Source organism: Chenopodium quinoa, unplaced genomic scaffold, assembly GCF_001683475.1.
Source record: "Chenopodium quinoa cultivar QQ74 unplaced genomic scaffold, ASM168347v1, whole genome shotgun sequence".
In the NCBI taxonomy this organism is placed as follows: Eukaryota; Viridiplantae; Streptophyta; class Magnoliopsida; order Caryophyllales; family Amaranthaceae; genus Chenopodium; species Chenopodium quinoa.
In genome coordinates, this window is record NW_018742681.1 from 1,062,991 (window position 1) to 1,135,079 (window position 72,089).

Sequence of the window (72,089 nt, forward strand, 5' to 3'; positions counted from 1 at the left end):
ATCATGTTAATCATGTTAATTGCAATATCGATTGTTAATTGTTATGTTTTATCCGAGAGTATTAATTATTGGTGAACCTGGACCCTAGGCTTTTTATTATTGAATTCTTCCTTACTTTAATTCATACAAACCTTATTTGTTTCTTGATAATTTAGATTATAATAATTAATTAGGAATAGAAGAACGTTGTTTCCATGTGGATTCGACCCTACTTCCCTATCTATTTTAGTTAGTGGTTTTGGGAATTACTTTTGATTGGGTTTTGGTGTGAAGATTATGAGAGGTATGAGGGGGTATTTATAGGCTAGCTCATGTAAGAATTATGGTAGGAGAATGTAGGAAGAATTATGGTAAATTGGTTTAAGGAAATTACTTGGAGAAGAGAGTTTGAAAATCAAGGAAGGTTTAATATTATGGTGACTAAGAAATAATTAATTATGAAAAGTGTGTTGTCATGAAAAATAATATCGCAAATGACTTTGTTTGGGGAATAATCAAGAAGATTTAAGGTAGGGAAATAAGATGATCAAATATTTAATTAGGATATAAAAAATAAGAATTAAGGAAAATAATAGAATTGAGGAAGATAATTAAAAAAAATACCAAAATAATTTTTCTCAAAATACAATATGGTGGCTGAAAATTTGAGCTTTCCTAAGCTTATAATTTCGGACCTACCTTTAAATATTTAGGCAATTATTTTGCTAGTTTTTAAGGAATAAAAATAATATATTTTGTATAAAATAATTAATTAAGAAAATACCAATTATTCACTAAGAAAATCAAATCTTTAACACTTAGAAAATCTGAAAATCATAGCTTATTATTTAGGAAATTCGGACCTCTTAATTAAATAATTAAAATATAATTTGTTTAATTTAAATATCCGAATATATATATATAGATAATCCGGTTTTCATTAAATAATAAATGGAAAATAAATCTTATCCAAAATCCAAAATAACAATTGAGTTTTGAAAAAGTTGTTTGCGTAAAAATTCAAATATTATATTGGATCCAAAATTCAAATAGTAAAATAAATTACTAAATTACCCTTTTAGGAAAATACTAAATAATTAATTAATTAGAAAGTACGTTTAAAAAACACGGGGTGTTTTGGGTAAAAATACCCCCCCAGGTCACGTGGCCCAATAAGATGGTGACACGTGTCACCTTACGAGAAGATCAATATGAACCTCTCCTTGGCTGACATGTGGCATACCCCAATCATTTGGAAAAAGACGACCTTCAAGGCCCAATTCCCGAGATAGCCCACCATTCCTAGGTTTACGTAACCTAGGATAGCGGCACGAATCCCAAGACCCTATAAATAGGGAGGTGTTCCCACCTTGGGGACATTGATACACATTCATTCAACACGAACAAACCAGAGCAGTCAATAATTGCAGATAATTAACTCTCACCTCAGAGAATATTCCCGATCTCGGAATCCGGGAAGATACTACTTTACTTTCTGCACTTTTTACATTTTTTGAACACGTTCTTACTTGATCGTCGGAGGCAGAACTCCACCCAACCGGAGTCTCCGTTGTTTTGCAGGTACATGCGCCTGGAATCCAGTCTTGGTGTTGTAACTCTCCCGAGGGACATAGAAAACTTCGAAACATTTGGCGTCGTTTGTGGAGAGAGTAACTCTAAGATGGCTTCACAAGAACCTGTACCGCCTCCTAATGAGAAACGGCCTACGACCGGCTTTGAGGTCTATTCGGACCATGACACTGATGACAACTTTGAAGTCGAAACATATGTGGCCGTTGATGGGTCACACAAAACCAGACGCACCCGTCCCATAGAAAGAAGGGAACGGGGCGATGAATAAAATGGTCCTAGTAAATCATCCAGACAGCCGTCTGGACAAAACCAGGCGGCAAAAGGCACAACCCCAATTACTCGAGACGAACTCATTAAATTCATGACAAGTTTCAAGAGGGAAATCAAGGACCTGATCGACAAGAAGACGGTTGGCTCCAATAGGGGTCAGTCGGCCAAGAAACCTTCTCTCTCTGAGAAGAATAAACCGGTTAGGGACCGAGAACCCACTCCGCATCCTAAATCAAAGGAGGGGAAGCGGCCCTTGATCGATCTTACTAAAATCCAATTCCTTGAGACAGGGAAGAGGAAGGTCATCCGGCATGTCTAGCCGGATGGCTCAAAGAAGACTTATTCTGATGCCTGGATGTTAATCTAGCAGAAGAAAAATCAACAAATTTCCGAGTCGGCTTCAACGTCGACTTACCCAGACAACTTTCAGAATACCTCAATGAGGTATTCACAATCAAACCGAGAGAGTCAGTAAGGCGGTTTGTCAATTCACACAGGCCTTCTAATAATCCATTCGGCTCCGTATGTGCCACAGCAGCTATACATGCCGTATGGAAAACCATACATGCAGCCGACCCTCTTTGGGGGTCAGGCGGCACAAAATGTCCAACCTTTAGACTGGTAGCTTCGTTTGCTAAAACTTGGGAAACAACCTTCTGCGCTCTCCAGGGAGATAGCCGAGGCGGCACAGCAGGCCAAGGTTAAAAATGTTATGGTGGGTACTTATGATGGTACCACCAACCCTGAAGATCACCTGATGGCCTACACCAACCTCATGTACTTACAAAGGTTGGATGATGCCACCTGGTGCCGATGCTTCCCGGCTACATTGAAGGGCATCGCCCAATGATGGTTTGGCAACCTGCCAGCCGGCTGCATCAATAGCTTCAAGACGCTTGCGTAGTTGTTTGCTTCTAACTTCTCTATGAACATCCCTGCTAAGAAAACAAGTCTTGACTTGGGTGCAATACAGCAGGGAGATAGAGAAGGGCTAAGGTCCTATGTCAGGGGCGGTTCAATCTGATGAGAATTCAGATTCAAGGGCTGTCTGACGAAGTGGCTTATACAGACTTTTTTAAAGGTCTGAAGGATGGGTCGACCTTTCAGTTCGACCTTGTCAGAAAGAGGGTAGCCACACTGATCAGTGGCCATTTGGCCCACTTTTCTACTTCGTTTCTTCCCCGATTGAGCCCTTTGTTTGCCCTTTTTCCTCTATTTTAGCTTAGTTTTGTTATTATTGAGCATATTTGTTACTTGGAGTGGTTTTGAGTCATTTTTGGCTCATTTCCTAAGGTTTTATTCCCTCTCCTTTAACCCATTTCAATTTGCTCCTATTAGAACCTTTCCTATGATTTGTGTTTTCCATCTTACAGGTCCTCCCGTGGCTAAGAAAGCAAGGATTGGATGCAAGGATTAGGCATGCTTTGGAGTCAAAGGGATTGGAGCATTAGAGCCCAAAATATGAAGGAAAGAAGAGTTCAGAGCGGGCGCTCTGTATTCCTTGCTGCAGAAAAACCAAGTACCCAACCCTCAGAGCGGGCGCTCTAATGTTGAAGCGGGCGCTCTAGCTCCCAGAATAAACAGAGCATTTTCTGCGAGACCTCAGAGCGGGCGCTCTCATGTTGAAGCGGGCGCTCTAGCTCCCAGAATAATCAGAGCATTTTCTGCGAGACTTCAGAGCGGGCGCTCTGGCCTTAGAGCGGGCGCTCCGTGTTCCCCTGACCGATTTGAACTCTGCTACACGCGTAGGCCGACGGCTCTAATTATTTTACTCTGCACGTGATGCCTAAAATTTTGGGCCTTGATTTGGGTTAGGTTTTAGAGGAGGGTATAAATACCTCTCTTCCTTGTAATTGGAGAGAGGTATGTAGAGAGAAATATTAGAAAATCAGATTTCAGCTTATTGTTTTTCTTTCTTTCTTTTGCACTTTAGATTAGTTAGGGTTTAGTTCCTCATTAGATCTAAAACACTACTCTTTGTTACTCTCTTTCATTTTCAATCCAAGATTAAATCTTTTGGTATTATTTCTATCCCTACTCTTTATTTATTGCTTTATTTATCTATTTTAATTAGTTTTAGCTTATCTTTAGTTGTTATTTCAAGTCAATAGAATAGTCTAATGTCTTAGTTGCCTCCTTGTTTAAACTTGCAATTTCTGGTTTTGATCCTTTATTTTCTTGCTATTAGTATAATATTATCCTTATTTGCTTAGATTTCATGCTATTTAGAATAGATTACAAGTAGACTTAACATATTCTCTTCAAAGTTAACCTCTTTAGTAAAGTTTAATCATCCTATTTTCTGGTTTTAGCCATGTTTCTCTCATTAAACTTAGTTTTTGCTTTTGTTAATGTTCTTGTGTGCTTTGGTATGACCCTTCCTTCTCTAGGCTAGGTTTCTAGCTAGGGGAGGGGGAAATGATGAACTAATGATGAAATGAATGATATGTGGTGCAAGATTGGGTAGATTGAGAAGTTTTGCAATTGATTCCAACCTAGGTTTTAGTTGTTAGGAATTAGAGATTGATCACCTCTAAGACCCTATTTTGTGTTGCATGCTAGTTGCGCGAGAGTGAGCTTGTATGTGATGATGACTAGGTTAGGGATGACCTCGACCACCGAGGCGGGGTTGGGTAGGCGGTGTTTAGGTGAGCCCGAGAGGGAATCCTGGATGTTGGACCATAGGCCCCAATTGTTTGGTTGACCGATTGAACCATTCTTGTTGCCTCTAATTGTTGAAATCATTGTTAGTTAGGAATTCTCCCCTATCCCTAGTGTTTGCTATTCCTTGATTTTTCGAAGTTTTATACCTCTGCTTGTTGCTTGTTAATTTAGTTCTTAGTTTATTTGTTTCCCTAGTAGCTATAGATAAATCCATCAAAAATTTATTCCTCCCTTTTCAATTGACTTATAAGTGATCTAAGCAAGAGACGTTTGACCTTCCCTGAGGATTCGACCCCTCTTCCACTATGCTACCTTTGGTTAGTTTAGGACGTGGGTTTTCTTTTTATTCTTGACTCGACCTTTAGGAACTAACGACACCTAGGGGGCCGATCAAGTTTTGGCGCCGTTGCCGGGGAAGTGGCAACATTGTTTATTGCTTAGTTATCTTGTTTTTCAATTGTTTTCTACTTCTATCCTTCTATTTTTCATTTATTTCTCCGTTGTTGTCATTCGCTAATTGTCTGCTTAGCTGTGTTGAATGCTTAGAAGATCACAGGGACCACCTACTCACGACCTCGATCTCGACATTGACCGCACTCTAAGGCGAGTGAGGAGACTATTTGTTGAACAAACGGGTGAGGAGGAGGAGTTCTTTGATTCTTCTAGTGATATTTCTTCAGACATGGGGGATGCCAATGGCGCTCTTTTTGGTGACTTTGGTAATCCGGGTAGTCATGAATTGCAATGTGGGATTCTACTTCCTACAACGGAAACAAATTTCACGATCCACCCGCACTACACTCAAATGGTGCGTGGAGATCAATTTTCTGGAGCAGCTCATGAAGATCCGATAGAGCATTTGGACAAATTTCTCGAGACATGTGCTTTAGTCCAAACCAACCAAGTCACTCAAGAATACATCCGGATGCACCTTTTTCGGTATTCGCTCACAGGCAAGGCTTATAGGTGGCTCAAAAACCTAAAGCCCGGCTCGTTGGCCACATGGAGAGACACGGCCAAAGCTTTCTTGAACAAGTTCATTCCCGAAGACAAATCAACCGAATTGAGGCAGAAAATTTCATCATTTAGGCAAGAAAGGTATGAATCTTTGGGGGAAGCTTGGGACCGGTTTAAAGAGTATGTGAGAGCTTGCCCACACCATGAGTTTGACAAGCAACTTCTCATCAAGTTCTTCTATGATGGTCTTGACGACATACCCAAGCAAAATTTGAATTCCGGATGTGGTGGACATATTAGCAAGGTGCCTCAAGCTCAATTGGAGGACACCATAGAGGAAGTTGTGAGGTACTATTCTACGAGTGGTGGAAGAAGAAGAGGTGAAGAGAGAGCTTCGGGCAAATTCGAGCTTGATCAAGGTTCACTCAAGGCTCTTATGGAACAAGTCATTGACAAGAAGCTGGGAAATAGCCAAGGGTCTTCATCTTCCTCCACCAATCAAGTACACTCTTTCTCTTGTGGGAATTGTGGGGGTACCAACCACGACATATCATATTGTGGTGGTCGAGATCCCGAGCATGTAGCGGCAATGGGGTACATGAACAATCAACGTGATAATTGGAGAGTCCCCAATGCCAATTATGGTAATAGATTTCAAGATGCAAGTGGCCCAAGCCACAACACGGGTCAAATGGCTCCCTTTCCAAATCCAAATGCTAGCAATCACCCTAGAGCACCATTCAAGCAAGGACCACCCAACCAATTTCAGAATTTCCAACCCAACCCTTCCATGCAAAATGATCCTAATCAACAAATGCTCATGGAAACTCTCAATAGAATCCAATCAAGCCTATCCGCCATGGATCAAAGAATAACCAATAGTGAGCGAAAAGCGGATCAAAGGCATCAAGAGGTCACCGCACATCAAAAGATGATGGATAATCAAGTGGCTCAACTCGCCGAGAGGGTGACCAATCTAGCCAATGAGAAGCTCCCGGGCCAACCTACTACCAACCCGGCTACCACCCATCATATCAAAGCTATCTCTCTTAGGTCCGGAAAGTCTTATGAGGGGCCTAGGAGTGATCAATCGGAGCACAACAAGGAGGGTGAAGAGCAAGAGGTTGAGGAGGTCCATGGAGATAACCAAGGTCAAAGAATTGAGAATAGTGTTGAAGGAGGCATTGAGAAGAAGAAGGGTGAAGGTAGTGAAAAAAGCAAGGAAGTTGGGAGAGACAAGCAACCATCATCATCTTATCAACCATCAAGGTTTGAACCACCACCGCCTTATCCCGAGAGGATTGTTGAGAGGAGATTGAATGACAAGTACAACAAGTTTATGGCTATGCTCAAGTCACTTCACATCAACATTCCATTCCTTGAAGCCATGACTCAAATGCCACCCTATGCAAAATTCCTCAAGGAACTCCTCTCCAACAAAAAGAAGCTAAGTGATGAGTGTATCACTCTTCCTCATCAAGTTAGTGCCCTAGTGCAAAGAACCTTGCCTACCAAGCAATGTGATCCGGGAAGCTTCACTCTTCCGGTCAAGATTGGTGATATGGAGACCACGGGTGCACTAGCCGATCTTGGGGCAAGTGTGAGCCTCATGCCACTATCCATTGCAAAGAAGCTCAAGTTCGAGATGATACCTTCAAGAAAGGTGATTCAATTAGCCGACCGGTCCACAAAATTCCCATGCGGTGAGTTAGAAGACGTTCCTATCAAGATTGGGAATTTGTTTGTGCCTTGCGATTTTGTGGTGATGGATATGGAGGAGGACCCTCATACTCCTCTTATCCTTGGAAGAGAGGCACTCAAGACCATGGGAGCGGTCGTCAATTGCAAAGATAATACCATTACATGTGAGGTGGCCAATGAGAAGTACAAGTTTGAATTCTCAAAGACTTTGAAGCAACCTATGGTAGAGAAGATTTGGCGGGTGGACTTGGTGGACTCCGAACTTGATGAATTGGTGAAGTCTCATGAGGTATTTAAAGACAAGGGTGATGAAGACCTCCCATGTGAGGAGGTGGGTGAAGGAGAATCTTTGTGTGCCTTGGAGGTTGAAAGCCTTGAAGGTGAAACTCATCCCGAGACTCAAGGAGCCGTGGATGAGCTCCCATCGATCCAAAGTGAGTCTAAGGAGGAGAGTTCCACGCCTCCTCCCAAGGTAGAACTAAAACCCCTCCCTCCTTCTCTCAAATATGCTTATTTGGATGATGATTGCTTACATCCTATTATTGTCAATGCTAACCTCGATGACACCTCATTGCAAAAATTAATTGAGATTTTAAAAAAATATAGGAGTGTTATCGGGTATAGCATTGATGATATTAAGGGGATTAGCCCTAGCTTGTGTATGCATCGCATTCATCTTGAGGATGATCATGCCTCTTCCATTGAACCTCAAAGGCGGTTGAATCCGACTTTGAAGGAAGTGGTTAAGAAGGAAATCCTCAAACTACGTGAAGCGGGGATCATTTATGCTATCTCCGATAGCAAATGGGTGAGCCCGGTTCATGTGGTTCCCAAAAAGGGAGGCATGACCATCATACAAGATGACAAGGGGAATGATATCTCCACCCGCACTGTCACGGGGTGGAGAATGTGCATTGACTATAGGAGGCTTAATAAAGCCACTAGAAAAGATCATTTCCCCTTGCCATTTATCGATCAAATGTTGGAAAGGTTGGTGAAGCATTCACACTATTGTTTTCTTGATGGTTATTCGGGTTTCTTTCAAATCCCAATTCACCCGGATGACCAACATAAAACAACCTTCACTTGTCCATTTGGGACATTTGCCTACCGAAGGATGCCCTTCGGATTGTGCAATGCCCCATCGACTTTCCAACGATGTATGACAGCAATCTTTTCTGATATGATCGAAAATGCAATAGAAGTTTTCATGGATGATTTCAGTGTTTGTGGTTCGTCTTTTGACCTATGCTTGCACAATCTCGAAAAGGTTTTAAAGAGGTGTCAAGAGACGAACCTTGTGTTGAATTGGGAAAAGTGCCATTTTATGGTCGAGGAGGGCATTGTCCTCGGGCATAAAGTGTCCATTAATGGTATTGAGGTAGACCCGGCAAAGGTCTCGGCGATAGAAAAGCTACCCCCACCAACATCGGTGACCGGGGTACGTGCCTTCTTGGGGCACGCCGGCTTCTATCGCCGATTTATCAAAGATTTCTCACAAATAGCGAGACCTTTGACGAGTTTACTTCAAAAAGAGGTGGAGTTCAAATTCGATGATGCTTGCACTAAGGCATTTGAAACCTTGAAAAATGCTTTAGTGAATGCGCCTATAGTGCAAGCACCGGATTGGGAACTCCCATTTGAGCTAATGTGTGATGCGAGTGATAATGCAGTTGGAGCAGTCCTTGGGCAAAGGAAAGAAAAGAAATTGAATGTGATCTCTTATGCAAGCCGGACCTTGGATACGGCACAAAAGAACTACACCACCACGGAGAAAGAAATGTTGGCGGTAGTCTTCGCTTTTGACAAGTTTAGACCCTATTTGGTGTGCAACAAGGCCATTGTCTACACCGATCACTCCGCGGTGAAGTATTTAATGAGCAAAAAGGATGCCAAGCCGCGTCTAATCCGATGGGTCCTTCTCTTACAAGAATTTGACATTGAAATACGGGATAAGAAAGGAAGTGAGAACCTAGTGGCTGACCATCTCTCAAGGTTGCCGTTAGACCACCCTTCTTACCTTGACAAAGAGGATCCCATCGATGATGAACTTCGAGATGACTCTCTTATGGCGATCGTTACCAACACCATCCCTTGGTTCGCTGATATTGCAAATTATTTAGCAAGCGGGGTGGTACCTCATGACTATGATGCTCAACAAAGGAAGAGGTTCTTCAAGGAAGTTAAGAGGTATTTTTGGGATGATCCAAGCTTGTACAAGAAATGTAATGACGGTTTGTTCCGGAAATGTGTGGCAAATCATGAGATGGAAGGTATTATGGAACATTGTCATTCACTACCTTGTGGAGGTCATGGAGGTGTCAACAAGACCGTGGCAAGGATCCTAGGTTGCAAGCTTTGGTGGCCAACTATGCATAAAGATGTTCACAAGTTCATCCTTCGATGTGACCGATGCCAAAGGATGGGAGGAATCACAAAGAGAAATGAAATGCCGCAACAATCAATCTTAGAAGTTGAGCCATTTGATGTATGGGGAGTAGACTTCATGGGTCCGTTTGTCTCCTCGTGTGGGAATTTGTATATCCTTGTGGCTGTGGATTATGTGACTAAATGGGTGGAAGCGATACCATCACCCACAAATGACCACAAGGTAGTGTTGAAGTTGCTCAAGAAGATCATCTTTCCTAGATTTGGGGTGCCACGGTGCCTAATTAGTGATGGCGGATCTCATTTCGCCAAGAAACAACTCGAAGCACTTTTGAAGAAATATGGGGTACATCATAAGGTTGGACTCCCTTACCATCCACAAACCCAAGGGCAAGTGGAGGTGTCCAACAGAGAAATTAAGAGTTTGCTCGAGAGGATGGTCAACAAGTCTAGAAAAGATTGGTCCCTAAGACTGGATGATGTACTATGGGCTTTACGGACCGCTTACAAGACACCGATTGGCACCACGCCATATCGACTTGTCTATGGTAAGGGATGCCACCTTCCGGTGGAATTGGAGTACAAGGCATGGTGGGCTGTAAAGGAACTCAACATGGACCTTCACTTGGCCGGAGAAAAGAGGTTACTCAAGCTCAACGAGTTGGAAGAGTTGAGGTATGATGCTTATGAGAGCTCTAGACTCTACAAAGAACAAACCAAGAGGTGGCACGACAAAAGGATTCGAGATCGTGACTTCGAGGTGGGTAACAAGGTTCTTCTCTTCAACTCACGTCTCCGACTCTTTCCCGGGAAGCTCAAGTCCAAATGGGTGGGGCCGTTTACAATCACCAAAGTAACCCCCTATGGCTCGTTCGAATTGGAAAATCATGAAGATGGGAGCCGGTTCATGGTGAATGGGCAACGGATCAAAAGATACTATGATGAAGGAGATATTGGAAAGATCGGTTGCCTAATGCTTGGGACGGTCCACACCGTTCCTCCCCCTTAGCTTTATTGCTCGTGACGTAACGTCAAGCTAGGGACGTTAAACTAGCATGCTTTGTAGTATATTGTGAATATTTGTCTTTGAACTATCTCTTTAGTTACTTTTTGTTTTAAGTACTTTGCAAAAATCCGGAGGATTTTTCCCCAAAGAGGGGATGGTTTATGTTGGTTATCGTTAGCCAAAATGCTATAAACCGAAGGGCACGACCTCTTGGCTCAACCAATCAATGGTTGAGTCGGGTACTTAGGTCGCATCCTATAGAAGTACTAACGATTTTTGTTTGAGTGATATTTGAGTGTTTGCAGGTTTGGGAAATAATGCTTTTAAAGCCAAAAATCCGACAGTCTAGAGCGGGCGCTCTAAACAGAGGGCGGGCGCTCTGCATCATTGGGAATTATTCAGAACACTTGAGGCCAAAATCCGAAAATTTAGAGCGGGCGCTCTGGGTGTAGAGCGGGCGCTCTGATTTTAAGGGGGCTAAGGAAGGAAAATTTCGAGAATTTAGAGCGGGCGCTCTGGGTGTAGAGCGGGCGCTTTGAAGGTCCCTCAGAAATTCTACATTTTTGGTGCTAAAATCCGAGAAGCTAGAGCGGGCGCTCTGGTCAGAGAGCGGGAGCTCTGAGTTTTGGGTGAAAAATTGACTAAGTGTGGGAAAATTGCGCAGCTTTAGAGCGGGCGCCCTGGTCTTAGAGCGGGCGCTTTGATTCTCAACCCAGAAACCTGATTTTTCAGCGAAATGTTAGAGCGGCCGCTCTACCCTTAGAGCGCCCGCTCCGACCCTCATTTCAGACTTTGCGTTTTATCCCCTTTTAATTTTGAGCACCCAAACTCTCACCTCAAACTCCCTCAACTTCTTCCTCCATAACCAAACCTTCATCTCCTCCAAATCTCCACCTTCCAACTACGAATTCCTCTAAAATTCACAAATTATTCATCCCCTATCTCCAAAAATCATACATCTCCATCAAGAATTCATCACCTAGTCCGGATTTCATCAAGAATTGAAGCGGGTTCTACCGGGTTCGCGTCGGGCCAAGTCGGGTTCTTCTTCAATTTCAACTCTAGGCTAATTTGTCTCCAATTGTTGGTATAATCCTACTCTTACTAAGTTAATTTTCCCTATTTCTTTGGATATTTGCTTATTAAGGTTGGCTTAATTGGAGAATTGATGGTGAATGAATGGGTTTTGTGTTTTATGTGGTGAAAATTTGCTGTGAATTGTAGTGTGTTGTTTGTTGTGGTGCTTTGGCAAGGGAAAATTATTGTGGATTTTTGCTAGGTTTTGGTTTGTAGAAAGTTTTGATTTTAGAATTGGTGGTTGTGCAAAGTTTTGGAGAGTTTTGTTTTTGTGGTCATGGTGTAGAATTGTTGGAAATTGTTGGGTTGTTGTGGTGTGTTGCTTTGGAAAATTGCTATATTGTTGTTGTGAGAAATGGCTGGTGGTTCAAAGAGGCAAAGAACCGAACCAAGGAGTGGTAATGTAGGAGAAAGTAGTGGTGCCGGTAGTGGTGGTGGGCATGCTCAACCCACTCAATTCAACATTACCCTGCCACATGCGGCCCAAAGGACCAAATTGGCCGCATTGGATAGGAGGGCAATTAATCCAACTCTCTTCTATTCCCAACACGACTGTTATATGATTGGAATAGACGAGAAGGTTAGGGAGCTTGCAGTGAATCTGGGGTTTGATGCGTTCTTGGATTGTAGATTGCCAAATGATTACATCACCGCAGATACTTCCTACTACTACCCCACCCAACCGCCTCTAACTTACCGCCCCCTAACATTGGAGTTTCTTGCTAGCTTCGAGTTAAATCAAGAAGAGGGTATGGAAGGCATTGATGCATTCAAAGTAAAATTCCGGTTGTTCAACAAAGGCCGCCACATTACCCTCCGTGCTTTCAATGAATTATTTGGTTGGGACCCAAATGCTCAAATCTTGGATACCTCCGAGCTTGATGGTCAAGGCTACGTAGATGGGTACAATCCTCAAGAATTTTGGGCCCGAATCACAAGCGGAGCTAGAGAATTCCAATCCAACTCCTCAAAGGCCTCTGAGATCCACCATGCTGCCTTACGGTACTTTCACCGGATGCTTGCATATATTTTCTTCTCCAGAAAAGATCTAGGGAAAATGAGCGATCAAGAGTTATATCTTCTTTGGAGAGCTACCGAGGGTGCGCTTCTTTACCCACCCACCACCCCGGAGCACAAGATCAATCTAGGGTATCTATTTGCCAAGAGATGTAAGGCAATAAGGGACTCCCCCCTCTTGACTGGTCCTATCTTTATGGGAGGGATGGTCACTTATATCGCCTTCAAGTACAGATACAAGACCCAGCTGCAACAGATGGAGAGTTTGAACATGGCAGCCGAATTGAACATAGAGAAGATGAAAAGAATGCAATTCATTTCGGATTCCACGGGAGTTACGGGGAAAGCCTTCATTTGGCGTATCCGGGACGTCCCTTGGTGCTACATGCCGTGTCCGTTCATGATGAATCCGCCCCCGGGAACTGAGTTACCATGGCGAGTCCCTATGGAGCAGATTCACGAGACTGACCTCTCCCAGCCCGAGATTGATCATAGAAATGAAATCAGGCAAGCGAGGCGGCAACAACGACATTTCCAGCAACAACAAGAGCAACAGCAGCAACAGTTTCAGCAGCAGCAACAAGAGCAATTTAATCAGCTTATTTCTCAAGCACAGCAACATCTTCAGCAGCCCCCCCAGTTTCCGGGGGGAGGTGAGTCCTCTTCCTCTTCTGCATTTAATATTGAGCAAGCTTTCGCTAGCCTCACTCTGGAGGTTAGGAACCTTGCTCAAACCCGGCCTAGGGAAAGAGAGGAGGCCCCTGCTCAGTCTCCTGGTCCCACTTTTGATATTTATCAAAACCATATTTATGATTACCATGTGGACCATGGACATTTTAGCCCATGTGTCAACTACCCCTACTACCCTCCGCAACACGGGCCTGTCCCGAATTGGGAGCCCCCTCAGGTAGATGACAATGGGAACCCCATTCCTCGTACCGGCGGCCAATACCCCTATTGGCAAGGCCCAGGTACCCTGCATGACCCTCCCTGCTCCTTTCCCCCCTACAACTACCAGCGCCCAGGTGGGTGTGATTACCTCGGTGATCCCGCCTATCCTTATCAGGGTGACGGCTTTCCCCCCGGTTATTACGGTGGGTGGGAGCCATATGGGCCGCCAATCGATGTTGATTATGATTGGGCGCCCCCTGTAGTTGTAGAAGGAGAGGGAGAGGAAGAGTATGATTCTGAGGATTAGATGATCATTTCTTTTGACCCCCCCCCCCCACCCTTGACTATTACATGTTTTATCGCACCGAGACGGTGCCTGGTTTTAGTTGGGGGGGGTGCCTTAGCATTTTCATATCTAGGGGCAAATGAAAAGATCATTTTGGGGATGAGCAGCCTTTCCTATGCTTGCTTGTGCTTAATAATCTGTTGGCTTGTATCTGTTGGTTTGTATTATACATGATCACTTTTCCTTTTTTTTCTTTATTTTGTTTTCTAATCTTTTTGCTTTGGAGTTCTGGTATTTCTCACTTTTTGGCAGGTTGTATACTACTTTTGGAAGGAGCCAAGGTTGGTTGACTTGGAACCCATCATTCTTTTTATGTTTTGGATTGGCATGGCTCCGGTGAGATCTTTCCAAACTCTCTTCTATTTATTTTATCTTGCTTAGTTCCTAGGAGAGGAGTTAGGATTAAGTTGATTGATTCATGGATGTTTGCATACTTGGAATTGTGTACTGAGAATTGTGTGAATTGATGCTTTCATTCTTGAATTTCTCTTCTATCCTTCTATCCCTTCCTTTCTATTTTTGTTGAAGAGTAGCAACGGGGCGAGGTTAACACCTCGTGAGAGGCGCCCGGCTTTATGCCTAGGAGGACGTGCATTCAATTCACGTACCTTCTACCGCCCCCACTTATGGAATTTATTCCAAACGAAGTCCTACTTCTCTTGTTGCTCTTCAATGTTTTCTTTTTCTTTTTCTTTCTCTTAGTGTTATCCAAGGCAAGTGTTAAAACTTTGTTTTGTGTTTGGCTGAATTAGTAGCTACAATGTATGAACATATATGAGTTGGTTCCTTGGTTTGATAGGTTTACAAGGTCTTTAATGTTTTGGTTGAAAATCACATAGCTTCATTGCTCAAATGACTCCTATTGGACATATCTTGGGCTATTTAGGCCTTGATCCCTTTTGTCCTCGGTTTGTGGTTGTGGGCGTAGCTCATCTTGTGAATGAAAGCTAGGTGGCTAGAAATTTGGAGACTTAGTGTTTTGCTACTTGATCTAAAACTCGCTCCATTTGACTCTTGAGACCGCGACCGAATCGACTCATAGGATGATAAAGGCATTCATTTCGGGATAAGGGCATAATTTTTCATTCTTTTTAGATCCTTTTTTATTTTATTTCCTAGGACACCTTTACTTTCAAATTTCGGGTTTTTGGGTTTACATTCACCTTTTGCGTACCCCCCTTGAGCCTTCCACTTTTTGTCTACCCGCATTACAAGCCTTATGAACCTAATTTTATTTTCACCTTTATAGAAATGAGTGAAACTCGAGCTTGGCTTTGTATCTAAGTTAAAAGTTTGGCATAGTGGATGTCTATAATGTAAATTGCAAGGGACGTGTTTGTTTCCCCAATAAATCTTTTGGTATTAAAAAAAAAAAAAAAAAAAAAAAAAAAAAAAAAAAAAAAAAAAAAAAAAAGAGAGAGAGAGAAAAAAAAAAAAAAAAAGAAGTTGGAATAAGAATGCATGAGTAAGGCATTGATTTTGTATATAGTTTAGAGTTAGTTGGGGGGTGTAATACCCACCAACTAAGGTTAGTTGGCCATGGTTTTGCTCGGTTCATTAATGTTTCACTCTTAGGAGCTTACACCACTAGCCAAATTTATTCCAACCCTTACCCCAAGCCATTTCATTGCACCTTAAAAGCCCTTTGGACCTTGAGTGATTGAGTCAATGTCGGTGGAGAGAGTCATGGGTAGAGCTTTTAGATTGGATTTGCATTTACTAAGTTAGGGCAATCCTACCTTGCCCACCTCCTTGTTGTTCTCCTAATTCTCTTGTGGAATTCGAGACGACTAGCCGCCTAGTGTACATGATCGAGATGAGGAAGGTTGCCTTGGTGAGGGACAATTGGAGGATAGGATCTTTATAGTCCAAGCTTTTGAGCATGAGCTATGTGGCCTTCAACCAGGAGCATTAGCTAGCTTGTCCACCTATCTTGTCAAGAAGCTTGCGCATCCTTGTGATTGCATTGTAGTGAAAGTTCAACCATTCATGTTTGTGTTTCTTTCCCTTTTTATTTTTCTATTTTTCTATTTTTCTATTTGTCTCTAAAAACCTTGCCTTGATTTAGTGCGAAGTTGTGGGTTAATCTCTCTCGAAAACCCTCACGAGAGCATACTCGTCCTCCTAAGTGACTTGGGGTTTAAATGGCTTGTCGTTTACGCTAAAAACGACCGTGATTCCTACGAAAGTGAGTTAGTGTATAGACTTATGCTTTTGGTTATTTTTGTTTGCTTATTTTACTTCGCTCGAGGACGAGCAAAGGACTTAGTTGGGGGGAATTTGATCAGTGGCCATTTGGCCCACTTTTCTACTTCGTTTCTTCCCCGATTGAGCCCTTTGTTTGCCCTTTTTCCTCTATTTTAGCTTAGTTTTGTTATTATTGAGCATATTTGTTACTTGGAGTGGTTTTGAGTCATTTTTGGCTCATTTCCTAAGGTTTTATTCCCTCTCCTTTAACCCATTTCAATTTGCTCCTATTAGAACCTTTCCTATGATTTGTGTTTTCCATCTTACAGGTCCTCCCGTGGCTAAGAAAGCAAGGATTGGATGCAAGGATTAGGCATGCTTTGGAGTCAAAGGGATTGGAGCATTAGAGCCCAAAATATGAAGGAAAGAAGAGTTCAGAGCGGGCGCTCTAGATATGGAGCGGGCGCTCTGTATTCCTTGCTGCAGAAAAACCAAGTACCCAACCCTCAGAGCGGGCGCTCTAATGTTGAAGCGGGCGCTCTAGCTCCCAGAATAAACAGAGCATTTTCTGCGAGACCTCAGAGCGGGCGCTCTCATGTTGAAGCGGGCGCTCTAGCTCCCAGAATAATCAGAGCATTTTCTGCGAGACTTCAGAGCGGGCGCTCTGGCCTTAGAGCGGGCGCTCCGTGTTCCCCTGACCGATTTGAACTCTGCTACACGCGTAGGCCGACGGCTCTAATTATTTTACTCTGCACGTGATGCCTAAAATTTTGGGCCTTGATTTGGGTTAGGTTTTAGAGGAGGGTATAAATACCTCTCTTCCTTGTAATTGGAGAGAGGTATGTAGAGAGAAATATTAGAAAATCAGATTTCAGCTTATTGTTTTTCTTTCTTTCTTTTGCACTTTAGATTAGTTAGGGTTTAGTTCCTCATTAGATCTAAAACACTACTCTTTGTTACTCTCTTTCATTTTCAATCCAAGATTAAATCTTTTGGTATTATTTCTATCCCTACTCTTTATTTATTGCTTTATTTATCTATTTTAATTAGTTTTAGCTTATCTTTAGTTGTTATTTCAAGTCAATAGAATAGTCTAATGTCTTAGTTGCCTCCTTGTTTAAACTTGCAATTTCTGGTTTTGATCCTTTATTTTCTTGCTATTAGTATAATATTATCCTTATTTGCTTAGATTTCATGCTATTTAGAATAGATTACAAGTAGACTTAACATATTCTCTTCAAAGTTAACCTCTTTAGTAAAGTTTAATCATCCTATTTTCTGGTTTTAGCCATGTTTCTCTCATTAAACTTAGTTTTTGCTTTTGTTAATGTTCTTGTGTGCTTTGGTATGACCCTTCCTTCTCTAGGCTAGGTTTCTAGCTAGGGGAGGGGGAAATGATGAACTAATGATGAAATGAATGATATGTGGTGCAAGATTGGGTAGATTGAGAAGTTTTGCAATTGATTCCAACCTAGGTTTTAGTTGTTAGGAATTAGAGATTGATCACCTCTAAGACCCTATTTTGTGTTGCATGCTAGTTGCGCGAGAGTGAGCTTGTATGTGATGATGACTAGGTTAGGGATGACCTCGACCACCGAGGCGGGGTTGGGTAGGCGGTGTTTAGGTGAGCCCGAGAGGGAATCCTGGATGTTGGACCATAGGCCCCAATTGTTTGGTTGACCGATTGAACCATTCTTGTTGCCTCTAATTGTTGAAATCATTGTTAGTTAGGAATTCTCCCCTATCCCCTAGTGTTTGCTATTCCTTGATTTTTCGAAGTTTTATACCTCTGCTTGTTGCTTGTTAATTTAGTTCTTAGTTTATTTGTTTCCCTAGTAGCTATAGATAAATCCATCAAAAATTTATTCCTCCCTTTTCAATTGACTTATAAGTGATCTAAGCAAGAGACGTTTGACCTTCCCTGAGGATTCGACCCCTCTTCCACTATGCTACCTTTGGTTAGTTTAGGACGTGGGTTTTCTTTTTATTCTTGACTCGACCTTTAGGAACTAACGACACCTAGGGGGCCGATCACACACTCCAAGAAGCTCTGATGGAGACAGAAGCCTATATACAGGCAACTGAAATCTGCTCCATCAGCAAGCAGTCGGACCCCAAAAAGTCTGACAAAAAAGAGAGTCGGTCCGCTCAACCGGCTAAAAGAGAAAAGAGCAAAAAGAGAAGAAATCTTGGTGGCAGATGACACTAAACAACCATCCCAAAAGAAGAAGAAAGAGTTTAAAATGTACGTCCCCAAGTACGAGTTTAACAAGGACTGCTACTCCATCCTCATGGAGATTAAAGACCGGGTGACAATTGAGAAACCAGCTGAAATAAAAGGTTCCGCCAAAAACCTGAACAAAAAGAAGTATTGCCACTTTCATGAGGACATTGGCCATGACGCCGACGACTGCTATAGCCTCAAGCGGCTGTTGGACCGTCTGGCTGATAAAGGGGGTGCTAAAGTCCTACATTCTAAAGTCCAAGGTAACCCTGAGGACAACGAACAATGGAAACCCGTCCAACAAGGCAGCTCAACCTGCTCATATTTCGGACACTGATGAAGAGCCGATCTATACCATGGCAGGCGGCTTTGCTGGAGGAGGCCTAACCATCCGGGGTACCAAACACTACTAGAAAACAGCCTATTTCCAACAGAAAAATTTCGTCTGAAACACCTTGAAATATGTCGGAAAACATGTTTCTGACAGAATTTCTGTCGGAACTAGTTGTCAAAATACGTTTTAGTAGGAAAAACGACCTTTTTCGACGGAAATTCCGTCGGAAACACATTTCCGACAGAATTTCCGACGAAATTCAGTCATCAGAAGAGATTTTCCGGCACCGGAAAAGTCCGTCGGAAATTTCCGACGGACACAATTCCGCCGGAAAGTTCCGACGGAAATTCCGTCGGAAAATTCCGACTGGAAATTCCGTCGAAAAGTGCTGAAAAATAAAATAAAAAAACCCATAGCACCACCGCTACCAGACCTAACCGCCACTACGCGACCAACTAACCCACCTTAACCCAACAGACCCACCACCGTAACCCACCACCTTAACCCACTTAACCTTAACCCACCAGACCAACCACCTTAACCCACCTAACCCTTAACCCAATAGATCAACCACCTTAACCCACCTAACCCAAACCAGATTCCCACCCACCACGACCCTCATCCCCACCCAAACCACCATCCTCACCCACCAAAACCCTCACCAAAACTACCTAATCTACCCGGAACAACTAGCCCACTCCCACCCAACCCTTACCTGAACACAAACCACCCACCACCACCGCAATTCAACCACACATCACCATTAATTTTTAAAGAAATCTCAAAAAAAACAAAATAAAAGAAAGAAAAAAGAGAAATTACCTTGAATTCCACCAAAACCCCTAAATTAGCTTGAATTTGGGTTTACAAGGCCAAATTCGACCATGAAAACTCTAGATCTAGAGTTTTCATGGTCGAATTTGAAAGGAATGGTGTCCTTCCAACAAGTGTATTATTCTGATAGTGGGTTCAGAATTATTACAGAGCTAATTCTTCAATAAGGTCAAGTGATCGGAATGCCTAGGTGGAGGCCGCTTCCGATCAGTAATATTAAGGTATAATTAATATTACAGCTTAATCTTAACTAAACCCTTTGGGTCGAACCCAATCGAACAACCGATCCGAGACGACGAATTAATCTGAAGGATTTAATAAGTCGACGGAGTTTTACGAATACAGACGTCGGATATCGAGCCTAGGGCGTCGAGACCGAGCGTCGCAAAATCACAAGCGACAACATGAGTGTATCCGTAGCATCGCACTGGCCTAGTTATGTGGACTGCTAGACTAGGCTGGCTCAACATGAACCTAGGTGCACCATGGTATGCTAGGCGCACCATGCGTGCCAAGGGTGCCTAGGCCCCATCGCAGCCTTAGCACCATGCCTAGGCGCCATCGCAGCCCTAGCATCATGCCTAGGCGCCATCGCAGCCGTAGCAGCACGCACAACACCATCGCAGTGCTATGCACATGCGTGTGTGCGTGTGCACCATCGCCCAGCACCAAGCGCAGCATGCGTGGCTCGCTAGCAGCACGCATGCTAGGCCTTGCGTGCGTAAGGGGCTGGCTGGCATGGCTGTGCGTAGCTGCGTGTGTGTGTGGGGATTGCAGTGGAGTACTGGGCCAGCGCCAGCATTAGCATGCTAGCAGCGCACATCACTAGCACGCAGCACCAGCGCCAAGCATCGCCCAGCACCAGCACGCACTGCCTGGCTGGGGATGCAAGGCTGTTGGCTGGTGCTAGCTGGCAGCCAGCACAACCCTCCTTGAAGCCGGTTTATGTGTGGTTGTGGGGACCAAGAAAAGCCTTGGGGAGCAAGGCAATGGTCCCCCCCACCTAACCTTGAGCATGACTCATTAGCCCCTAATTGCGCCACTTGTCGATTAGTGATTGATTTAATTATTTATTTAATTTGGAATTAAATAAATTGTTGAATTTACCAAATCTCCCACATTGATGGGAGATTGTATCAAGGGTCCATTTCCCTATAAATACCAAGGCATGGGTATTGGGAATGAACACACTTGAGTAGAATTGAAAAGGCAACTCTTGATTTGAGTAAACCTTGAATTCGTAAAACTCTTAGTTTTATTTGTCCGGGCCTCGACTAACCATCGAGGCTTAGGACGCTCGGGTTCGAGGGTAAGATCCCGTCGGAGGCCTCGTGTTTTCGGGGTTCAAGTAAGAGCTCATAGTCAAAGGTATAATCTTTTATCCTTTCTTTTGCCTTTTAATTATGTTTTTCTTGTTAATTGCATTTATTATGCGGACGGGTTTTGGTAGGTTTCATTCCGCGTATTGTGGGTCACTACGAAAGCCTACAGATTTTGACCTAAAAACCTTCAATTTATGCCCTTTATGTTGATGTTTGAGTAAGTGTTGTTGTTCATGTCGGTGTTGGTGGTGTCTCTATGGCGGTGGTAAGGGATGACGGTGGTAGTTAAAAAGAAGGGGGAAAGAAGACGAGAGAAGGAAGAGGCGAGAAGGAAGAGGTGAGAAGAAGAAGAAGAGAAAACAGGCGAGAAGAAGGAGAACCAGAAGAGGAGGAGAAAGGGGAAAAGAAAGAGAAGGGGGAAAGAGAAAGAAAAGAGGCGCTAAGGAATTCTAGGGTTTTTGGTTTTCTTTATAACCTTTTTTTTTATTAAATTCCGACGGAAAAGGTACTTTCCGATGGAAAAATCCGTCGGAAAGTACATAAATTCCGACGGATTTATATTCCGTCGGAAATTTCCGAGGAATTTAAAAATCCGTAGGAATTTTTTATTTTTCTGACGGAATAAGGGGTCCGTCGGAACCTTTCCGTCGAAATTCGGCCTGATTCTTGTAGTGAAAGACTATATCAGGCACCTGGATGTTAGCTCAGTTGATGAGGGCCAGGCGTCTAAAGGCACCTTTCCTGAGGTCGTTATCACTGAGAAGGACGGGGGCAAGGTCAGGCGACCACGTGATGACCTCATAGTCATTGAATGCAAAGTGGCCAACCAGAAGGTAGGCTAGATCCTTATTGACACAGGCATCTCGTCTGACCTTATCAGCCACAAGTGCTTGGCAAAGCTCAAGTACAAGCCAAACAGTCTGCACAAAGTATCTCATCCCTTAGTTGGTTTTGGGGGTGTAGTAGTTCACCTGGTAGGGTGGATTGACCTAACCATCCGGCTAGGGGAGAAGGGGGAAGGACGCCACATGGTAGTCCAGTTCTTGGTCGTGGGAAGAGTTGACCGCCTATAATCTGATATTAGGCCGTCCAACACTGAACGAATCCAAGGCTGTTATTGTTCCATCCTTCATGCTCCTAAAATTTGAAAAGGATGACGGGTCTGTAGGCTACCTGAATGGGGATCAGAAGACGGCAAGAGAGTGCTATCTCTTAGACGTCAAGCCCACAGTAGCCGCAGCTGGCCAAAGCGAGGAACCAATAGACCTTGACGAACTCAAAGAAGCCGCGCCTGCTCCAATACCAGCCAGCAAAAAGAGAAAGGTCGAGCAGTTGGTGGCCGTAAAAAAAGAGAAGCAATAGCAATCATTGACCGGGGAATGGTCAGATGAACTCCGTCCCCAGCCGGCTGGTGAACACATCGACATCGTTCTGGACGCCCCCCGTCCGGAACGTACTGTTAAGGTTGGGACGGTTTCTTTTGCGAAGTTGGGTGCAGACTTGCACAATCTAATGAAAGAATTCAAATACATGTTTGCCTTTGAAGTAGAAGAGATGTCAGACGCTAGCCCGGATCTAGCTGTTTATAAACTTGCCGTGGATCCCAAAAGAAGCCGGTTAGGAAAAAGAAAAGGAACCACGGTGAGGAAAGAAGTCAAGCGGCAGCCGCCGAAGTAAAGAAGCTGTTGGATGTTGGGTTCATTCGGCAATGTTACTTCCCGGATTGGGTTACAAATGTTGTTCTTGTGAAAAAGCCGAATGGTACATAGCGCGTGTGTGTTGACTACACAGATCTGAACAAGGCATGTCCGAAGGATAGTTACCCACTTCCGAAGATCGACTGTTTGATCGACTCTACAGCCAATCATGCCATGATGAGCTTTATGGACGCTTACTCAGGCTTTCACAGATACCCTTGTGGAAGAAAGATCAAGAGAAGACGACGTTCATCACTGATCAAGGGTTATTTTTCTATATTGTGATGCCGTTTAGGTTGAAAAATGCGCCCGCTACCTTCCAACGAATGATTAATACAATCTTCATTAATCAAATTGGGAGGAACGTAGAGGCGTACGTTGATGACATGATAGTCAAATCCAAGCTACAAACGGATCATCTTGCTGACCTCCGAGAAACCTTCACCACCCTTAGGCGGCACAAGGTCATGCTTAATCCCAAGAAGTGTGTCTTAGGTGTTGAGTCTGGGAAATTTCTCAGATTTTTGGTTGACCAAAGGGGGATAGAGGCCAACCTAGAGAAGATACAGGCGGTTGTTGACATGAAGTCACCTCGCATTTTCAAGGAAGTTTAAAAACTAACTGGTTGTCTGGCGGCATTAGGGAGATTCCTCAGCCAGTCAGGTGACAAGTGCCTCTATTTCTTCTAGGCTATCAAGAAGAAGACTATGTTTGAATGGGGGGAGAATGCTGAGGCGGCCTTTTGAAAGAGCACTTGCACTCATTGCCGAGGCTTGTTAGCCCTCTGCCAAAGGAAGTGCTCTACATGTACTTAGCCGTCTGCGATCATGCTCTTAGTGCTATTCTCCTTGCTGAGGGATATGGCACCCAGCTTCCGGTTATTTCATCAACCATGTTCTTCGAAATGCTGAACTACGCTACCCAACCGTTGAAAAGTTCGGCCTTGCTCTTTTCATGGCAGTTAAGAAGTTCAAACCTTACTTCCTAGCACATCCGGTTGTGGTCTACACAGACCAACCCCTCAAACGGCCAATGACAACTATGGAGTCATCCGGCCGAATGATCAAATGGGTTATTGAACTTTAAAGCCTTGAAATATCTTTCGAATCAAGGAAGGCAGTGAAGGGACAGGCATTTGCCGACTTCATTGTCGAAATGACAAGGCCGGCTAAGCCGAAGAATCTTGACCAGGTTTGGAAAGTATACGTAGACGGGAGCTCTACTATGAACGGTTGTGGTGCAGGCGTTATATGGCAGTCCCCTAAAGGGGACAAGTACGAATATGCACTACATTTCAAGTTCAAGGCCTCAAATAATGAGGCGGAATACGGAGCCCTACTAGCCGGCATCCGCATGTGCAAAGCGCCAAGGGCAAGTAAGATTGACGCCTGTTCTGATTCACAATTCATCGTTAGCCAGTACCCATGGTGATTATGAGGCCACCCATCTGGCCATGATTAAATACCTGCAGGCGCTAAAAAAAAGGCTGAGATACTTGATGAATTTCATCTAAGTCAGATGCCTCGGTCAGAAAACAATCAGTCGGATGCTCTTTTTAAACTGGCATCATCCGCCTTCAGTGATACGCTTAGGTCAGTTTTTTTGTGAAGTTATGGAAAAAAGAAGTATTGAACAAGATCCCATTGGAATTCTAGACAGAAGCTCAACCTGGATGGATGGCATCCGGGCTTATCCAGCAGACGACACTTTGCCGGATGCATACCCAGAAGCGGTTACAAAGAAAAAGCGAGCTACAAACTTTGAGATTAATAATGGAGAACTTTTCAAGAAGGGTTATCAGCATCCATTATTAAAATTTATCACCCCAGAAAGAGGGAAAGAGATTCTAGAGGATCTGCACTCGGGTTTTTGTGCATCACACATAGGCGGCAGGTCTCTAGCAATAAGGGCCAGGCGGCAAGGATACTTTTGGCCCACTCTTGAGGCAGACGCCATGGAAATGGTGAAGAAATGTGCCAAGTGTCAAAGATTTGGAAAACTCATACACCGTCCGACCACTGACCTGACGGCCATTCACAGCCAGTACCATTCGCCAAATGGGGCATGGACATTTCTTGGTCCGTATACGCCTGCTACCGGCTAGTTGTTGTTGATTACTTCACTAAATGGGTAGAAGGAGAGGCGGTCAAAGGTATTAACACAAGAGATGTCATCTCTTTTATCTGGAGGAATATCATCACCCGGTTAAGGGTACATGTGTCCATGGTCTTTGACAATGGCCTTCGGTTTGAGACGCCTACCCTCAAGAATTGGTTGGGAGATAAAGGGATCTCACATTGCTTTGCATCAGTCGGTTGTCCCCAAACAAACGACCAGGTTGAAGCCTTCAACAAGCTTATCTTAGACGGCATTAAGAAGAAAATTGAAAGGGCTGGCGGTCTATGGGCAGATGAGTTGCCTCATGTCCTATGGGCCATCAGAACAACTGAAAAAGGGGCAACCGGTGAAACCCCGTTTCTTATGACATACGGCGCAAAAGCCGTCTTGCTTATTGAGCACTATGAGCCGACTCTTCGAGTCATGCTTTATGACGAAGAGGCTAACTGGGAGGCCATGTGGCTAGAATTGGACTCACTCCCGGAGCGCAGGGGCAATGCCACCTTGCGTCATGAGATTTATCGTTTGAGAACGGTAAGAGCCTACAACAAAAGAGTACACAAACGACCCTTGAAAGTAGGGGACTTTGTGTTACTAAAAATGGAGGCAACCGGTAGGGAAAATGAGCAGGGAAAACTGACTTCCAATTGGGAAGGTCCCTACCAGATCTATGAAGAAGTAAGAGGCGGCACCTACCGCCTGGAAACTCCAGACGGCAGTGTAACACCCTAGAAATTCCTTTCCTTTAAAATACCAAATTTGCCCTTTTTAAAATACGAAATAGGAAAATCTAAGATATTACCGCCACCGTGAAAACGGCTAAGGCAAATATCAAAGACTCACACAGCGGAAGACTATCTTTAAAAAAAATATTTAAAACAAGTCAACTTAAGAAGTCAAACCAAAATAAAGTAAAGTCAAACTAAGTCAAACAAAATCAACCTACAACTTGGAACCATTGTAGGCCCTTAAAACCAAACAATATTAAAAACCTTTGCGTTAGTCTCATGAGCAAAATAAAAATAAATAATATTAAAAGCAAATAAAACACATCATATTCCTATGGAAACTCAGCATGATTCGCTCTTCACTCATGCCCATCATGAATATGCTTCATCACCTGAAAAGCTTCTCTCTACTTGTCCCCACTACTCGCCATTAGAAATGGGTCGTCGTAGGGCCAAGGTAAAGACAAGGCCAAACAAACATGCAAACACACAATCAGCAATGCTGAGTACATAAGCATAATAAAAACACATTAACATGCTTTCATCCTATCAACACACAACTTACTGCGTTGCACCTGTTTACAAGCATACAAAATATTCAACACCTAAATAGACAAATACCAATGTTCATTAGATTTTGATTACACATCGAACGGGTTTCCAACAACATCCCTGCCTCAAATAAATTGAGGTAAACTACACCGGGAGCTAACCGGGTAGGCAAATGTCACATGAAGTGACTGGACATCCTGCGCATAAAATACAGCGTCCTGTACTCCCAGTAGAAGTCATAGTTAAATATAAAACCTCATAACTTCCCCATATGTTCATACTGAAGGTATACACTTTCCAAGAGTTTTGGTGTTCAATTTCTTTCACTTTACGTTGTTTACATATTATTATACTTGGTGATGACTCTCAAACCATAGCACAATCAAACATTATAATTCATTCAAGCAATCAAACATACCAATTTAATTCTTGCATAATTAGCGTCCACATAAGGTTAATGTTAAACCCTTTTTAATCTACCTCGGTGTCAAAGACACCTTAAACGCATAATGCGCCGCAAATCCTATCCCTCGGTGTTAGAAAGACCTTAAGTGCACATAAGCACTGCAATATAATTTATTCCTGTGTACTAAGGAACTTGATAGCTCAATTCCCATGCTTAAAGCATCAATAAAATTATATGAACCATGATAAAATTCCCTTTTTATATTCCAAACCAAATCAAACAGTTAGTTTAATTACACATGCTCTCTAACATGCCAATAACAAAAGTGTGGTTCATAATCAACATGCCAACATAACTAATTCCAATCACCAATTCATCACAAATAATTCATACATCACCGATCATTCACCAACATCAATCCAATCAACAAATTCCAACCAATACCTATCATGATACTACTTGGAATTAATTAAACAAAGCCTAGCATGCCTCTACATATTCAAATAATTACTAAGTACGCAAAAATACCTTGAATATGATCTCAAAATCGCCACGACTAAATAAAATAACTCACTTGAAAGTCTCCTACAAACCAAAATTACAAAGAAATATTTAGACTTCTTCCACACAAATTTCTAGCAATATATACACTCTTTAAATCACTCATAAACCCTCTAAAACAAGCTGAAATGTTATTTAAAACCCTTTCTTTTATTCCCAATTAATGGGTAATTAAAAATCCTTTCAAGAAACATAATTATAGCTTATATATAAAAATTCCAGCATTATTAAAACTTATAAACTTGCTGTAATTTAGTTTAAGAACATTAATTTCAATAGTTTTTATCAACCACAACCAAATCCCATCAATAAACATAATTTAGAAATCTAAGGTTTTCAATTTGCGGCTTTTTAATTAAAAACCAAATCTGAAAATTTATATACAAAATACTTATCATAAAACATCCTAAAATCATCACAAAACCCAAAAACAATATTTAGATTAAGGGTATATTAAATTAAAATAAAAATAATAATTTTTTTTAAAAGGTGCACACGACCACCACGGTTGGGCGGCTGCCGCACGCCCGCCTGGTGGCCACCGCTGCTGGCGGTTGCTGAAAGTGTGCAATAAGATAAGGAAGCAGGATCAGGATCCGTAGCAATCTTGTGAAGCTGTGAGGAAAGCCCTTGTGCACTGGTGGTGGTGGCCGTCGGCCGGTGGTGCCTTTGTTGGTGGTCGGCCGGTGGTGGTGTGTGTGTGGGTGGTAATTGAAAAACATTAAAATTAAAATAAGGGGAAGGGGAAAAATTAAGGGGAAAAGAAAATAAGAGGAGAAAGAGAGAGTTTACCTTTGGGTGCATTCCACCTTAGGCATATGATGAGTATTTATACCCCTTCTCAATATCCCTCCTACTTAAAATTTCTTTACTACCCTTAATGATCCATTTCCTAGTCAAACTAGTATTTTGACTTTCCTTAAATACCATTGACTTTAAAAATTATCTTTTTATAAAATAATATGCCCCAATATTTCAGTATCATAAAATAAAATATTTAAAAGATTACTAAATAATTAAAAATAAACTTTTAATTAAAATAATTCTTTTTAAATCTGTAAAAACCATAAATAATTCATTTTAAATTATTTAAATACTTTAAGAAATACTTATTTAATTAAAATACGTATAAAAATACAGGGTATTACAGTTTAACCCCCTTAAAAGAAGTTTCGTATAATATTGATGTACTCTTTTGTCATGCTTTTATCTTTACTGTCTTTTTGAAATCAAAATTACTCGAAATAACCGTCAAAAATGTGCAAAAAGAACAAAAATAACTGAAAATATAGGGAAAAAGCGTGAAATTCTACCGCATTCTACCCCCCTTAAAGAACACGAGTTACATCCCCGTAACTCAACATACCTTAAACAACTCGGGATACTTCTTTTTCATCTCATCCTCAGCTTCCCAAGTTGCTTCCTCATACTCTTGGTTAGACCATAGCACTTTAACAATCTTAACTTCCTTATTGCGTGTACTACGCACTTTACTGTCAAGGATCTTGACAGGTCTTTCCTCATAAGTTAAGCTTTGATCTAACTCAATAGTTTTGGGTTGTAGCACATGTGACTTATCAAGGATATACCTTCTTAACTGAGATACATGAAATACATCATGCACTTTACTTAGCTCCATAGTTAAGGTTAGCCTATAAGCTTCTTTGCCTATCCTTTGCAATACTTCATATGGACCAATATACTTTGGGTTAAGCTTCCCTTTCTTTCCAAATCTCATTACACTTTTCATTGGCGACACCTTCAACAATACTTTGTCACCGACCTCAAATTCCTCCTCTCTACGCTTCAAATCCGCGTAGCTCTTTTGGCGATCTTGCGCCACTTGAATCTTAGCTTGGATCTCCTTTACCTTTTTAACTGTATCCTCGATCATTTGAGGCCCTAAAATCATTGTTTCACTTATGTCGTTCCAACAGATTGGACTGCGACACTTCCTTCCATATAATGCCTCAAATGGAGCCATGCCAATGCTTGCATGGTAGCTATTATTATAGGAAAATTCAATTAAGTCCAAGCTATCTTCCCATCCCCCTTGGAAATCTATAACACAATCCCTCAAAATGTCTTCCAAGGTTTGAATGGTTCTCTCAGTTTGCCCATCTGTGGTAGGGTGAAATGTTGTACTTATCTTAAGTGTTGTACCAAAGTTATCCTGCATACTCTTCCAGAATCTTGAAAGAAACCTAGAATCTCTGTCAGACACAATATCTTTTGGAACTCCATGTAATCTCACCACATTTTTGATGTAAGCTTTTGCAAGTTGCTCCATCTTCCAGGTCTTCTTTATTGGTACAAACACTGCAGATTTTGTAAGTCTATCCACTACTACCCAAATGGTGTCATTTCCACTCTTTGACTTTGGGAGACAAGTAACAAAGTCCATTGAAATACAATCCCATTTCCATCAAGGAATTTCCAATAATTGCACAGTTCCTTGCGGTCTTTTGTGTTTTATCTTCACTTTTTGACAAGTTAGACACTTCGACACAAATTCCGCAACCTCATTCTTCATTTTGGGCCACCAATATATCTTTTTCAAGTCTTTATATAGCTTGTCCCCTCCTGGGTGTACAGAGTATGGTGAATTGTGACCCTCTTCCATCAAATTTCTCTTTACCTCCTCACATTTTTGTGGTACACACTAACGACCTTTGTACCTTAACTCCCATCTTCATGAATCTTGAAATCCGTAGCTTTTCATTGCTTTATTTTATCACGAATCTTATCCAACTTTACATCTCCTGCTTGATTTTCCCTTATCTCATAAAATCTTGTTGGTTCAATACTTAGATTTGCAAGTATGCCTGCTGGCACTCCCCATTCTACCACTTCTAGATTCATTTTCCTCATCTCCCTACATAACTCATCAGCCACTATCAAAGTATTCAGTCCATGACTGGTTTTACGACTTAGAGCATCTGCAACTACATTTGCTTTTCCTTCGTGATATTATATGTCTAAGTCATAATCTGTCGTATATTCTAACCATCTCCTTTGGCGTGAGTTTAAATCCCTCTGAGTGAAAATGTATTTCAAACTCTTATGGTCTGTATAATCCTACATTTCACTCCATACAAGTAGTGCCTCCAAATCTTTAACGCAAAATGATTGCGGCTAGTTCTAAATCACGAGTAGGGTAATTTACTTCATGAGTCTTTAAATGTCTTGATGCTTACGCAATACCATTTTGCATAAGTACACATCCTAGACCATTCTTGGATGTGTTACTATATATATCATAAATTCCACTATCGTCTGGTAGTGTAAGCACTAGCGATGTAATTAGCTTTTTTTTCAAAAGTTGGAATGCTTCCTCACACTTATCATCCCATTCAAACTTCTTGTCCTTCTTAATTAGAGAGGTCATAGGTTTAGAAATATTTGAGAAATCTTTCACAAAACGCCTATAATACCCTACTAAACCTAAGAAACTCCTAGCGTTAGACACTGTTCTTGGCGTAGGCCAACCTTTTACTGCCTCTATCTTTGCTGGATCTACTTCTACCCCATTTTTGGACACAAAATGGCCCAGAAATGCCACTTTCTACAACCAAAACTCACACTTAGAGAACTTTGCGTAAAGCTTATTTTCCCTTAGTGTTTGCAGAATTGCCCTTAAATGTTCTACATGTTCTTTTTTTTTACTCTTCGAATGCACCAGTACATCATCTATGAACACTACCAGAAACTTGTCCATAAATGGATGAAACATTCTATTCATCAAGTCCATAAAGATTGCTAGAGCATTCGTTAATCTAAATGGCATTACTGTGAACTCATAATGTCCATACCTTGTTCTAAATGCAGTCATGGGAATATCTTCTTCTGCAATCCTAAGTTGATAGTATCCAGACCTTAAATCAATCTTTGAAAACACAGTTACGCCTCTCAACTGGTCAAAAAGGTCATCAATCCTTGGTAAAGGTTACTTGTTCTTTATGTTGACCTTATTTAACTCTCTATAGTCAATACATAACCTCATACTTCCATATGTCTTCTTCACAAATAACACTGGCGCTCCCTAAGGTGATGCACTTGGTCTTATGTATCCCTTTTCTAATAAATCCTGCAATTGCTCCTTTAACTCACTCATTTCAACAGGTGCCATTCGATATGGTGCCTTGGAAATTAGTGTTGTTCCTGGAACTAGCTCTATTGTGAAATCAATTGCCCTTTTTGGTGGCATTCCAGGAATCTCTTCTGGAAACACATCCAAAAACTCATTTACTACTTCTATATCCTCAGGTGTAGTTTTCTCCTCATGCTCCATATTCCTCACACCATAACAAATACACTAGATGCCCTTTTTTAAATATACTTTGCCAATTTTAACACATATATGACCCTTGAGCACTTGGATTCACCGTGCATCCAATGTGTCACCAACTCATTATTAGCTGTACTCATTTTTACTTTCTGCGATCAATAACAATCTCTGCACTGTATTTGCTCAACCAATCCATTCCCAAAATGACATCGAAGTCACTCAATCCAAATTCAATGAGATCCGACAAAAACACTTTTCCTTCGATTTCTAAAGGTACATCTTTAAAGGTCTTGTTACACTTTACTACCCCACCCACAGGAATAACTATAGGCAAATCTACGGTTTTCAAACAATTTGATAACATCGAAATAATGCCTTTGAAATGAAAGAAAAAGTTGCACCAGAATCAAACAAGACTTTAACAGGAATAAAGTTAATAGAAAAAGTACCAGTGATGACATCTTTCGTGGAATCAGCTTCATGCCTACTCATCACATTTTGTTTCCTTAGAGCTCCACTCTTCACATGATTTCCCCCATTATTATTGTTGTTGCCCTTCGCTCCATTATGTTGCACCCCCTTGTTCCCAGAATAGTTGTTACTTCCCTGAAAGTTCCTTTGAGCCCCACCTTGATTATTTCCCTGCCTGTTTCTATTGGGGGTCCTTGGAGAAACATTCATACTCCCTGTGTCCTAGCTTGTTGCAAGCACGACATGTAACCAAATTCCCATCACAATCCTTTCCAGGGTGGTCGTTCTTACACCTCTTGCAATAGAAATTCCTTGCTCCCCTATTATTTCCCTGGTTAGAGTTCGTAGCTCCACCATTAAAGTTCCGTCCACCTTGGCGATTTGGTGCCTAGGAAATTATTGTTGTTGTGGAAGTTGTTGTTATTATGGTGGTACTTTTGCTTTTTAAAGTTGTTCTGGTAACCTTGCGGGTTTCCAGAATTCTATCCCACCTCTTTTCTCTTTTCTTTCCCTTCTATCTCAGCTATCTCTTTCCTTTTCTTTAATTCTAAGGCATATAGGTGTTCAGCTCTCCCATACACTTCATCCAAGGTTTCAAATACTTGCCCACACAGCTTTAACTGCAAATCAGTAGTCAAACCACTCTCAAACTTTCTAGCCTTAGACTAATCTGTAGAAACAGACTCCTTAGCGAATCTTGACAGCTCTATAAACTTGGTGTAGTATTCAGTGATTGACATTTTTCCATAACGAGATTAGAAAATTCCTCAGCTTTTTGTTTCTGTAAGAAGCTAGGGTAAAACTTGTCCCTAATCTTCTCCTGAAACATAGTCCAATTAACTCCAGGTAATGCCTTAATGGTAGCCTCATTTTGCTGCCACCAAAGGTCAGCTTCACCCCTAAGGTAATAGGTAGCACAACCTACTTTTGAGTTCTCTGGACACCCTACCCCCTCGAACAGTTTCTCAAACTCCCTCAACCAGTTTTCCAGTACCGTTGGATCAGGCTCTCCTTGATAGGTTGGTGGCTTGCTCTGCGCCACCTTCTTAAATAGCTTTCCTTGAGCATCAGCACTATTGGTTGAGTTCCTTGCCAATTGTTGGGCAATAGCTCTCAACTGCCTCACAACCTCACTTTGCTCTCCACCATCATTCTTGTTACCACTCCCTCCTGCCATCTTTCTTCGCCTGAATTAACATAAAGGGGTCTTTATTAAATACGGTCTTGGAAAGCTCTCAAGTTAAACACCCACCTAACTAGCTAACACCCTAGAAGCGTACACATTAAAATTTAAGCTAACAAATTGGGATTTTTAAACTCCCAAAATTTGTAGTTTTTCAACCAAATATTGATTGCTAACCTACCACACATTTAATAAAGCATTACATTAATAAATAAAAATAATTCCCATGGATTCCCAGAGTTTAGAAATAAATTATTGGAATATTTGTGAGTAAGAAATGGCTTCTTGGAGTAGTGATACGAAATAAATGATTTGGGAACAAAATGAATGATTTGTTAATAAAATGAATTAGTTGACAAGGAAATGAATGAAATTTTATTGCTCAGTAAGAAAATGAATGGAATACTGAAATAAAATGAGTTCAAATAACTTATGCAACTACATAAGTTTACTGGCTCACTGTGGACATGCCACTTATTGCTTCACTGAAACTGGAATAATTAAAATGCAGAAATGAATCTAAGAATCCTAAAGAAATGAAATTACAAAAATCTAGTCCTTTCGAACTTTATCCCTCCTGTAGGGAGATTGTTTGTAGCTTCCAGGATCGAATTCAAGGTCATCCTTTTCCTCCATTGGTTCAGGTGACTCTGGTTCTAGCTTTACTTGGACAAACTCTTCACCTTCCTCATCATCAGATGAAATATCAATTATAATTGGAGTTGGATGTGGATTTGGATTTGGAATCTCCATAATGGAACTATCAACGGTATGGTTACCCTCATCCATCATCTCTCCTTCTTCTTTCCCTCCACCTATCCCTGTTTGATTACCTTGAGTGGGAGAAGAACTTCCTGATTGATGACTAGTGGAAGGCGAATTATTCCCTGCCAGAATATTATAGTAGTAGTTGGGATATGGAATGTCTAAGTACTAACAATGATCTTTCTCAACTTTAACAAGGTAAGAAATCAAGTATCTGTAATCAAGATACCACAATCCATAGAAATTTTTATATTTAGAGTACTTTAGAATGTCCCCTGGTAAATAGAAATCAAAAAATTTTGCTTTGACAGCAAGATATGGAGGTTCATCTGGAAGACAATGAATAATCATAGCAGAAACACAATTAGGAAGATCATATTTCTTGTCTCCTAAGACATTACTCGTGTAGGCACAATAGAATTGGATTTTGTTGACATAGTCAAACGGATGTTCATAGTCTTTCTTGATTAGAGTACCAATTTGGGAAAGTTTGCTAGGAAGAATTGACATCCTGAAAAGATAAAAGGTTTAGAAAATAATTCCCTTCCCAAAGAAAATAGAAACAATACAGTTCTTACATGAATTAGGTTCAATGTTCAATCAAACAATTTTACTTATTCTAGTCATGTTATCACATGCTTTCAATCAATTCACATGATCAAACATCACAACCTAAAATATTAATGCATCCAAGAACATAATTATTTCTAACTTATATGCCCAAGTTCTTTCCTACCCAAGCTCACCAGCATGCTTTTAAAAGCTTTTAACACATAATACTTACCTCAATCCTTGCTTTCCTGCAAAATGAACAAACTAAAAATATTTTTGACTCTTCTTTTAAAATAAATTTTCAAAAATAAACTCGAAAAAGACCAAAATATTCGGCCGTATTAGAAAAATTTTGAACACCCAAAATAAAATAAAAAATTCGGATGTCCCTTTATTAAAAAAAAAATTCGGAATTTTCAAATTAATAAAAATAAATAAATTTGGACCACTTAAAAAAAAAGAAAATAAATTTTTTGGTTTCCAAAAATTAAAATAACTTAAAATAACTCTCTTTTAAAATAACTTATTTAAATAAGCACTTGGCCAAGTTTAAAACAAAATACTTTAAAACACGTTTTTAGCTTTAGTGGTAATAAAAATCTGAACCAAAACTCCCAGATACCACTTAGTAACACCCTAAAAATTCCTTTCCTTTAAAATACCAAATTTTGCACTTTTTAAAATACGAAATAAAAAAACCTAAGACATTATTGCCACCGTGAAAACGGCTAAGGCAAATATCAAAGACTCACACAGCGGTAGACTATCCTTAAAAAAAACATTGAAAACAAGTCAACTTAAGAAGTTAAACCAAAAGAAAGTAAAGTCAAACTAAATCAAACAAAGTCAAACGAAGTCAACCTACAACTTGGAACCATTGTAGGCCCTTAAAACCAAACAATATTAAAAACCTTTGCGTTAGTCTCATGAGCAAAATAAAAATAAATAATATTGAAAGCAAATAAAACACATCATATTCCTATGGAAACTAAGCATGCTTCGCTCTTCACTCGTGCCCATCGTGAATATGCTTCATCACCTGAAAAGCTTCTCTCTACTTGTCCCCACTACTCGCCATTGGAAATGGGTCGTCGTAGGGCCAAGGTAAAGACAAGGCCAAACAAACATGCAAACACACAATCAGCAATGCTGAGTACATAAGCATAATAAAAACACACTAACATGCTTTCATCCTATAAACATACAACTTACCGTGTTGCACCTGTTTACAAGCATACAAAACATTCAACAATTAACTAGACAAATACTAATGTTCATTAGATTTTGATTACACATCGAACGGGTTTCCAACCAAATCCCTGCCTCAAATAAATTGAGGTAAACTACAACGGGAGCTAACTGGGTAGGTAAATGTCAAATGAAGTGACTGGACGTCCTGCGCATAAAATAAAAAAAGGAAAATACAGCGTCTTGTACTCCCAGTAGAAGTCATGGTTAAATATAAAACCCCATAACTCCCCCCATATGTTCATACTCAAGGTATAGACGTTCCAAGATTATTGGTGTGTAATCCTTTTCACTTTACGTTGTTTAAATATTATTATATTTGATGATGACTCTCAAACCATAGTGTTTCGGGGTTTTCTGATGTCCTGCGGGAGAGTTACAATTCCGAGACTGGAACCGGACGCCTGTACCTGCAAAACAAACGGACACTCCGAGTGGTTTGGAGATCCGCCTCCAACGGTCAAGTTAGTACTTGTTTTAGAAGTAATTAATGCGGAATATTGTAATTGTGTCTCTCTAGGTGAGAGTGTTTAATATGCGTAATCCCCTTTAATGAGGATTAATGAGCATATTTATATGCTTTGGGATGCGTGCCAATTCCTAGGTTTAGGTTAAACATAGAACTGACTGAGCCTCCCACGAGAATTGGGCCTTGTTGGCCGGTTTTCCCATTTAGCATGGGTGGACACGTGTCGCGTCGCAATTTATCCATGGAGGACGTATCTCTGATTGACACGTGGCAGGCTCCTATTGGCCTACGTGAAGGGCACGTGGCGGAACCTGGTTGGTTCACTTGTCAGATGGTGATTGGTGGATAAAAATCCCCTAATCATTTGCCCCTCACAGGTGGCACGTGACTGGTCACGTGTTACCTGTGACAGGTGTCGCATCGTAACAGGCGACGGCCTGCTACAGGTGTCACTTGATGTAAGGCCGAGAGGTTTTCCTGCTCAAATTTTGAATTTGGGAGTGACCCTTCGCCTTCTCATTTTGCTTATATAAGGGTGTTTTGGCTTCAGTCATTTTCACACTTGAGAACTTTTTAAGAGAACATTCAGACCCCTGAACCTGGTCTGACATTCCGGATACTTTCTGCCTACCGCCTACTCTGACAAGTCGGCTGTTTTCTCAGAATTTTCAGAACTTCGTCAACTTCTCACTCGTTCAGGTAACCGTCGGTTCTCTTGCTATTTTAATTTTTCTTTATTTTTTCCTTTTTGAAATGGCACCACGGAAGCACACGACACAACCTAGGTTAGTGATTAGCCGGATACTTTCTGCCTGCCCTTTACCGAACCAATCTTTGCCCTTTATACAAAGTCCGACTGTCTCTGTGTCTATGCAGAACATAATGGCCAGAACAAAAAGAACTTCTAGGATCACAAACTCAGACGGCTCCTCCTACCAGGTGCCGATTAGTGAGACATCTGACCAGGCGTCAGATGCTGAAGTGAACCAAGGCGGCTTGATCGCCGACAGCTCTGAGGGAGGGGTCAAGGTGGTCCCTTCCCATTTTACCGTAGACATGTCTACATTTTCTCCTGCTCCTATTGAAGGATAGGAGGCGAGCCCCTCTGGGAGAGGAGAGGAATCGTCCTCTTCGGACTCTTCAGAGGACGAGTCCGAGTCTAGTTCTTCTGGCCATGCTTCTATAGACACAGAGGAGAAAAACAACCGCCTACAAGAGGCGAGGTTTTCTCATGCAGTTGAGAAAGGGGACAATTGGGCGGAGCCATCCGCCTCCTATAGAGAGCAAAATACCCCTTACTACTGCACGGTTCCAAAAGGCCGGATCAAGGCCATGCAAGAGAAAGTGGGGAGCTTTATTGTGAACCACGTAATGGGGCCTGGCTTTTTAGTTTTTGTGCCAGACCCGGAGGACACAGTCGTCTGGCCGGCTAGTACCAGCTACGATAGCGCCTGCTTTGGCTGCTATGAGGCGGCCATCAGAGTTGGGCTGCGCTTCCCCCTACATCCGGCTGTTCAGCGGATCTTGGATGGGTATGAGTTGGGGTTATGGCAGTTAGCCCCAAATTCCTGGTTCAACGTTCTCGGCTATGTGGCCGGGTGCAAACTGCACGGGGTGGAGCCAAACTTCGAGGTTTTCGCCCACATGAACTATCTCAGCCGGACCCCTAAGGCAGGCGGTACCGGCTGGTACCAATTGACGAGCCACCGTGGCTATCTTATGAAAAGAGGTAAAGAGAACAAATGGAAGGATTGGAGAAGCACCTTCCTTATCATTGAGAGTTCAGACACGGAGCTGAACAAGCGCTTCAACAGGTGGAATAGAGATCCGCCTCTTCTTGCAGGCGGTCGCAGCATGCCGCCTGTTCCCCCAAGAGCTAAGAAAGAGATCCTGGACAAAGGACTCTTTAAAGTAGAGACGAGGGTCGACTCTACTACAGGGGTACGAGAGCAAGTACCCCTGCATTGCGTCCCGAGTTTCAAATGGCTCTATGACGAGTACTTTCTGGCCGCCTGTGGCCTCAGCAGTCGGTGCTCAAGAGGTAGCCGGGCTGACAAATACGCTCTTTTGCAGAAATTATTGTTATGATTTTTTGCTAACTTTGGTATTTATTTCTGCAGCGGACGCTATGAGCAAAATTATCACCTCCAAGACTGCGGCGGCTATGTTGCAAGCCTCTATCATGCAACAATCTTCAGCCGACTCTCCTAACAAGGAGGCAGCCTTAGTAAGTTACAAGCTTTCGCCTTTTCCCTTTTCGAAGTTGGGTTTATACTGATACTGACCGTGTGCTCTCTCTCTCTCTCTCTTTTTTTTTTTTTTTTTTTTAGACGGGCACACCAAGAACTTCTTCCTCCCAACAGCTGGACTCCAAGACCCAAAAGACGACTGTTGCGAGCTCTCCTGGCACTTCCAGGAAACATGCGGCGGCTGAGAAATAGTCGGCCACTCCTTCTCAAACTCCAAGCAGGCCGCCTAGAAGTATGAAACTGCCATTCCAGCTTTGAACCTTCTTTCCTTGCGCTTTATCTAACATTCTTGTTTATGCTTGATGCAGCCGGCCTTCAGGAACCGGACCTGGTCGAGGTGGCCAAGTCCATGATCAAAGTCGTGCCTCCGGCTGAGAGAAGGCGATCAGGGGTGTCGACACCCTTGACCTAGACGGAATTGCAAGACTCCTTGCTGAGGTATACTTAGCATATTTTTGTTGTTTTAATTCCAGAACGCCTGTTTTTGGTTTAAAACCTGACGCCTGTTTCCTTTTACTCAGTCTCTGCTCCGAGTGAACGGCCTTCGCAAGCCGCTTGATAGGAAGAACAAAGAGGTAAAGGCTGCTAAAGCTATGGCCGCCTCTGACTGTTATAAGGCAATGTTTCAAATTGCCCAAAATGAGATTTTGACAACTGATATTCTTTATTATCAGGCGCAGGCTACTTCTGCTATCCGGGCTCAGTTGGAGGCGGCCCAGAAGAAAAATAATGAGCTGGAGGCGACCATCAACAATCTCAAGGCCGAGCTGAAACCTCTTCGCCAAAAAATGTCCTCATACGACACCTTGGAGAAATCCTTGGCACACGTTAAGGAACGCCTGGTGACCCAGGAGAAGAGTCTTACTGAGGAGCTCTCGGCAAAGGCCGAGCAGGAAAAGAAGGATCTGGTCCGAGAGATGATGGAAGACTCAGCTCAAATCCAGCGCCTGACCTGGCTCCCAAATGCCGACTTTGCCTCATGGGAAAAAACGTATCACCAATGCTTTGAGAGATATAATCAAGAGATCCTGGCGGCTGCTGAGGACGAGGCATTGGAGGAGGAGGATCCGGTAGTGGCCCTAGTGCCTGTTGGGGTAGATGCGTCGAAGAAAGATGCAGCTGAGGCCGAGTCAAGCAAGAAGAATGCTGACCAGGCGGCAGCTGTTATTGTTGAAGATCTGCCCCCATCTTAAGCTTTTGTCTTCTTTTTCTTCGGCATGCGTGCCGTTTGTTTTTCTTTACCCGGCCAGGGGGCCGGGGTTCTGACTATTTTGCCGGTATTTATGGCCGACTCTTTTTGTATCTTTACCCGGCCAAGGGGCCGGGGTTTTGAATATTTATGCCGGTCTTTATGGCCGGCTGTTAATAGAAATTAGGCGACCATCTTTTTAGGTCGAAACTCTGATATCCAGTTGCATACTATACCGACTGTTTTGCATGGCCGATAGTTGTAGACAGGTAAGATGTAGCCACACTGCCTATGCCCCTGGACGACTGGTTGTCTGTTTCCAGGCTAGGCGATCAGTCGGCCATTTATCCACCCGGTATCTGACTCATTTTGAAGACTGGATCCCCTTTAGGCAGGCGGTCCTGTCATTTTTAGAATTAACCAAGTAGGAAGGTGATTTCCTACCTGCCATGGTTTTAAGCAAGAGACACTAAGCGGTCTAGGCCGGCCAGTCCCTGCTGTGTTAACTTAGTAAGAACAGGCGATATATGAACACCTTTTTAGTTTCACACCAAGTTTTAAGGAGAGACTAAGTAAACATGATTGTTACTTAGTCGCCGAATGACTAAGTAATAGAAGTTTCAAGCGGTGGGTACCGATTGTTCCCCTTTATTCGCCAATGTTTGTTGGCTATTAACTCATAAGGTACCGGCTGTTCTTATCCCAAGTAGTTCAGTCGGTTATTTGACTCGGATGGTTACTGCAAACACTTGTTGGACCTGATTAGTCGGTTAAGTGAGAGGTATCCTTGTCTGAGAAACGGCTACGTGGTTGTCTTGGTTAGACAGTCATATAGGTGCCGTGTAATTATTTTATAGAACAATGTTCCACCCAAAAGGGAGCTGCTCTCTGCGACGAATTTCATCCGGATGGATGCCGCCGGACGCCTTCTATGATGTTGGGACAGGTCGAATTAGTTTAATATTTGGATCAGTTGGCATGGCGCCTGGTCTGATCATTTCGGCCATGAGACTTTGATAGTTCTTGATGAACTATGTAATGGGAGAGTAGCCGGTTGTGTGGAACAAGCGGCATGCTCCTCTTAATTAAGCATGTAAAAAATAAAGCATTGAGAGTAGACGACTGTTCATCAGTAGGCATGCCCCTCGTAGTACAAATTAAATTGGATGAACTAGCAAACTTTTATTAAGTAGCTATCGGCTATTTACATCATTCAAAAATAATATTTCTTAAGATTATCTACATTCCAGGTTCGAGGCAACGGTTGGCCGTCTGGTGTTTCCAGGCGGTAGGTACCGTCCCTGACCTCTTCATAGATTCGGTAGGGTCCTTCAATTGGGAGTTAATTTGCCAGAATCATTAGCCCTACCGACTGATTCCATCTTTCTTAGTACAAAGTCCCCCACTTTGAGTGGACGCCTGTGTACTTTTTTGTTGTATGATCTGGTCATTCTCAGGCGGTACATTTCATGACGCAAGACTGCATTGCCTCTCCTTTCTGGGAGTGAGTCCAAGGCAAGGCGCATGGATTCCAAGTTCGCTTCTTCGTCGTCCAACATTACTCGAAGAGTCGGCTCGTAGTGTTCAATTGGAAGAACAGCTTCCGCACCATAGGTTAGGAGGAATGGAGTCTCTCCAGTCGCCCCTTTTTCAGTCGTCCTAATGGCCCAAAGAACATGTGGTAGTTCATCTGCCCATAGGCCGCCTGCTCGTTCAATCTTTTTCTTGAGACCGTCTGAGATGATTTTATTAAAGGCTTCTACTTGGTCGTTTGCTTGTGGACGGCCGACTGATGCAAAGTAATGTGAGATACCTTGGTCACCCAACCAGCTTTTGAGAACAGGCGTCTCAAATTGGGGACCATTATCAAAAACCATAGACATGGGAACCCCGAACCGAGTGATAACATTTTTCTAGATGAATGAAATCACATCCATCGTTTTGATTCCCTTGACAGCCTCCGCCTCTACCCATTTAGTGAAGTAGTCGACTGCCACGAGTATGTACTTCCTACCGCCTGTAGCAGGCGTATAGGGACCCAGAATATCCATGCCCCACTTAGCAAACGATAGTGGGCTATGGATGGTGGTGAGGTCGGTAGCCGGACGGTGAATCAGCTTGCCAAACTTTTGATACTTATCACATTTTTTCACCATCTCCATTGCATCTGCTTCTAGAGTAGGCTAAAAGTAACCCTGCCGCCTTGCCCGTTGAGCAAGCGACCTGCCGCCTACATGGGAAGCGCAGTAACCAGAGTAGAGATCTTCTAGGATCTCTCGTCCTTTTTTTGGAGTAACACACTTCAAGAAGGGTTGAAGATATCCTCTTTTGTGAAGTTCTCCCTTTATCATTTCAAAACTGGCTGCTCGTTTTTTCAGTGCAGCCGCCTGGTGATGATCATCTGGCAAGGTGCCATCTGTCAGATATGCCCTGATTGGATCCATCCAGGTTGAACTTCTATCTAAGATTCCAATAGGGTCTTCCTCGATGCTCCTTTTCTCCATCACTTCCCAGAAAATAGTTCGTGGAGTATCACAGGAGGCCGAGGATGCTAACTTTGAAAGAGCATCTGCCTGATTGTTTTCAGACCTTGGTACTTGAATCAAATGAAAACCTTCAAGGGATCCGACTGCTTGTCGTACCGCCTGTAAGTACTTGATCATTGCCGGATGGGTCGCTTCGTATTCACCATTGTACTGACTCACTATCAATTGTGAATCAGAACAGGCGTCTATCTTTCTTGCCCCAGCCGCCTTGCACATGCGGATTCCGGCTAGTAAAGCTTTGTATTCTGCCTCATTGTTTGAGGCTTGAAAATTGAAACGTAGAGCATACTCGTACCTGTCGCCCTCTGGCGACTGACGTATGACGCCTGCTCCACAACCATTTGAAGTAGAGCTTCCGTCCACATATACCTTCTAGACTTGGTCTGGGACTTGAGAATCAGGGGGACGAGTCATTTCAACAATAAAATCAGCAAAGGCCTGCCCCTTCACTGCTTTTCTAGGCTCGAATGTGACTTCGAGGCTCTGAATTTCAATGGCCCATTTGATCATCCGGCCTGACGACTCCATGGTGGTCAGCGGCCACTTGATAGGTTGATCTGTATACACAACGGCTGCATGTGCCAAAAAGTAGGGCTTCAATTTTTTGACGGCCATGAAGAGTGCGAAGCCGAACTTCTCCACTAAGGGATACCTTAACTCGGCATTTTTCAGTACATGACTGACAAAGTAGACCGGGAGCTGGCAGCCGTCTCTTTCAGCAAGAAGGACAACGCTAAAAGCATGATTAGAGACGGCCAGGTACATGTAAAGTACTTTTTTAGGCAAAGGACTAACCAGCCTCAGCAAGGAATGTAAGTGAACTTTCAATTTTTGGAAGGCCGCCTTAGCATCTGGCCCCCATTCAAACCTTGCTTTCTTCTTTATGGCCTGGAAAAAGTACAGGCATTTGTCACCTGATCGACTTAGAAATCTTCCCAAGGCCGCCAGACAACCTGTTAGCTTCGAACCTCTCGAACGGTGCGAGGCGACTGCATGTCAATGACCGCCTGCACTTTCTCAGGGTTCGCCTCTATTCCTCTCTGATTGATAAGGAATCCGAGAAATTTCCCAGACTCAACCCCAAATACAGATTTCTTGGGATTAAGCATGACATGGTGCCGCCTGAGTGTGGCGAAAGTTTCTCGGAGGTCCGACAGATGATCTATCTAAATCTTAGACGTGACAATCATATCATCAATGTATGCCTCGACGTTCCTCCCAATCTGATCAAAGAACACAGTATTTATCATTCTCTGGAAGGTGGCCGGGGCATTCTTCAGACCAAACGACATGACCGTGTAACAGTATAACCCTTGATCAGTGACGAAATTCGTCTTCTCCTGATCTTTCTTCCATAAAGGAATTTGATGGAAACCAGAGTAGGCGTCCATAAAGCTCATCAAAGCATGGCCGGCTGTTGAGTCGACCAGATTATCAATTTTAGGCAGAGGGTAACTGTCCTTGGGGCACGCCTTGTTTAGGTCTGTGTAGTCCACACACATTCGCCAGGTACCATTCGGCTTTTTAACAAGCACTACATTTTCAACCCATTCTGGGAAGGAACATTGCCGAATGAACCCTGCATCAAGTAGTTTCTTTACTTCGGCGGCTGCCGCCTGACTTCTTTCTTCGCCATGGTTCCACTTTTTCTGCCTTAGCGGCTTCTTTTTTGGATCCACGGCCAGTTTATGTATCGCCAGGTCAGGACTGATGCCTGGCATTTCATGGACTTTGAATGCAAAAATGTCTTTGTATTCTTTCAAAAGTTGATGGAATTCTTCACCCAGAACTCTCAGAGCAGTCGTCCCAACCTTGACTGTTCGGTCAGGGCACGAGTCGTCTAGGATCAGGTCCGTATACTTAACAGTCGGCTGAGGGAGGAATTCATCTGACCGCTCCTCTGCCAATGATTGCTATCTCTTCCTTTTTCTTGCGGCCCCCATCTGGGCAGCCTTTCTTTTCTTGCCGCCTGCTTCTTGAACAGGCGCACTCTCCTTGACATTTTCAAGGTTTGTTTTTCCACCACTTGACCCAGCGGCCATGACAGTGGGTTCGATGTTCGAAAGGTAGCACTCTCGCCCGCCATCTTCTGATCTCCCCTTAGGGAGTCGACTGTTCCGTTATCCCTCTCAAATTTGAGCAACATAAGAGACGGGATTATAACAGCCTTTGAATTATTCAGGGTTGGTCATCCCAGAATCATGTTGTAGGCCGAGAGTTCCTCAACTACCAGGAACCGGACCACCATGTGTCAACCTTCCCCTTTTTCACCCAGGCGGACGGGTAAATCCACTCGTCCTACCGGGTGGACTCCTCCTCCTCCAAACCCTACTAGAGGGTGGGATACCGGGTGTATTCAGTCAGTCTGATACTTGAGCTTTGACAGACATTTGCTACTGATAAGGTCCGAGGAACTGCCGGTATCTATGAGGATTCGGCCAACTCTCTGGTTGGCCACTTTGCATTCAATAACAATGGGGTCGTCATGCGACCCCCTCACCTCTCCTAAATCCTCTTCAGTGATGACAATTTCAGGAAAAGAATATTTGGAGGGCCGTTCTTGGTGAACAGAATTGACATCTAGCCGCCTGATATTGTCCTTAAAAAGTCACTATAGGCTACCTCATCCGATAGGCCTTGAATTTGTATCCTCATCAGGTTGAACCACCTGATGTAAGAACGAAGCCCCTCCTTCTCGGCCTGCTGAATTGTCCCTAAATCAAGGGTCGTCTTCTTCACAGGTATGTTCATGGAAAAATTGGAGGTGAATAAGTAAGCAAGCGTCCTGAAGTTATTCACACAACCAGTCGGCAGGTTGCCGAACCATTGTTGTGCAATTCCTTTAAGAGTCGCTGGGAAACACTTGCACCAAGTGGGATCATCCAACCCTTGGAGGTACATCAGATTGGTGAATGCCATCAAATGGTCTTCTAGGTTAGTATTGCCGTCATAGGCGCCTACTAACACATTTTTCACTTTGGCCGGCTGAGCGGCTTCGCTAATTTCCTTGGAGAAAGCCGACGGCTGTTCTCCAAGTCTAAGCAACCGTAGCTGCCAGTCCAAAGGTTGGACATTTTTTATCGCCTGTCCTCCAAACAGAGGTGGCTGCAGAAAATATTGTTGTTGCGGTACAAATGGTAAGTTTGGTACCGCCAGGTCACTATGAAAACCAGACTGACGGGAGGTACCGCCTGTCTGACTCTCATGATTTGACTGAGTATACCTCATAGAGGTATTGCGCAGACTATCTTGAAAATCTGAAGTACAGGCCGACTCTGACAGTCGGTCGTTCCTCTTCTGCTCTAGCAATAGCCGAGCGTCTGTGTATGTTTTTTTCGACCCATCCGCCTGTACATGACGAACGGGCTTTCTCTTTCCTGGAGTTGGAAAGCGGTACTTTGTGAAATCAAGCACAGGCGGCTCCCACTTCCTAGAGTTAGGATGAGGGGTCGCCTCCCGTCCTTGAACAGGCTTCCTCTTCCCTGAAGAGGAAGGTTTCTTAGCCGACTGCTCCTTGGCCAGAGCAGGCGTCCTTTTGTTGATCAGTTCCTAGATCTCTCCCTTGAAGCCCCTCATGAAGGTCATGAGTTCGTTTCTTGTAATGGGAGCAGATCCTTCAGCCGGCTGCTGCTGAGCAGGCGATGCGCCAACTGGATCACTGAGTCTAGTTTGAGGATCTTCTCGTTCTCTCCTTTCGGTATGACGGGTACGGCGGGCCCTTAGGGTCCCGTCTGAAGCTGTATGTGCTTCAACTTCAAACTCTTCTTCAGTATCATGATCCGACTGAACTTGAGGGTCGTCCAGGGGACGCCTCTCTTCTGGAGTCGGTAGAGACGTGGATGCCATCCCAAAAGTACTCTCCCCACAGACGGCGCCAAAATGTTTCGGGGTTTTCTGATGTCCTGCAGGAGAGTTACAATTCCGAGACTGGAACTGGACGCCTGTACCTACAAAACAAACGGACACTCCGAGTGGTTTGGAGATCCCCCTCCAATGGTGAAGTTAGTACTTGTTTTAGGAGTAATTAATGCGGAATATTGTAATTGTGTCTCTCTAGGTGAGAGTGTTTAATGTGCGTAATCCCCTTTAATGAGGATTAATGAGCATATTTATATGCTTTGGGATGCGTGCCAATTCCTAGGTTTAGGTTAAACCTAGAACTGACTGGGCCTCCCATGAGGATTGGGCCTTGTTGGTCGGTTTTCCCATTTAGCATGGGTGGACACGTGTCGCGTCGCAATTGGTCCACGGAGGACGTATCTCTGATTGACACGTGGCAGGCTCCTATTGGCCTACGTGAAGGGCACGTGGCGGAACCTGGTTGGTCCACTTGTCAGATGGTGATTTGTGGATAAAAATCCCCTAATCACATAGAACAATCAAACATTATAATTCATTCAAGCAATAAAACATACCAATTTAATTCTCGCATAATTAGCGTCCATATAAATTTAATGTTGAACCCTTTTTAATTTACCTCGGTGTCAAAGACACCATAAACGCATTACGCGCCGCAAATCCTATCCCTCGGTGTTAGAAACACCTTAAGTGCACATAAGCACCGCAATATAATTTATTCCTGTGTATTAACACTTGATAGCTCAATTCCCATTCTTAAAGAATTAATGAAAATTATATGAACCATAATAAAATTCCCTTTTTATATTGCAAACCAAATTAAACATTTAGTTTAATTACACATGCTCTCTAACATGCCAATAATAAAAGTGTGGTTCATAATCAACATGCCAATATAATTAATTCCAATCACCAATTCATCACAAATAATTCATACATCAACGATCATTCACCAACATCAATCCAATCAACAAATTCCAACCAATACCTATCATGATACTACTTGGAATTAATTAAACAATGCCTAGCATGCCTCTACATATTCAAATAATTACTACGTATGCAAACGTACCTTGAATATGATCTCAAAATCGCCTCGACTAAATAAAATCACTCACTTGAAAGTTTCCTAAAGAAGTATTAATACCTCTTCCACACAAATTTCCAACAATATATACATTCTTTAAATCACTCATAAACCCTCTAAAACAAGCTGCAATTTTATTTAAAACCCTTTCTTTTATTCCCAATTAATGGATAATTGAAAATCCTTTCAAGAAACATAATTATAGCTTATATATAAAAATTCCAGCAGTGTTAAAACTTATAAACTTGCTGTAATTTAGTTTAAAAACATTAATTTCAATAGATTTATCACCCCACAACCAAATCCCATCAATAAACATTAATTTAGAAACCTAGGGTTTTCAATTTGGAGCTTTCTAATTAAAACCAAATTTGAAAATTTATATACAAAATACTTATCATCAAACATCCTAAAATCATCACAAAACCCAAATACAAAAATTAGATTAAGGGTAGATTTAATTAAAATAAAAAGAATAATTTTTTTTTAAAAGGTGCGCATGACCACCACGGCTGGGCGGCTACGGCACACCCGCCTGGTGGCCGCCGCTGCTGGCGTGCATTGGTGGTGGTGGCCGCCGGCCGGTGGTCGCTGTGGTGGTGGCCGACCGGTGGTGGTGTGTGTGTGGTGGTGATTGAAAAACATTAAAATACGGCGATGGGGAAAAATTAGGGGAAAAGAAAATAAGAAGAGAAAGAGTTTGCCTTTGGGTGCACTCCACCTTAGGCATGTGATGGGTATTTATACTCCCTCTCAATATCCCTCCTACTTAAAATTCCTTTACTACCCTTAATGATCCCTTTCCTAGTCAAACTAGTATTTTGACTTTCCTTAAATACCATTGACTTTAAAAATTATCTTTTTATAAAATAATATGCCCCAATATTTCCAAATCATAAAATAAAATATTTTCAAGATTATTAAATAAATAAAAATAAATTTTTAATTAAAATAATTCTTTTTAAATCAATAAAAACCATAAATAATTTATTTCGAATAATTTAAATACTTTAAGAAATACCTATTTAAATTAAAATACATATAAAAATACGGTGTATTACAGGCAGGCATCTAGCCAGAACTTGGAATGTAGACAACTTAAAAAAGAACTACTTCTAAGAATTCAAAAATTTTGTAAATAAAGTTTATCAATGAAAAGTTGTTCTTTATTTTCAATCATATTTATTGCTCTGTATAAATACCTTCTTTGCAATTTACAGACAGACTTGTTAAAATTTTACGTCTGCTCCAACATGAGTAGATATAAGCTAAGTCTAAAAACTTAGCAGCTATGTGTGGTTCCTTATAGAACACCCTAATGAGGCCAATGGTTAGATGATAATACAAACCGTCAGCTCCAACATGAGTAGGCAACCAGCGATGCCCATCCGGGTGACTTCGTCGCAGAGAGCATCTCCCATTCGGGTGGCACATTGCTCTATAAACTTAAAAACAAACGACCCTACCGACTGTCTGGATTAAGATAAGTTTGCAGTTGTCTATATGATCAATTGAACCTGGATAACATAGGTTACCGTATGTATCAAACAGTAACCGGTAGCTATCTTGGTTGGATATAACCTGTTATTGCTCAGAGGCAATGCAAACGGTTAAATTTGAGGATCTTAAGCTAAGCCAAAAACTTAGCAGCTATAAAATACTCGTTAAAAGCAATTACACACGGTCAATGGCCGTGTGCTACTAAACGATAATTCGTCTGCTCCAGCAAGAGCAAGACATCCGGCAAAGCCCATCCGGGTGAATTCGTCAGAGAAAACAATTGGCCAAGACTGATTTAACCCTACAAGGATTAACTCACAGTCGGTTGACCTGCATAATTTAAGATAACACCTAGTCGGCATAGCAAAAACTGCATGACTTATTGACAGTAGCCGGTATCCGGCTGCCATCCCAACTTAGATTAAAATTCTCTAAAAATCGATTCAGATGCTGTCAATGACCGTCTGATATTCAGTACGGATGCTCAATGGACGATTGTCCGCTTGGTTTGGGGTAATCACCTTGGTGATTGATTGACCCAGAAATTAGTCATACCCTTACAAGTATCAAAAAAAATTTAGGTCAATCAACCCACTTATAAAACCAAGCACACATCCGTCCAGGGGAAAATACACCTGGTGCATCCGGTGAACCGTATTTATTAGGCTATGTGCTTGGCAAAATATATGCATATCGAAGATTGCAAGATTGAAAAATTGCAAACAAATTTGTCAAAACCGACTCAATTGGCTAATCATAGAATAAAAATCGACCAAAAGGCCAGAAGAGTAATTGTCAAACCGGATCTACATCCGGCAAAGAGATATATTGTCAAACAAGTACAACAGAAATACTCGGCACACAGGCCGGAAATACAGACGGCCACCAAAAGCTTATATTTACTGAGGCGAGGCCTTGGGCACATCCTTCGCAGGTGGACCAGGAGCAGAGTTCACCTGGGCTTCATCTTCTTGTTGCTCTTCCTCCCCATTCTCCCCTGCGCCATCAGCAACCTCCTCGTCGAGCTCTTTTTTGACCCATTCTTGAAACGACTCGGGCTCCGGCTTCCCTTCAGCCCTTGCTGAGAGAACAAGAGCTGCGTATCTTTAGGCCAGGTCCCAGACGTCATACTCAGCATCCGGATACACCAGCTCTCAGGCCATCTTCATCCGGTCTTCGCAGTCTTGCTCATTCTCCTCAATGAGCCGACTCTGCTCAGCCTTCAGGGTTGCCCTGATGTTGCCCCGGGAGGCAGCCATCTCCTTCTTCAAACGGTCGACGTCTGCTTTGAGAGTGGCTTTCTCCTTGTTGGTCTCCTCCAGAGATTTGAGGCCTGCCTGAGCACTTTTGAGCTCCGCCTCCAGATTTGAGGCCTTTAGGCTAGCCTCAACAAGGGCAGCCATAAGTTGCTTGATGGAATCCGCCTGTGATAGGAGCTCAGCTTTAGTCTCAAGGTCATGTATTAACAATGAATATTAAGCAACATCAGTGGACTCAGACACCTCTTTTTTGGCTCGCCTTACCACTTTTTACTTTCGAGCATACGACTTTTTCAGCCGTTCTACTCGCAACATCGTCTGTATACATACAAACGGTGTTAGAAAAGCAACCGACAATATACTTAGAAAAATGTGAGTAAAGCTATTATACCTCAGACAGCAGAGCGAGGATGCGTTTAACGTTGAACGCCTGGATCCCAGGGATGGCCTCCTTATCCTCCTTTGGGATAGCACTCAGCATGGCTTTAGAGAACTGCTGCACATCAGGCCACCGGGGGGATGGATCTGCACCTAAAGTTAGATATGGTGAGAAAGCTACATAGGTGCCACTAACAGACTGTCGACTGCCTGAAGAACCCTCTGAGTGTAGCTGAGAATGTGACTTGACTCGCATGGGTCAACCAAGCTCAAAGGAGGAGTTGAAGGGATCAGTCGTACCTTGGGGATAAGGCTGAAGGCTCAGATCGCCTACATCCGCTGCAGAACCGCTTGCAGCTTTGGGTGGCTTGCCACCCTTCGGCACCTCAGAGGCACCCGGCTGGTTAGAAAAGTCTATCCCCAGACCAGCATTTCTGATACTCTTCCCTCCAACGGTTAGACGACCCTTCCCAAGCGGAAGCTCAGAAACCATTTGAGCACAAGTTATTATTTTGGATTTGTTAGAGCTAGTGACCTCGACACCCGGCCTCCGTCTGATTATCTTGGAAAAGGATATGGGAGCTCTCTTGTCCCCATCCTGAAAAACAAACCAGATGTTAAGCATATAGTCGGAACCAGGCATTAATCATAGAGCCGGTTAATAGCCGTCTGTATACAAAACTAAGGCAATAGGGAAGAAGCTGAGGCAGGCGGTTTATACCTGGCCTTTAGCAGCCAGAGGGGCTTTCTTGTTCTCCGAATTTTCTCTACAGATGTCTGCTGAAGAACGAGCAGGCGTCTTATTTTCTAGAAGCATCCTTCTGGCGGTTTTTGCAAAAAATAACCGTCTGTCAGATCATCAAGCAGGCAAAAATAAATCACAAGTTAGAAATAATAAAGATGGCATAACATCGCCGGATGCATGCTCTACATACGTCTGCCAAACATGGTGCTTAAACCGCAGGCGGACAAGAACCCCTCATCCCTCAGAAACTCGTGTTTGGGTACCCAGTTTTAGGATACACTTATTAATTCCCCGGTTGAGATAGTGGTGGTTGTAAGTTCAAAAAACCCCGGCTCTATTATTTTTTCATAGTCCTCATCCGGGACCTATGGAAGTTTACATTTCTGCCCTAGCAGATCCGGCTTCTTATTATAGCAGCGGTATTCAAAGTTCTCTTGCCGTTTGGGGGCAAAAACCAGATAGAACCGGTTCTTCCAATCAGACCACTTAGACTCTTTGTTTAGGGTCATCAAATAGTTGGGGTAGGTGGTTAATGTGTACCGCGCTCTCCAGCTGCCTAATCCACGGCTCAAATAATGTATGTGGGCAAAAGCCTCCCAGCCGGTATGGAGGCCTTGCATCTCACAGGCGGCGATGTAGCCCAGAATGTTAACCCAAGAGTTTGGGGTTAACTGCCACATTCCCAGGACGTATCCTCGCAGGATAGCCTTGATTGAGTCATGAAGGGGGAAGCGGAGACCGGCTAGGAAAGCCGCCTCATAGCAGCCAAAATAATAGTTGGCATTTGGGTAGTCATCTTTCCAGGCAATGGTCCCCAATTCAAGCAGCACCCGGATGGTATATCCTTCACCAAGAAGACGTTTGAATTTGAAGGCCTTCAAGTGCTTCTCCATGTTTGCCCTGTCTGGTAGAGACATGGATCCAGAATGGATCCCCCTCATTGTTTCATTTTAATCTATCCTCTGCCTCACTATCCTCAACCGGTGATAGTGAGTTGCTGCTCTCTTCAGGGCTAGACCTAGAGGCGGACTCACCCCCGCTTCTCTCAGGGGAAGCCTCATCCACCTACTAAGATCCAAACACAGAGGCGGCTTCGTCACCGTCTCCATTCCCTGATTCAAGGATCCCGTCACTAGGAGTATTGGGTGCACCCGGAGGGGATTCTCTTGCCTCTTCAGCCTGTTCTATCTCAGGAGGCACACCTTCTGTGCTCTCTTCCCTATAATCAGGATCTACAGCCGTCCATCTAGTCCGAGCCATAGTGTCCTGCACAGACACGGAGACGGTCAGATTTGGACATGAACAAGAGTGATCCAAGCACCCAGAGGCAGCACCCCCAGTCCTATACTCAGCCATACCAGGAGACCGGCTGCCTAATAAACTAGGTTGTGCCGTGTGTGCTGTTGGTGAATCCATTTATGAAGTGAAATGTACACAAACAAAAAAACTATGAAAGAGCTGAGAGAGGGAGAGACGGTACCTCTAATATGTGATGAAAATAAAGTCAAGCGTTGACCGGTTGTAACTTGCAGGCGGAAATCAAACTGTTGCAAGAAAGATGCACAGACGGTTAACTGGATGTACCCCCTTGAAAAAGGAGAATTGTTTGGAGAGTACCTAGGCGGTTTTCTAAAATTCTCCTGTCTATCAAAAGCACAGACGTTATACCGGTTGTATCTAGGTGGTAAAAAGAGACAATTATCCTGAAGATACACAGACAGTTGTCAAATGTTCTCTCTCTAGAAACGGTTGACTCTCTGTAAATTTTGGAAATGTTCGAAAAAGAGGAGGGTAAAAACTTATTTATGGAAGGGTAATTTCAGGAGCATCCCTGTAATTCCCCCAGAAGGTAAACAGTTGGACCTGTTCACCAACGCCTAAGTGATAAGTGTCACAGGCGCCGCGTGGCACGCCACGTCCCACCTGTGGGGGGAAAATGTTTTGGGTAAAAATACCCCCCTAAGCCACGTGGCCCAATAAGATGGTGAAACGTGTCACCTTAAGGGAGGATCAAAATGAACCTTCTCTTGGCTGACACGTGGCATCCCCAATCATTTGGAAAAAAACGGCCTTCAAGGCCCAATTCCCAAGATAGCCCACCATTTCGAGGTTTCCGTAACCTAGGATAGCGGCACGAATCCCAAGGCCCTATAAATAGGGAGATGTTCCCACCTTGGGGGACATTCATACACATTCATTCAACACGAACAAACTAGAGCAGTCAATGATTGCAGATTATTAACTCTCACCTTAGAGAATATTCCCGATCTCGGAATCTGGGAAGATACTACTTTACTTTCCGCACTTTTTACATCTTTCGAACAAGTTCTAACTTGATCGTCGGAGGCGGAACTCCACCCAACCGGAGTCTCCGTTGTTTTGCAGATATAAGCACCTGGAATCCAATCTTGGTGTTGTAACTCTCCCGAGGGACATCACAACCCATTTCGACCCAGTTCATTTCGACCCGTTTGATTCGGCCTAAGCGTAGTTTTGTTGATATCCATTGCTTCCGAGACTGCTTTTAGTGTAGGTAAAAGAGTATTAGATGAAAAAAGATCTCGCTTAACTACGCAAAACATTCAAATTTGTGTTTGTAAGAAAGATTGGAATCAAGTTGATGATGAGTGTCATTTATGGCACTTATTTGATGAGTTTTTAGGTTGTTTTTACCTTCTTTTTATAACTTTCTTTCTTAATAAATGCTTAGTTTTGTTCATTTTCTCTTTAGTTTCCTTATTCTTGCTTATTTTGCATTTTCGTCTACTTTTGTTGATATTCTAGTGTTTTTTCCCTTTTATTTGTTCTTTTCCTTTGTTTGTAGGTTTAAGGCAAAGCTCGAGACCCGTCACGATGATTTTCCGGGTTAGAAGAGGCTTAAGGTGCAAGGTGGAAGCTTATGCATAGCTCACAAAGCAAGAGATGGCATGCTCCAAGACTTGGTATTTGCGCTCTCATGTTGCGCTTGCATAAAATCATGGTGTTGAACCCACCGTTAACCTCATTTTAGGACTGCCACATGCCTAGTGACGATCAAACGGAGCGCACCATCTGCGTCAAGCACACACCGAGGAAGTTCCCTGCTGCAACGGCGTGGGCGCGCAGGAAAGAACTGCCGTGACACGATAGGCAACGCCGCGCCACTGCAAGAACCGCCCCACCGCGGCATAAACTGTCGCGCCACGGCAATTCCAAATTGTGTTGAAAGTTTGATTTTCATTAGGTTGTTTGCACGGGGGTGGCGCGACCTTTGCGTAGGCGTGCACCAGGGTTGCGCAGGCGCGCAAGCTTTCTTTGCGGGTGCGCCACCTGAGTTCTTTGTTTCCGTACCCTTATTATAGCGGGCGCGCCCGGATGGGTCTATTTTGGGATATTTGCCTTATTTTCTTTGTAGGTAGTTATACTATAAATAGCTTTTCTATTTTATTTCTTAGTTTAGCAATTAAGTAATTCATTAAGCAATTAACTCTTAGTTAGTTGAGAGTTTCTCTCTCTAGATTAGGATTAGTTTTAGGAGTAGTTTTAGCAAGAGAAAATGAGGGATTTCATTAGTGATTTGAGAGATTAAAGATGCAAGGGTTACAATTGTATTGAAGATTTTTTCAATAATCAATGAGCATTTCTTATTCTATCTCATCTTATTCTTTTATTTAAATTCATGTTTGTTTGATTTAGTTTGTTGCTTGATTCTTGATTAGATTAGTTGTTCTTGATGTTTGATTGATTCTTGGTTTCATTTACTTGTTTTGATGTGATGATGATTGCCAGTGAGTAGTTGTTTTGCTAGGGTTTGGGTAAAACTTGTATGATTGATTGATTGTGATTAGTTTGGGAATTATGTTGATTGATTGTTGAGATTAAAGTGATTAATGTAAGTTTGCATGTGCTTAGTTTGATTAGGCCTTGAGAACTATACTAGATTGCATTGTAGATCCTATGATATGACCACTTGATTTAGGATTTGCAATTGTTGATTGGTTTGAATTGTGATTATCTTAGTTTGTCATTCATAGAGGAAACCTAGCTTGATGATTAGGAGATAGCTCTTTGATTCCAATTGATAGCTCTCATCATTAGTCTTCACAATCATTGATTGGCATGACCTTCCCAAGTTGTTGCAATTGTCATGATTACTTGTTGATCCCCATTCCCTAGTGTTTCACTTGTTTGATTTCTTGTTTTAGTAGTTGATTAGTATTGGTTACTCTATTCTTTACCCTTCGACTTCGACCTAGCTTAGGCGTACATTGGAAACACTTGAGCATAACCGTTTCTAGTGGTTCGACCCTTGACTTACCTCTATACTTGTACATAGGTTTGTTAAGTGATGTTAAATTTTGTTTGGCTCTAGGGAGGATTAGTCAACGACCTACTTCACCCTACGTCAGTTGAAAGAAGAACTTAAGGATTAAAGCATGACGAAGAGGATAAAGATGATCGTGTGATGATATTGGAGTCGTCAACTGATGATGCAGCTTCCGGTGATGATGATGCAAGAAACATTGGTGGCTAGAAAAGTCTAAACCTGATACGCTAAGAACTATGTGGGCTTTAATTCCTTCAGGATACGTTGACAACTTATTTTTTTTTGAAAATTACAATTTAATTGCAAAATTTGATTTTAGTTTTCTAAAGATAGGTCCAAGCCCCCCCTCCCTTAAATTCCAAAAGAAGTACAATAATAACTACGTCAGCTTTGATTGATATAACGATACGTAGGCATCTTAATTAAAAGCAAGCCATTAAATTTTAAAATTTGGTAAAATTAAACAACCTTAAAAATAAATATGTACGTAATTTTATTTCAAACTTGCCAAATCACTTTTCTTATTATATATTTAACCTTAAAATAGCTAATTAAAACTTTAAAACTATTTTACAAAAAAAACAAACTTAGATATTTGACCCACACAACCCACTTAACCATTTGAAACACCAGACCCTAACCCACGAACCCAATTCGACCCACCCTCCAACCCACCAACCAAACTCGACCCACCTCCAACCCACCTAACCTACGAACCTAGCTCGGCCCACCCTCCAACCCAGCTCGTCCCATCCACGACCTATCTAATCCACAAACCCAACTCGACCCACACACCCAAGCATGACCTGTCTAACCCACGAACTCAACCTTGGTGTGTGTACTTTCTCCGACCTAACCCAGGATCTGGCCCACCCTACCCCAACACAGGTCATGCATGTGTCATGAAACCTCAACCCGCAACCCATCAAACCCTTACCCAGCTAGCACGACCCGCATGATGGCCACCTCTGTCCCTAAATATAGTTCATGTATTCTTTTTTACCATTTATATATGCCATGAACTGAGAAAATTAACCTCATTTTTATTTGTCTTTATTAATTAAAGTACCCAAACTACCCTCATTTTTCTCTTATACCTTGTGCTACTACCCCATGTGCATGTACTTTATTATTGTAAATGTACTTATTATTGGCGGTCCACTCAATTTTTTGTACTGTTCTTTTTTTGTTGTACTTTATGTACTTGCTTCGTCCCTTTTCTTAATTCCCATGAAATTTGGCAGATGTGAACTATATTTAGAGACAGAAGGAGCATTTTTCTACACATGAAAGATAAAAACAAAATTGAACTGGGTAGAATTTAATTAATAATAAGAATAATAAGAATAAAAATAATAAAAAGAAGGAACTGTTAGATAATACATAAAATTACCCTTCATTAATCTTCAGCTTGATCTTGATCTTCTAGCAAAGCATGACCTCCCATCAGACTTTCCCCGCTGCATAGATTGTGAAAGCGTAAGAGACACAAGTACTTTGATTATTTTATCCCACTTGAGCTCAGATATAATCCATCCCTCCAACTTCTTCTATCATCCCTTCCCTAACCCAGTAGAACAAGAAGATGCATAAAAGGATTAATATTAACTTGAACTTTATAAAGGGGTGGAAAGGAGGAAGGGGTTACAATACTATTCACAATTTTAGAGATTATCAAGAAGGTAAAGCAACTAGTAAGGTACCTCATTCAAGGTGATCTTGTGCGAATTAGTAGCCACCCATTCTAGTCTACCATTTGTACATATTTTCCATTGGGTTCTAAGGCAACAACAGCATAGAATCTTCTTCCAATACTATTCTCCAATGTGTCCAACATGATGTGGTATATAAATCTATCACGCACCATTAATTCACGCCATACTCTAACGACCCTCAAATATTCAAGGTGTGATCTCTAAAGAAATGAATAGAATAGTGATCCAGTAAGTCTTCATGTTTATATACTAGAGATCAACGAAATGTTACATCTGAAAAGTTCAACCATCCTTAAATTAGGATAGTGAGTTTCTAAATTCTGACCTGGTCGTCATTTTGTTCAGCAACTGCAACCTTTGCAAGACATAGTAAAGTTTCATGATCCAAGGACAGTTTGATAAGAGAAATGGAAGAATACTTAGTGTTTCGGGATTTTCTGTGTCCCTCGGGAGAGTTACAACACCAAGACTGGACTCCGGACGCCTGTACCTGCAAAACAACAGAGACTCTGGTTGGGTGGAGTTCCGCCTCCGACGATCAATTTAGAACGTGTTCGGAAGATAAAAAGTGCGAAATGTAAAGTATCTTCTCGAATTTCGAGATCAGGAGTAATATCTGCAATTAATAATTGCTCCGTTTTTTGGGAATATTTTTTGGACCATTTCCCAGGTGGGAACATCTCCCTATTTATAGGGTCTTGGGATGCGTGTCGCCATCCTAGGTTACGGAAACCTAGGAATGGTGGGCTATCCCGGGAAATGGGCCTTGAGAGCCGCCTCTTTCCCAATGATTGGGGATGCCACGTGTCAATAGAGGATTGGTTCATTTTGAACCTCTCTTAAGGTGACACGTGTCACCATTTTATTGGGCCACGTGGCCTTGGGTATTTTTACCTAAAACATTTGCCCCTCATAGGTGTGACGTGGCGTGCCTCGTGGCACCTGTGACACTTGTCACTGGGATACTGGTGAACAGCTTTAACTGTTCACCTTCTAGGAGAATTACAAGAACACCCCTGAAATTACCCTCCTATAAATAGAATTTTTTACCCTTCCCATTTTTGGTCATTTCCAAAATTTAGAAAGAGTCAACCGTTTTTAGAGAGAAAATTTCTTACAACCGCCTGTGTTCCTTTCAAACAACTGCCTTCTTTTTTAGTTAGATACAATCGGTAAACCGTCTGTGCTTTTGACAGACAGGAAAATTTCTGAGAACCATCTGTGGGGTTTGCAAACAATTCTCCATTTTCCAGGGGGCTACATCCGGTCAACCGTTAGAGCCTCTTGCAAGCAATTTTCTGATTTCTGCCTGCTAGTTTGGCCGGTCAACGCTTGACTACTTTTCAACTCATCATTGAGGTACCGTCTCTCCCCTTTTTGTAGGGTTTCGTAGTGACCCGACACTACGCGGAAGGAAACCCACCAAGACCCGCCTCTTAATTAAAGCAATTAAACAAGCATAATAAACTTAATCAAACAAGATTAAGGACAAGAATTATACCTTTGACGCGTGCTTCGCTCCTAAAGAGCTCTTACTTCAAAATCCCGAAAAGACGAGATCTCCGACGGATCGTACCCTCGACCCGACCCGAGCGTCCTAAGTCTTGAAGGTCAGTCAAGACCCGGACAAAATTACCTATGAGTTTTACGACTCAAAGGTTTACTCTTTTCTAGAGTTGCCTTTTTAATTCCACTCAAGGTTGTCTCAAATCCCAATACCAAGCTTGGTATTTATAGGGAAATGATCCCTTGATTTTTCATCCTCCACCAATGTGGGAGAATGAATTTTGCTAATTAATTTATTTCTAAAATAAATTATTAAACAAAACTAATCACAATGCAACAAGTGTCAAATAGAGAGAGAAGGTTAGGCGAGGACCATGAATGGGTGGGGGGACCATTGCCTTGCTCCTCAAGGCCTTGCCCAAGATTGGTCCCCACCCCTTCACCTAAACCGCCACCACATGGGCAGCTGGGCTGGCAGCCTGCCTTGGCTGCCAAGGCTGCCAGCTGGCGCCTAGCACCAAGGCTGGGCAGCCAGCCAGCTTGGTGTGCTAGCAAGCAGTGCTAGCACGCATTGGCCTAGCACGCATCAGTGCTAGCATGCTGCGAGCTGCTGGGCGCTGATGCTGCTAGCCTAGTGCTCTCGCACACAATCTCTCGCACCAGCCCCTCTCGCATAGCCCCTTCTCGCACAGCTACCCAGCCAGCGCACCATGCACGCAAGGCCTAGCATGCGTGTTGCTAGCGAGCCACGCATGCTGGGCTTGGTGCTCGTTGCTAGCATGATGTGCTTTGTGTTGCCATGCGAAGGCACGCACGCAAGCACTATCACATGCATTGCTAGCCATCCTCGCACTAGCACATGCCAGTGCCCAACACTTGCTATGGTTGTGCTTGATGCGAGGCACGCACACGCACACGCACATGCGCCAGTGCCTAGCACTGCGATGGCTGTGCTTGGAGTGTGTGTGTGGTCCTGCCATGTGTTGATCTGCGATGGTGCCCAGGCATCATGCTAGGGCTGTGACAGCGCCTAGGCATGATTCTAGGGCCTGCGATAGAGAGCCTAGGCTTGCGACAGTGCCCAGCCATCCTAGGCCACGCATGGTGTGCCTAGTGATGCGCATGGGCTTGCGATGGGTGTGGTGGCTTGCGATGGCTGCCATGCGCACCTAGGCACCCACGCTTGCATGCGATGGGTTTCCATGGTGTGCCTAGGCTGCGATGGTGCCTAGGACACCATGGTGCGCCTAGCACACACATGGTGCACCTAGGCATGCTGTGAGCTAGCCTAGCCTAGCTACGGCTACGCTCATACTTGTTGCTTGTGATTTTGCGACGCTCGGTATCGACGCCCTAGGCTCGATTTCCGATGTCTGTATTCGTAAAACTCTGTCGACTCATTAAATCCTTTCGGATTAATTCGACGTCTCGGATAGTAGATTCGATTGGGTTTGACCTGAAGGGTTCAGTTAAAATTAAGCTGTAATATCAATTGTACCCTGATATTACTGATCGGAAGCGGCCTCCACCTAGGCATTCCGATCACTTGACCTTACTGAAGAATTAGCTCTGTAATAATTCTGAACCCTCTATCGGAATAATACACTTGTTGGAAGGACACTATTCCTTTCACTTTTCAGCTCTTTCATATATTTCCGTTTGTGTACATATAATTCAATAAATGGATTCACCAACAGCACACATGACACAGCATAGTTTAAAGGGCAGCCATTCCCCTAGTACGGCTGAGTCTAGGACTGGGGATGCTGTCTCTAGGTGTTGGGATCACTCTTGTTCGTCTCCCAATCCGACCGTCTCCGTGTCTGTACAGGACACTATGGCTAGGACTAGGTGGACGGCTGTAGATCCGGAGTATAGGGAAGAGAGCAAAAAATATGCACCGCCTGAGGTAGAACAGGCCGAGGAAGCAAGAGGATCCCCAATTGATGCACTCCTAGTGACGGGATCCTCGAATCTGAGAATGGAGACGGTGAAGAAGTCGTCTCTATATATGGAGCTGAGGAGGCGGATGAGGCTGCTTCTTTGAAAGAGATGGGAGTGAGTCCGCCTCTGTGTCTAGGTCAAGCTCTAAAGAGAGCAGCAGCTCACTATCACCGGTTTAGGATAGTGAGGCAGAGAAGAGATCTAAGTGGAATAATGAGGGGGACCCTTTCCGGATCCATGTTTCTGCCAGAGACAGGGTAAACATGGAGAAGCACCTGGAGGCCTTCACGTCCAAATGTCCTCTTGGTGAGGGTTATGTCATCCGGGTGCCGCTTGAGATGGGGACCATAGCTTTGAAAGATGACCAGCCTAACGCAAACCACTATTTCGGCTTCTATAAGGCGGCTTTCCTAGCCGGTCTCCGCTTCCCCCTCCATGATTCAATAAAGGGTATCCTGCGAGGATATGGCCTAGGCGTGTGGCAATTAACCCCAAACTCCTGTGTTTACATCCTAGGCTACATCAGCGCCTGTGAGATGCAGGGTCTCCATCCCGGCTGGGAGGCCCTTGCCAACATGCATTATCTAGGCCGTAGCCCAAGCGAGTGGAGAGCATGGTATACCCTGACCACCTACCCAAAATACTTGATGACCCTAGACAAACCGTCTAAGTAGTCAGATTGGAAGAACCGGTTCTATCTGGTTTCTACTACCAAGGAGCGAGAGAACTATGAACTCCGCACGTACAACCGAAAGCCGAATTTGCTGGGGCAGAAATGTAGATTTCCACAAGTCCTAGATGAGGACTATGAGAAAATAATAGAGGCGGGGTTTTTCGAAATTACAACCACCGCTCTCTCAACCGGGGGAGTTAATAAGTGTACCCAAAAATTGGGTACCTAGACATGAGTTTTTAAGTGATGAGGCGTTTTTGTCCACCTGCGGGTTAAGCCCCAGATTTGACAGACGTACTTAGGGCATGTATCCGGAAATATTATGTTGCCTTTAGTGTTTTTAACTTGTAATTTATTGCTTGATAATCTAACAGACGATGACTTTTGCAGAAACCGCTAGAAGGATGCTTTCCCAAGACAAAACTGTAGGGTTTCGTAGTGACCCGACACTACGTGGAAGGAAACCCACCAAGACTCGCCCCTTAATTAAAGCAATTAACAAGCATAATAAACTTAATCAAACAAGATTAAGAACAAGAATTATACCTTTGACGCGTGCTTCGCTCCCAAAGAGCTCTTACTTCAAAATCCCGAAAAGACGAGATCTCCGACAGATCGTACCCTCGACCCGACCCGAGCGTCCTAAGTATTGAAGGTTAGTCAAGACCCGGACAAATATAACTATGAGTTTTACGAATCAAAGGTTTACTCTTTCTTAGAGTTGCCTTTTTAATTCCACTCAAGGTTGTCCATTTCCCAATACCCAAGCTTGGTATTTATAGGGAAATGATCCCTTGATTTCCAATCTCCCATCAATGTGGGAGAGTTGGTAAAATGATAATTATCTAATTCCAAAATTAAATGATTAATCAATTCAATCACAAATCGACACATGGCACATTAATAGAGAAAGCCAAGTGAGGACCAAGGCTTGGGGGGACCATTGCCTTGATCCCCAAGGCCATAATTTGGTACCCACACACAATACCCAAAACCGGGTCAAGGTGGGCTAGTTGGCTGCCAGCTAGGGCTGCCAGCTAGCATCGTCTTGCTGCCCAGCACCCAGCCAGCCAGCCAGTGCATGCTGCTGCTGGGCTGTGCTGGTGCTACGTGCTGGCGCTGGTGCGTGCCAGTGCAATGCGCTGGTGCGTGCCAGTGAAATGCGCTGGTGCGTGCTGGCGCTGGTGCTATGCATCGCACCATTGTCTCGCACCATTGCTAGCATAGCCCAGCATGCGTGCTGCTAGCGAGCCACGCATGCTGGCCTCTCGCTTCGCCAGCCAGACGCATCACACTCGCACATCATGCGCGCCACGCATAAGCCCCTCTCGCACGCAATGCCTAGCATGCGTGTTGCTAGCAAGCCACGCATGCTTGGCTTGACGCTGCTAGCTTGCTAGCCCCCTCGCACACACTCGCACAGCCACACACATCAGCCTCGGCCATGCACCATGCACCATGCACACACATGCCTCTCCCAAGCACCACGTACCACGCATGCGCCAGTGCCTAGAACTAGCTGTGCTTGGTGCGTGTGGTCCTGCCATGCGCCCAGCATTGTGCTAGGGCCGCTACGGCACCAGGCCATCCTATGGCATGCATGGTGCGCCTAGTGATGCTGCCTGGGCTGCGATGTGCCCAACCATCCTAGGGCACGCATCGTGCGCCTAGTGAAGCTCATTGGCTTGCGATGGGCTGCGATGGTGTGCTATGGTGCGCATAGCACTTGCGATGGGCTGCGATGGTGTTCTATGGTGCGCATAGCACTTGCGATGGGTTGCCTAGCACACCTAGTGTGCTTGGGCTTGCGCCTAGCCATGCTAGGTGCATGCTAGCCTGAACCAGCCTAGCATCCACATGGCTAGGCCAGTGTGGTGCTAGGGCTATGTTCGTACTTGTCGCTTTGTGATTTTGCGACGCTCGGTCTCGACGCCCTAGGCTCGATTTCCGACGTCTGTATTCGTAAAACTCTGCTGACTCATTAAATCCTTTCGGATTAATTCGTCGTCTCGGATCGGTGATTCGATTGTGTTCGACCCGAAGGGTTCAGTTAAGATCAAGTTGTAATATCAATTGTACCTCGATATTACTGATCGGTAGCGGCCTCTACCTAGGCATTCCGATCACTTGACCTTACTGAAGAATTAGCTCCGTAATAATTCCGAGCCCTCTATCGGAAGAATACACTTGTTGGAAGGACACCATTCCTTTCAATCTCCCACTTATCCTTCCGGACAAGTGTGCATACAGTGTATAGCTCATTTCCTATGTCACTTAATGTTTCTTCGTGAACTATAAGGTAAGATTCTTTATCATCCTTATTACGTTCAAAAATGTTTCTTGATCTCCGAGTTCGACTGTCAATAAGCACATGATTTCTAAAATCCATCTGAGCACGGCCATGTATTTTCACATTCTCGCTCTTCGAGCGGCCTTGTAAACAACAAAACATTTTCCTTATTGTCAGTAGGGGGACAATCCCAGTCTTGTATTGTAAGTTCTTCTTACTAAGAGGACATAGTCTCCTGAGTGTTCCCGTTATGATCCCTAGTTACGACAGACGTTTGGAAACATCAAAGAGCCTAGTACTCAAACAAGAAAACTTCACAGTACTCATGGTCGGAGGAAACAAGTTCCGATAGTCATAATGAGAAATGTACTTATGACAAAATTTAAATTTTCTTAAAGTACTCTCATAGGTCTTATCCAGTATAATTCCAAATTGTACCTGTGCAAATGATTTATGACTGTCACGTCCTCGCAGCACAAGAAACGGTGCTGTAAATCATACTACACACTAATCTATGGCGGTCATCAATCATCCATCTATTAAATGACCTCGATTAGGGACAATTTTCGATTTAAATATTCAATGTTCACTTAACAGATGTTTCTTTATCCAAGACATGGTCTTATACCCTGTTTTGAATATTTTCGTAAATCGAATGGACTCATTATTTAATTCTAAACCACAATTAAATAGTAATGGAGTGAATGATAATTTTGCACAAAAATTAATTACTCCATTAATGAATGGTTTTAATACAGTGTCTTACATTAAATATCCTATTTAATTAAAACACATGTACAGGGAATTTCAAAGCCAGTCTCCAACATGCATGATTCCCATTGCCTCAATGTGCTTGTTGTGTTTCACTTGAGGCAAAGGTTTAGTCAAAGGATCGGCTACATTATCATCCGTGCCGATCTTACAAATTCTTATTTCACCTTCGGATTTCCATTCCCTTATCATGTGAAATCGCCTTCGTACGTGTTTGACCTTCTGGTGCTCTCTCGGCTCCCTGGCCTGAGCGATAGCTCCATTGTTATCACAATATAGATCTATCGGCCCCTTGATTGAGGGTACAACACCAAGTTCACTGATGAACTTGCAAATCCAAACAGCTTCCTTGGCATCTTCTGAAGCAGCCAAGTACTCGGCTTCAGTTGTAGAGTCTGCAGTGGTGCTCTGCTTGGCACTCTTCCAGCTAAACGCTCCTCCATTCAGACATAATATGTACCCCGACTGTGACTTGAAGTCGTCTTTGTTAGTCTGGAAGCTAGCGTCGGTGTAACCTTCAACAACCAGTTCTTTGTGGCCTCCATACACCAGGAATTTATCCTTGTTCCTTTTCAGGTACTTAAGGATGTTGTTGGCCGCAGTCCTATGCGCCTCTCCTGGGTTCGATTGGTATCGACTCGTTGCACTCAGGGCATACGATACATCTGGCCTTGTACATATCATGGCATACATGATCGATCCGATTAGCGAAGCATATGGGATATGATTCATTCTTTCTCGCTCAACAGGTGTCTGTGGACACTGTTTCTTGCTGAGAGTTACGCCATGGGACATGGGTAAATGCCCTCTTTAGGCATTCTCCATGTTGAATCGAGCCAGTACCTTATCAATGCAAGTACTCTGCCTTAATCCAATCATCCTCTTAGATCTATCCCTGTAGATCTTGATGCCCAATATGTACTGTGCCTCTCCTAAGTCCTTCCTTAAAAAGCACATTCCCAACCAGCCCTTTACGGACTCCAACAATTTTGTGCTGTTTCCAATGAGCAGTATGTCATCGACATACAGGACTAGGAATGCAATATCACTCCCACTGACCTTCTTGTATACACAAGACTCATCTGGATTCTTGATAAAACCAAACTTGCTAATGGCTTCATCAAATCGCAGATTCCAACTTCTGCTGGATTGCTTTAGTCCATAAATGGACTTCTTCAGCTTGCAAACCTTTCCAGCGTTGCCTGGATCGACAAACCCTTCTGGTTGTGTCATATACACAGTTTCTTCTAAAATTCCATTAAGGAAGGCGGTTTTGACATCCATTTGCCATATTTCATAATCGTAATATGCAGCAATCGCTAGGATGATCCGGACGGATTTTAGCATTGCAACCGGTGAAAAGGTTTCATCATAGTCAATCCCGTGGAATTGTCTAAACCTTTTGCCACCAGTCTAGCCTTGTATATCGATACATTTCCATTCTTGTCTGTCTTCAATTTGAAGATCCATTTGCAACCAATGGGTGTGTAACCCTTGGGCAAATTCACCAAGTCCCAGACTTGATTTTCAGACATGGAGTCCATCTTGAATTTTATGGCCTCTTGCCATTTTGCAGAGTCGGGGCTCGTCATAGCTTGCTTGTATGTCGCCGGGTCATCACCATCCATGACTAGGATGTCCTGATCATCGGTTAAGACGATACCGAGGTATCTATCTGGTTGAGATCTTTGTCGTTGCTACCTACGTAGGGTAATCGTTTGAGCATTTACATTGTCTGTTTGATTCTGACCAATCTTCTTAGATGCTTCTAAAGTATCTAGATTGTCAGTTTTGTCAGGTTGACATTGTTGCTCGTCCTCTCGAACTTCGTCGAGTTCGATTTTCCTCCCACTTGTCATTTTGGAAAGGTGATCCTTCTCCAAAAAGACACCATCACGAGCAACAAAAACTTTGTTCTCGAATTTATTGTAGAAGTAATACCCTTTGGTTTCTTTTGGATATCCCACAAAGAAACACTTATCTGATTTGGGGTGAAGTTTGTCCGAAATTAATCGCTTGACATATGCTTTGCCCCAAATCTTAAGAAAAGACAACCTAGCAGGTTTCTTAGTCCATAATTCATATGGAATCTTTTCAACAGCTTTTGACGGAGCTCTATTCAGTGTTAGTGCTGCTGTTTGTAGCGCATGTCCCCAGAAAGAGATAGGGAGTTCACTAAGACCCATCATTGATCGAACCATGTCTAACAAGGTCCGATTCCTCCGTTCGGACACTCCGTTCCATTGAGGAGTTCCGGGAGGTGTCAACTCTGAAAGAATGCCATTTTCTTTCAAGTGATCGTCGAATTCATGGCTCAAATATTCGCCACCTCGATCCGATCGAAGTGCTTTAATTTTCTTGCCAAGTTAATTTTCAACTTCTTTGTGAAATTCAGATTTATTCGACATTAAGTAGACATAGCCATATCTACTGTAATCGTCGGTGAAAGTGATGAAATATCGGTAACCTTGTCTTGCGGGTGTGCTCATTGGTTCACATACATTCGTGTGTATTAGACCTAATAAGTCACTTGCCCTTTCTCCCAACTTGGAGAATGGTTGTTTTATCATCTTGCCTAATAAGCATCCTTCGCAATTTTCAAACGAATCTAAGTCGAATGAGTCAAGAACACCTTCTTGAAGAAGTTTCTTGATGTGTTTGATGTTAATATGGCCAAGACGACAATGCCACAAGTAGGTTTGATTCGACTCGATGGTCTTAGCCTTTTTGGCAGTATTCTCGATGTTATAGACCTGTTTGTCTAGTGAAAACACATAAAGACCATTTTCTGAATGTGCCTTACCATATAAAACATTATCAAAATAAATAAAACAACTATTGTTTTTAATTTAAAATTCGAATCCTTTGGCGTCCAACGCCGATATTGAAATAATGTTTTTGGTCACTCTAAGAACATGATAACAGTTTTCAAGTTCTAGAACAAGCCCTGTGGGCAAGGACAAACTGAGAGTTCCAACGGAGACGGTAGACATCCTTGCTCCATTGCCGACCCGAAGCTCGACCTCTCCCTTCTCTAGCCTCCTACTTATCCTTAGTCCTTGAGCATTGGAACAAAGGTGTGAGCCACATCCAGTATCTAATACCCATGATGTTTTGCTAGCGAAGTTTAAGTCTATAACGAAGATACCTGATGAAGAAGCAACGTTGTCGTTCTTCTTATCTTCCTTGAATTTGAGGCAGTCCCGTTTCCAATGTCCCTTCTTCTTGCAGTAGAAATATTCGGAATCAGATTTAGAAGAAGCTGCCTTCTTGTCCTTGCTGCCCTTGGCAGATTTTGACTTAGGCGGGAATTTCTTCTTTTTCCCTTTAAAGCTCTTCTTTTTGCCCGCACGTTTGAATGGCTTGCCCTTCCTCACCATGAGCATGTCATGCTTGCCCTCATCCTTGAGGGTTTGCTCGACTTGCTTCAACATACCATGATGCTCGGTGAGGGTTTTCTCCATACTATGCATATTATAGTTCATCTTGAACTGATCATAGCCTTTGTGAAGAGAGTGGAGAATGATGTCAATTGCCATTTCAGTTGAATACCCAGCATCAAGCCTTTCCATGTTTTCAAATAATCCAATCATTTTGAGAACATGCGGGCTGACTGGCTCTCCTTTCTTGAGCTTGCTCTCAAGGATCTGCCTGTGGGTTTCGAACCCTTCAGTTCGGGCCTACTCTTGGACCATATTCTGAAGCTCATAAATGATCTCAAAAGCTGTCTCCTTTTCAAAGAAAGTCTTTTGAAGATCCGGAGACATTGTGGCCAACATGATGCATTTGACATCCCGATTGGCACTTTACCATCGGTTAAGGGCAGCCTGAGTGACCTCCTCATTTGGAGCATCGGGCATTTCCTCATCAAGGACGTATTCCTTTTGCTCCTACATTAGTACAATGCGGAGATTTCTTTGCCAATCAAGAAAGTTTGGCCCGCTCAACTTCTCCTTGTCGAGAATTGAGCGCAAAGAGAATTGGTTATTGTTTGAGTTACTTGCAGACATGATTCTACAATTGAAAGAATTTGAAGTGCAAAAACCATTCATACATCAATAAGTTGAAATTTAAAACGTTCATGCATATATTCAATCTTATTGAGCATTTTATCCACGCATTTAAAATTGTCCCTTATGGCTGAGAATAAAATGATTCAAAGATCCCAAAGATCAAGAAATGGTTAAGCATGCTTTGGTTTGTCTTAATCATTAAATATCTTAAGGTAAGCAATCCAATTGCTAATAGCTCCAAGCTACTCTCGGTTTGATAAAATGTCGCATCTAATGCACTGTTGACATTTTATCTCTTTTGGCACGACATCTAAGGACTCCTTACTTATATCGTTGAGCTTAACCAAGACAACTTGTATACCTAGTATACCTTACGTTCCTAGGGAAGTAGTGATGCCTCGCTTTGGCGTAATCCATCACGTACGCGCATTAGTTCGGTAAGTGTTGTTCTTGGAACGGCAAATTTTAACTCAATATTATTAAAGGGACCTAGGGTTTCTATGTTGGTTGATTTAAGCAAACTTAACTAATCGTCGCAACAAAATAGAAATCCTAGACATGCATCTAGCAATCATATATAACAACAATATATAAGGCATAAAAATAGATGCATTTGGCAACTAGCATGACCCCTTGAAATCTTCAATTTCCATGGGTCTTCATCTTGGCTCGTCTTCGTCGAAACGCCGTCTTGAGACATCTTGGCCAAAATGAAATAAAAGAAGGTAGCTAGAATGACTAAGATTAATCTAATAGTACAAAAATACTTAACGGTTCGCAGACCGTATTTAGATTTAAAAAAATATATAACGGAACGCAGTCCGTATTTTCTATCCTAGTCGGGCCCCACTAGTTGCCATTTTCAAAGACCTGTTTTGAAAACAATCTTCCATTCACCCATTCACTATTTGTACGAAATACATAATTAAACACGCAAAACTAGTAACTAACTTAGGTGGTTAATCCAATTAACACGCCTAATTAAAAGTAGTCAAAGTGGTTTAATCCATTATTTCTAAACGCAAAATTCTTACGCACTTAATTAAGCTCCCACTAAATTCTGCATCCGTACTTAATTAATCCGATTAATTAAGTCGGCATAACCCATAATTTGTCAAAATTTTGCAAAATCAAAAATCGAGGTTTTTAGCCTCGTTAAAATAATTACCAAAAATATTTTAAAGACGGGATAATGCAAAAATCATAGCTCAAATATTAAGCAAAACCACCCAACAAAACCCTTGGTGGGTGCGCACCATGGCCCTAGCCTATGATGCATGGCGCACCATGGCTGCTAAGGCAGTGTGTGCTGGCTGGCTGGCTGGGGCTTGCTGCCTCGCTGCCTAGCAGCAGCACAAGCCCGCCAGCAGCTCACGCTACACATGCACTAGCACCATTGAAGAGGCTGGGCTGGCGCTTGGTGCTACCATGCTGCGCTCAGCACAACACACTACGCTGGCCAGCACCACGCATGCTGGCGCCTAGCAACAAGTGGGGGCTGGCTGGTGCTTGCTACCACGCTGCCCAGCAGCGCCTCCAAGCAGCCAGCAGCCAAGGCCACTGCCCAAGCCCAGCCGTAGCATCCCTCGCCACACAGCCACGCACCAAACGATGCACAGCCATATGCGCACCACAGGCAGCCTACATGTGGGCTGCTAGGCAGCCCGGCTAGCCTTGGTGACGCTTGCGGTTTTGCATCGTTTTGCGTGCATTTTACTCGGAAATTTAATTCCGATTTGTGTGTGACAATAATTAATTCCAAATTACATTTTACAATTAATTTGAGGGAAAATAAAATAAAATTAAGTCTAACTTAAATAAATTTATTTATTTGGTGCATAAGCCTAAATTTATCCAAAATTTCAATTTTGAACAAAATTAGGTCTAACTTTATGCTTAAAATAAAATGAGCTATGTCCAAAATTAATCTTGCCAATATGCAAATTAATAATGGATTTGACAAATGGGAGTTGGAAAAATAAATTAACCATCCAATGATAAAATTTTCCAACTTGCATACTTGTGTAAAAATACCAAGATTACATCTTCCAATATGAAGATTAATCAAATTTTACTCACAAGTAATTAAACTTGATGGATTTTAATCAACCAAACATGAAAAAATCCAAACTTTGTTCAACATGGAATTTAGGGTTAGGGTTCCAATCATTTAAACCTTTAAAGATTAGAACTTTAACATTATTTGGGAACTTAAAATACAAAATCACAACAAGTTTTCACACTTTATTACAATTTATTTTCAAAATTTGTGAAAAACAAGTTTATGTGATAAATTGGTATATTTTAAAACCAGTAGATTAGTGATGAAAATTTGCATTTAATTTAACCTTGTAATGCTTGCATTAATCAAGGCTTAAAAAGAATTAAAATTTTCGTTGAAAAACCCCAGAAAAATTGGGTTTCTGGTTCGAATTTGGCTTCTGGACAATTCTAAAAGGGATGAAACAGTTCCAGAATGTCGATTCCACCCAAAAATCACTATTTTTGAGCCAAAATCTGGGTTCGACAGCCAAATCGAAAATAAAATCGAGTTTTAAAAACTAATTAAAACGAGCATCTAATCTAATTAGATGAACATGAACCAAAAAATTAAATTCTGTTAAAACACCTTAATTAAAGAATAATTGCAAAAATTAAAAGGAGCGTGGCTCCGATACCGCTATAGGGTTTCGTAGTGACCCGACACTACGCGGAAGGAAACCCACCAAGACCCGCCCCTTAATTAAAGCAATTAACAAGCATAATAAACTTAATCAAACAAGATTAAGAACAAGAATTACACCTTTGACGCGTGCTTCGCTCCCAAAGAGCTCTTACTTCAAAATCCCAAAAAGACGAGATCTCCGACGGATCGTACCCTCGACCCGACCCGAGCGTCCTAAGTCTTGAAGGTTAGTCAAGACCCAGACAAATATAACTATGAGTTTTACGAATCAAAGGTTTACTCTTGCTTAGAGTTGCCTTTTTAATTCCACTCAAGGTTGTCCATTTCCCAATACCCAAGCTTGGTATTTATAGGGAAATGATCCCTTGATTTCCAATCTCCCATCAATTGGGGAGAGTTGGTAAAATGATAATTATTTAATTCCAAAATTAAATGATTAATCAATTCAATCACAAATCGACACATGGCACATAAATAGAGAAAGCCAAGTGAGGACCAAGGCTTGGGAGGACCATTGGCTTGATCCCCAAGGCCATAATTTGGTCCCCGCACCGAATGCCCAAAACGGGTCAAGGTGGGCTAGCTGGATGCCAGCTAGGGCTGCCAGCTAGCATCGCCTTGCTGCCCAGCACCCAGCCAGCCAGCCAGTGCATGCTGCTGCTGGGCTGTGCTGGTGCTACGTGCTGGCACTGGTGCGTGCCAGTGCAATGAGCTGGTGCGTGCTGGCGCTGGTGCTATGCATCGCACCATTGTCTCGCACCATTGCTAGCATGGCCTAGAATGCGTGCTGCTAGCGAGCCACGCATGCTGGCCTCTCACTTCTCCAGCCAAACGCATCACACTCGCACATCATGCGCGCCATGCATCAGCCCCTCTCGCACGCAATGCCTAGCATGCGTGCTGCTAGTAAGCCACGCATGCTTGGCTTGACGCTACTAGCTTGCTAGCCCCCTCGCACACACTCGCACAGCCACACGCATCAGCCTCGGCCATGCACCATGCACCATGCACGCACATGCCTCGCCCAAGCACCACGCAACACGCATGCGCTAGTGCCTAGCACTAGCTGTGCTTGGTGCGTGTGGTCCTGCCATGCGCCCAGCATTGTGCTAGGGCCGCTATGGCACCAGGCCATCCTAGGGCACGCATGGTGCGCCTAGTGATGCTACTTGGGCTGCGATGGTGCCCAGCCATCCTAGGGCACGCATGGTGCGCCTAGTGATGCTCATTAGCTTGCGATGGGCTGCAATGGTGTGCTATGGTGCGCATAGCACTTGCGATGGGCTGCGATGGTGTGCTATGGTGCGCATAGCACTTGCGATGGGCTGCGATGGTGTGCTATGGTGCGCATAGCACTTGCGATGGGTTGCCTAGCACACCTAGTGTGCTTGGGCTTGCGCCTAGCCATGCTAAGTGCATGCTAGCCTGAACTAGCCTAACATCCACATGGCTAGGCCAGTGTGGTGCTAGGGCTATGTTCGTACTTGTCGCTTTGTGATTTTGCGACGCTCGGTCTCGACGCCTTAGGCTCGATTTTCGACGTCTG

General features: G+C 43.0%; 1 protein-coding gene across 1 annotated transcript; it reads right to left on the reverse strand.

Moving 5' to 3' along the window:
* Positions 1 to 32,317: 32,317 nt before the first annotated feature.
* Positions 32,318 to 32,788, reverse strand: LOC110722463. The gene has a single exon (XM_021901734.1). It carries the CDS (start codon positions 32,786 to 32,788, stop codon positions 32,318 to 32,320), a length of 471 nt encoding a protein of 156 aa, XP_021757426.1.
* Between the last annotated feature and the right edge of the window lie 39,301 nt (positions 32,789 to 72,089).

What these genes read in the sequence shown, in the direction of transcription:
- LOC110722463 (XM_021901734.1), bottom strand. Translation starts at nt 32,788, where the DNA reads ATGGCAGGAGGGAGTGGTAACAAGAATGATGGTGGAGAGCAAAGTGAG.